Source organism: Vigna umbellata, chromosome 7 (genome assembly GCF_029865625.1).
Source record: "Vigna umbellata cultivar VRB3 chromosome 7, Vumbellata_1.0, whole genome shotgun sequence".
In the NCBI taxonomy this organism is placed as follows: Eukaryota; Viridiplantae; Streptophyta; class Magnoliopsida; order Fabales; family Fabaceae; genus Vigna; species Vigna umbellata.
This window is the reverse complement of record NC_142171.1, coordinates 2,483,903-2,539,394: the sequence shown is the minus strand read 5'-3', so window position 1 is coordinate 2,539,394 and position 55,492 is coordinate 2,483,903. Positions and strand designations below refer to the sequence as shown.

Below are 55,492 nucleotides of genomic sequence, written 5' to 3'. Positions count from 1 at the left end.
CAACTCCTCGATCTCCTCTACTCGAAGCCGTCGCGCCGTGTTTCATCGCCGCTTCCTCCTTCACGCACTACCTTCACCATGCCAAATGTCGTTGGGCAGCGCCTCACCACCATGCAGCTGCTTAAGTCAGAAACTTTCATTTAAATAAACCAATCTACAGTGAAGAGGGGGAACGCGAGCAGCAAGGGAGGCGAGTAGTAGTGGAGAATGCGAGCAGTGGTGACGGGGTGCAACGGAGGAGGGGCGACCACGACGACGGAGGCGTAACGAACGTGGCGGTGGAGACGCGACGAGGGAGGCGCGAGCAGTGGTTGAGACTGAGTAATGGTGGTGGAGAGCAAAGTGTAGAGAAAGAAGAAAACTCTTCGCAAAGAAAGTGTTTACGCGAGGCAGTAGCACCCTAAAGGTTCCAGCACTCAAAATAATTAACATTATATGCCTCGGTTCCCAGGCCACCGAGGCAGCCTTGCCCAAAAAGGTGTTAGAGGCTACGTTTTACTTTATGCTTTTTGTAGCGTTAGGTGTTTCGGTTTTTTCTGATAACCAAGTTAGTAGCTCTGTTTCCAAAAAGGTGTGATATGAAAGGTCAGAATTAAATCAAATCTGAAGGGTTATATGCCTCGGGTGGTTATTTAACCGAGGTAATAGAGCTATTATGCCTCGGTTCCAAGAGAACCGAGGCCTATAAGTTTGCTAAAATTGCAAAAGTGTGACCGCATTTTCATATGCTTCGGTTTTCTATAAACCGAGGCGTATTAGCCGTGTTAGTTTCCCAATTTTGCACTAGTGCGACCATCAGGATAAACTGGAATTTGAATATCTTTATATTTTCATGTATTAAAGAAAACAAGATAAAAATGAGTCAAACTAACCATTGGGATGCCATATCTCAAAGGTAAATTTCACTAATGGCGGACTATTTGGGTAGTTGGGTGGAAAGCTCATAATGGCATTAAAATATCCTCCCTCACTACACAAAAATTAATGGATTTTTCTCTTACTTGGATATTGTAGTCCCTCACAGCTACAGGGATGAGTTCAGATCCAAAGTCATTAGAGTTAGGATGGCTTATCCAACTTAATAGGAGTGATTTATACTACTTAAATGCAACTAACCTGCTCAGATAACTCCCTTGTAGGACACAATACAATAGCTCATGGACGTCTGGGCTTCAAAAATATTCTGTTCAATTGTTAATCCCTTGTTCAACACAATACAATATTCTATTAGCCTTCAACACTACTTATATTGAATCCGCAGATCAAATGCATATACTATTGATAACAGTTGAAAAACTGTTATTTTCATGCTTAAAATTGACACAAAAAGCAACCTTTACACTTAGAAACTAGCTTGAAATCATGCTTTTCTTCATATTTTCAGAAATAAGAGAGCTGGACAGGTTTATGCTTGATTTCAGTGTTTTTGTGCAGGTTTTAAGGTGAATGAAGTGAAGAAGGAGAGAGATGGAATCAGAAAAGACATCAAAAAGTGCAAAAGGAGAAGCCGAAGTCACCGCTCAGCGGCAGTTTACCGCTGAGCGGCACTCAGGAGCTTACAGGAGGTCCGCTGAGGGGCAAAATGGCCGCTGAGGGGAAGAAACGACTCACGCACTTACCGCTGAGCGGCACTTTTATGGGCTTGGACCTAATTTTCTGTAATTTACGAAAATATATAAGCTTTAGGGTTTCCTAGGGTTAGTATCTTTGGCTGGAACGAAGCAAACACTCTCTCTTCCACCCCTTTGAAGGAGGATCTTGGATGCTGAGGCTTCCTCTTCACCTTTTTAGGGTTTTATCTTTCATTCTTTCATTGTTATTCATCTAGGTTCACCATGAATATGGTGAACTAAACTCTGTATGTTTGTTGGGGAATCAATGTAATCTTTTGAAGCTCTCATATATGGAATTTGTTTTTACATCTTTTATTTAAGATCTATGCTTTCTTTCATCATTAGTTAGGGTTTTTCCTCTTTGCTTAATGCTTGCACTGTTTAACTCATTCGATGCATGATTATTGAAAGGTACTTTAGAGAGTGGCATTAACAATGATGATTTGAATGTTGAATTCCTAAAATATATGAGAGTGGATAAGATGAAATTGACCCCCAACAACATATTCATACATATATTTCATTGAAAGTGTTTATCTTATGATTTTGCCATTGATCAAAACTTCATGCATACATATTTAATTTTCGTCTTTTGCATATAAAATCCAAATATTTCGTCTTTAAGTCTTAGCTAATCAATAAACCACACAACTAAACTAGGCCGTGAGTCCTTTGGGAAGAACGATACTTGGTCTTACCAAGTTTATTACTTGAACGATTCGGTCATACTTGCCGATTGAAAAACAAGTTTGTGACATCATATTTTGGTGTTCATAAATTTGTCCATCAAGTTTTTGGCGCCGTTGCCGGGGACTCGTGGTTTAACTGGTTAATTTGTGTGATTATTGATTATCTTTGACTTTAATTTTGAATTTCTGTTTTTATTTTCTGTTTTTATTTTTTCGGTTTTTATTTTATTTTATTTTATTTTATTTTATTTTCTGTTTTCTGTTTTTATCTTCTCCTATATCTTTTTGTGCTAACCAAATATTCTAGGGTTTTGTGTTCTTGTGTATGCAGGAGGCAATTCGAACTAGGAGCAAGAAAGCAACAGAACCTCTTCTTGAAGGTCTAGACGAGAGTAGACGGAGGAGAAGAATCCGAACATCTAGAGAACTTTTCCCTCCTCCGGAAACTCTGTTGCAACCATCACCACAAGGTTCTGTTCATAGCACAGAAAATATGGAGAACAATAATATCAGAAGAACTCTTGCTGACTACACCAATATAGCTGGACCTCAGCACTTTAACAGTATAGCTAGACCTAGAGTAAATGCAGCTAACATGGAGGTCAAACCAGCACTGATCCAACTGGTAAAAAGCAACCAATTCAATGGGTTATCTCATGAAAGCCCATATGAGCACCTCACTACCTTCAATGAGATTTGCAACACAGTCAAAATTAATGGGGTGCCAGATGAAGCGATCAAACTTAGTTTGTTTCCTTTCTCATTGGGAGGCAATGCTAAACTTTGGTTAAATTCTTTTCCAGAAGGAAGTTTCACAGATTGGGAAGCAGTGGTAACAAAGTTTTTAAACAAATACTTTCCACAATCAAAGGTGACAAAAGGCAAGCAAGAGATATCTTCATTTAAGTAGGGCATGGAAGAATCACTGGGGCATGCATGGGATAGATACAAAAGTCTGCTAATAAAAACACCCACGCATGGCTTTGAAGAACAGGAAGTAGTCTTAACTTTCCTTGGAGGGCTTGGTTCACAAACCAAGATGATGCTGGATGCCTCAGCAGGAGGCAATATTAAATGGAAAACTCCAGAGGAAGCCACAGAAATTATAGAAAACATGGCTACTAGTGATAATGAGCTGCACAGTGAGAGAGGAGCTCCTATGCAACAAAAAGGGGTTCTCCAATTACAGACACATGATGCCTTGCTAGCTCAAAATAAAATTCTAACTCAACAGCTGGAAACTCTGACTAAAACTCTTGCACAATTACCTAAAGAGTTGAAAACTGCTGCACAGGTACAAACCCAGTTGTGCGAATTATGTGGAGGTGACCATATCAATGGTCAATGTGCCTTTCCAGTTGAAGCTGTAGAGGACGTTAATTTCATGGCCAATCAATTTCCATACCGTCAAGGGAATTACAATCAAGGGTGGAAACCACACCCAAGCATTGGTCAAGGACAAACTGGGCAAGCTAGTCAATATAATAAGCAGCAGCTGCAACCAACCTTTTGGCAACAGTTATCTATGCTTAATGAAAGATCATCAAGGTTGGAAGAAACTCTTCAGCAATTCATACAGAAAACTGAATCTTCTCAAAAGAGCACTGAAGCTGCTATAAAGAACTTGGAGATTCAAATGGGTCAGATTACCAAGCAATTGGAAGAAAGGCCAAATAGAAATTTTGGGGCTAATATTGAGGTTAACCCCAGAGAAGAGTGCAAGGTGGTAAAGAGTGTTGATGATGATAAAGTTGAGTTAGATACAGAAGAGAGAAGAGACATAGAGAGCAAAAGTACTTTTCCTTTTCCAATCCATCAAGGGAAACAAATGGACTTCACAGAATTATTCAGAATGGTGGATAATGAAGCACCTTGGGAACAGATTTTGCAGCAAATCGCAGTTTACACAAAATCTGATGAAGAAATCTCTACAAAGAAGAGACATAGAGATGATGAGGCAAAAGAGTGTATAACTGTTAAAAAAGAGTCATTCCCTCCTAAAGCATCAGATCTAGGCAGTTTTTCTATCCCTTGTACCACAGGGAAGAAAAAGGTAAAGAAAGCTCTCCTTGATTTAGGTTCAAGTGTTAACTTGATACCTTATTCTTTACTGGAGCAAATCAGCAATGTTAAAGTGAAACCTGCAAAGGTTAAAATAGTAATGGCTGATGGATCTTCAAAGGAGCCATGTGGGATTGTAGAGGACATTATAGTTTGTGTTGGCAAACTTCAGTTCTTGGCAGACTTTGTGGTGATGAAGATGGAGACAGAAAAGATACCTATCATACTTGGAAGACCGTTTATGAAAACGGCCAGAGCTATTATTGATGTAAATGAAGGTATAGTGGTGCTCCAGGACAGAGAGGAGAGAGTGGTGGTAGACGTCTTCAAAGATGAGACGCAAGCAAAGGAGGAAGAAGCTAGTTATAAAGCTGCATTTCAAGATGCACCCATGACTAGTCGGAAAGTTGAAAATCTCACGGTTTTAGGTAACCATTGTTTGTTGTTTCAGGTACCCAAGGAGGAAGAGGAGGAGAAATTCCTAGTGATGGGGAGAAAAGAAGACTCCAACTTGGCTCACCTGTAAGAATCAAGAACAAGTTGTGGGTTGTGAAAGGCTTTAAAGAGAAGGAGATGATAGAGATAGAGTCTCCATATTCTAGAAGGACCAAGACAGTTCAGAGGAAACAGCTGAGGAGTTGGTGGAATAACAACATCAACTATAAAGAAGATGGAACTTGAATTTTATTGGGTCAAGCTAATGACGTTAAAAGAGCGCTTGCTGGGAGGCAACCTAGTGGATTTAAAGACTTTTGATTTGGTTTTGTAATTTTTTAATTTGTGAACATTATTTTTGTAATTATTTTGTTGGAGATAGCATCTACTGAAGGATGCTAGGTGGTTAAGTATCTACTGAAGGATACTATGTTTGTAACACCTACTGATGGGTGTTGGTAAGAAAATTTTGCACCTACTGATGGGTGTTGGTGGAGTTTGGGTCAGGCTCGTGACGTTAAACAAGCGCTACCTGGGAGGCAACCCAGTTGATTGAATATTTCTGTTTGTTTGTTTTAGTTAGGGTTTGCATAAGCATATTAATTTGCAGGGAACCAGTGAGGGGCATGTATGGGAGGCACGTAGGTTAAGAAAAGAAGGAGAAGAGCACATCACGAAAGTGCCGCTGAGCGGTAATTTACCGCTGAGCGGTACTCTCGAAGAATGGGCTTTAGTTCCCCTTAGCGGGACCCGAGCCCATTAGGGTATTTTTAAACCCTAAGCTGTGCAAGTTCTCATACTTTCAGGCTTTTCTCTGCACAAACACTTCCACATACCTTCTCCAAGGTTTTCCACATCTTTTCACTCTTTCCTCTTAAGAAAATTTCTCTTCCACTCACTTTTTCACTAGTGTTCCATTCAAGTTTGGGGTTGGAAGAGAGTATCTTAGATTGGAAACATTCTCATTGCATCTAGTATCTCCACCCAAGTAAGTAAAATGCATTTTGTTCATTCTAGGGTTTTTGATTTTGAATGTGATTGTCAAAGCATGAATATTTAGAGGTTTTGATTTCTATGCATGATTTGATGATATATTTGATGTTTAAACCGATTAAACTGCATGATTATGAACTGGAAAACTGAAAATTGCATTTGGGTGGAGTTAGGACAGCTTTAAAACAAGATTTTCAAAAAATCTGCAGAGTTACCGCTGAGGGGTAAACTGCCGCTGAGCGGTACTCTGCCAAATTTGGTTTTTCTGAATTTTTGCGTGTTGGAATGTGGCACTGGTGGCGCTGAGGGGAAATTCTGGCCCTCAGCGGTGGTTTAGCTTCGAAAGGAGTTGTGTTCTGTGTTTTACTAATGATTAACATCATATTCTGTGGTTTTGTATTTGTGTTTGAATGTAGGAATGGCATCCTCTTCAGGAAAAAGATTGAAAACCATGGCAACCAAGAGAAAGGAAAAGGAACCAGAGCAACCCCACTCTAGCAGGTTCCTCTCTAGAAAACATGAGAAGCACTTTAGGGTGGTTCAGGACAGGAGACTTCTGATGGAGAGAAAGGTTGGAATGATACCTAACTTTGCTCCTCAATTTGGAGAGCAAGTGTTAGGGAACGACTGGGGAAAGCTAGCCACTTATCCTGCACCTGCCAACATAGCTGTGGTAAAGGAATTTTACACCAATGCTAAGAAGATTGGTGATTATCCAGCTGAGAATTATTTGGGCTATGTCAGAGGCCATGCTATCAGGTATGATCCTGATTCTATTAATAATTTCCTGGACACTGTATGGGCTAGTGAGCAGTGCCAGTTTGCTCTTTCCATGGAGGAAGGTGCTGATTATGAGGATGTGGAGAGAGTACTATGTATACCTGGAGGACACTTCCAAAGGAATCGATCTGGCTCAGTGGTTAACATTAGGAGGACGGATTTGACTCCTCTTGCAAAGTATTGGATGGCATTTTCTCATGCCAACATTCAGCCATGTTCACATGTGTCAGATATTACTCTTAGCAGGACACTATTCATTTACTGTGCTATCAGAAACTTGAATGTTAATATTGGGCAGGTGATAGCTGATGAGATTAGTATGTGCGCCAATACCTCAAACAACAAAGCACCACTAGGACATCCCTCTTTGATCACGCACCTTTGCAAGATAGCTGGGGTGGACACTTCTGCTCCACCATTTGAGAGGCCAAGAAAAGCTATTGATGAGGCTTATTACAGGCAGTACTGTGGAGGTGAGGAAGCAGCTCAGCCAGTTCCATCACGCCGTGCTCGTAGAGAGAGAGGGCCAGCACAGAGCCAGACATCTGCTGAGACACATGAAGCAGAACCATTCCAGATGAGGGACATGTATATGTCTCTTATAGGTGCTCAGTTGCAGTCCATTCACAGAGGACAGGTGGTCACTGCTGAGATGATTGTGGGGATGTATGATACACCTCCAGCCCACAGGTGGACTATGGATGAATTCCATAATGTGGTAGCTTGGCCAGAGGAACCAGTGCATGGAGGAGGAGCTGGAGCAGCTGAAGCTTCAATTAGAGAGATGGAAGAAGATGAAGCTGATGATGATGATGCATTTGAAGATGATGAAGATGAGGAAGAAGAAGAAGATATAGAGGACAGCTCAGACTGATGAGGAGTTGAGATAGCATTTACTGATAAATGCTATCATATGATTATGCTTTTGTGGTTTAAGTTTTCTGAACTTATTTGTTTTTGTTTTTAGATTAGGGTTTGATGTACTCTATTGAACACCTGGTTTGTTATGATGGTTTGCTATTAACTGTGATTGTGTGATAAGTAATACTGAATGATGCTTATTGATTGATTGATGTTGAGATGATGTGCACATTAAAATGCTTATACAGGTGATTCACAAACTTTGTGAACAAATACATGATATTATGATTGTGATTGTGAAATTAAGCAGGATGTGTATGTCAAATGTGAATGAGCTTATATGTGAGGTTTTGAGCTCCAGAGTTGTTATTGTTAAATGCTATTACTCTGAAAGCATGAATGACTTTGCCCAGGTTTTCTATGATTGAATCAATTGCTTGTTTTGCATCATATGATCAAGGCCGTTTGTTGGAACCCTTTTTATTGGCCAAATTCATAAAGTTAGCCCACTAAAAGAGAACACTTATTGTTCTATCCTTTGAACCCTTAGCCTTGAACATACACTGAAACCCTTGATTGAAAATCTTTACCTTGAGTTAAGTAGAAGATCTTGTGTGGTATTGTTAAATGTTCAAGTTTGGGGTTGTTGGGAAAACATGAAAAAGGAAAAGCATTGAGCTAAGAGCCAAAAAGGAAGTATAGGCAAAGAAAAAGAAAAGAAAAGAAAAAGAAGTAAAGCTCAATGCAAATGTAAAGGCAAGTTGGGAAAAATAAGAATAATTGTGTGTTATGATTCTCTTAATTCAAGGATTTTGCGATCCAGAAAAACCAATTTTCTTGTTAGCCCAGCCACATTATAAGCCATTGAAAAGTCCTTGTGATGATGCATGCTTGTGAATGTTTTTGATTGTGGTAAAATGAAAGGCAAAGTTGATTCATGTGACATTGTGATAGTAGAGTGAATGAGTGATCACCTTTTATACACTTGTGTGTTGAGTGAAATACTTTACCTAGTGAGGAAATACTCCATTAGCACATGAACATCCATGCTTAATTGATTGGTCATTCATGAAAAAGAGCATTTGTTGGGTATTAACTGACTTTGTGAAACACTAAAGCATGTGCACATCTTGATTGAACTCTTGGTCATAAGTTTGATTGAAGTTTTTACTTATCTAAAAAGAGGATTTTTGAATGAGTGAACCATCATATGAATTTGTTGAAGATTGAGTTACATCTTGTTTGCTTGAGGACAAGCAAAGTTCTAAGTTTGGGGTTGTGATAACAGTTGAAAAACTGTTATTTTCATGCTTAAAATTGACACAAAAAGCAACCTTTACACTTAGAAACTAACTTGAAATCATGCTTTTCTTCATATTTTCAGAAATAAGAGAGCTGGACAGGTTTATGCTTGATTTCAGTGTTTTTGTGCAGGTTTTAAGGTGAATTTGGTGAAAGAAGTGAAGAAGGAGAGAGATGGAATCAGAAAAGACATCAAAAAGTGCAAAAGGAGAAGCCGAAGTCACCGCTCAGCGGCAGTTTACCGCTGAGCGGCACTCAGGAGCTTAAGGGAGGTCCGCTGAGGGGCAAAATGGCCGCTGAGGGGAAGAAACGACTCACGCACTTACCGCTGAGCGGTACTTTACCGCTGAGCGGCACTTTTATGGGCTTGGACCTAATTTTCTGTAATTTACGAATAATATATAAGCTTTAGGGTTTCCTAGGGTTAGTATCTTTGGCTGGAACGAAGCAAACACTCTTTCTTCCACCCCTTTGAAGGAGGATCTTGGATGCTGAGGCTTCCTCTTCACCTTTTTAGGGTTTTATCTTTCATTCTTTCATTGTTATTCATCTAGGTTCACCATGAATATGGTGAACTAAACTCTGTATGTTTGTTGGGGAATCAATGTAATCTTTTGAAGCTCTCATATATGGAATTTGTTTTTACATCTTTTATTTAAGATCTATGCTTTCTTTCATCATTAGTTAGGGTTTTTCCTCTTTGCTTCATGCTTGCATTGTTTAACTCATTCGATGCATGATTATTGGTTTTGTCGATACGGGCGCGTACGGGGAAGTCTAGATCCGGGGAATTTCTCCCAATATTATATTGGTTGTCGTTAAGCTCCTGCACTTATAAACTAATCATTAGGAATGCTAGGAATTGTATGAACTCGTGATTAGGGAGAAGCCTTCTTGAAAGGTACTTTAGAGAGTGGCATTAACAATGATGATTTGAATGTTGAATTCCTAAAATATATGAGAGTGGATAAGATGAAATTGACCCCCAACAACATATTCATACATATATTTCATTGAAAGTGTTTATCTTATGATTTTGCCATTGATCAAAACTTCATGCATACATATTTAATTTTCGTCTTTTGCATATAAAATCCAAATATTTCGTCTTTAAGTCTTAGCTAATCAATAAACCACACAACTAAACTAGGCCGTGAGTCCTTTGGGAAGAACGATACTTGGTCTTACCAAGTTTATTACTTGAACGATTCGGTCATACTTGCCGATTGAAAAACAAGTTTGTGATATCATATTTTGGTGTTCATAAATTTGTCCATCAACTATCTTTATCTATCAATCAACACAATGTATAATGGGTATCACAGTAAAGAACAAAAATGCAAGCAGAGTTTACGCACGAAAAGAATTTACAACTATTTTCTCAATATGTTGCCACGAAGATACACTTAGAAGCAACAATACATTGGGTATAGAGTATAAATCACCAATCAAGAAGAATTGGAAGAAGAGGGGAAAACATCTTTAACAGCGAAAGCAGTAGTGAGGTAATTAAGTGTGTTCTTCAATGTTTCCTTCTCTCTCTTCAATCTGGCGGCGGTGTCCTCCAATTTAAGCAGCGCTTGTTGCTCCCTTGGCGTGCCCTCGAAGGTGCTGCCAACGAAGAACGATTCTCAGATCCCCAACCTCCTTCTCCGGTTTCCCTCCCAAGCGGTTGGATAACCGGATAACGTCCTTCATGTAGGTCTCCACTTCGGTGGCCAGCTTGTCCAGATCTAGGTCAATGGAGGGACATGGTCGGTTCTTGAGCCACGTCACCTGTGCTACTAGGTAGGGTTTCGTGCGTACCACACTGTTCACTTGGAACTGTTCCTGGCCCTTACAGATGTGAAAAAAGAGGTCATCCACGAGACTCTCATGCTATATGACTTCGTCAACACACCCAATGGCGACGGTTCTAGAGATGGCATCCATGTAGATGACGCCGAAGAGGAGGTTTGTTTGAAGGAGTGTGTGATGCGGTAGTGGAACTCGAAGATCTATAAGGGGAGGGTGTGGCCGGGGAAGAGCACCAGAGGGAGAGGGAAGAGAGGAAGCTCGACGACGTCATCGTAGTTGGGGGAGTTCGTGTGATGCTTCTTGGAGAAGGAAGAGGAAGAGTAGCGGAGAGTGGAATTAGGCTTCCGGCAGCAGTGGCGAAGAACGAAGAGATTGTGATGGTGCTTGTGGTGCAGTGAAATGAAGATTGTGGTTTGGGAGAAAATAAAGGCAATAGGGAAATGAAGATAGTGGTTTAGGGGAAATGTAGGTAGCGCGGAGGAGTTAGAGTTTGGGGGAAAAAAGTAGAAGGGTTGAAGGAGCAGAAAAACTATTTTAAAAATAAAAAAATTTAAATGTTAGGGGCGATTTCTATTTTAAACCGTCGAAAAAAATTTTAAAAAGAAAAAAAATAAAATAACTCCGATTGCAGTCTTGAACCGCCAGGAATTTTTCGAGGTTTCAAAAACCACCGAAAAATAACTTCTTCTAAAATGTATTATTTTTGTAGTGTATGACTTCAAAAAAAATTACAAAATTATCATTGGATTGTTTTATACTTCTGTTTCATCAAAATCAAAATATAAAAGATGCGTTAAAAGTATTTTTATTTACTAACGTATATGACAAATATCTAATCAAGAAAGTGTTCCTAAGAGAAAAACAAAAAATCAACATCAAGTATCTTATTGGTTTTTGCACCAAAGTAGGCAAATATGCCTTCCATATTACCAAAATGGGCAAATTTTGACCCAAAGTGAAGTCGTGGGGGGCCAAAACGACTTCAAATAAAGAAGTCGTGCCCCCTCTGCACGACTTCACAATGTTCATTTGTTCAGTGTTGAAGTCGTGCACCCCAAAAACGACTTCTGGGTTCTGTAATCGATTACAATGTACTGGTAATCGATTACAGAGTGTTGAAATCGTGACCCCCTGCACGACTTCAAATGAGTAGGCAGAAAACATACTGGTAATCGATTACGACACTTCTGTAATCGATTACCAGTGTTTTTGTGGTGCAAGAACCACTCTGGTAAGCGATTACAATGTACTTGTAATCGATTACCAGTGTGTTTTTGGTTGTTTTTTGAAAATCATTTTGCATTTTACATATGTTATGTATTGGTTGTGTTATACGAAAAGAGAAAACAAATATTAATAAGAAATATTAATAGTAATATATCAATAATGGATTTGATTACGATTGGGTAAGATTAAGAAAAAACTAATGACGAAAGGGACAATTTCCCCTATGATGACCTTCATTGTGGTAGTAAGAGCATTTTTTTGGCTTATCTGGATTGGATTGATCCTTTTCATTATGAAGCCTATTTGTAGATGGTCTTCCGGATGCTTTGCGTCGCATTTTAAGATCTGGTATGAAGTTTGGACCTGTATACACAGACCAATAATCTTGATTTTGGATTGGGTGAAATTGTACTTCGTATGCCTTGAAAATGTTGTTAAGACTGTACACTGGATCGATTACTTGGGTTAGTGGGATATGCGAAAATGCACAAACAGCAATGACATGATGACATGGGAGACGAGTAGCCTGGAAGTGACCACAATCACACCACCATTCATTTAGGTTGACCTTGTAGGAAAGTGGAACAGGGCGGTAGTGGTGAGGTGTTGAAATTTCCTGAACATCAAATTCAGAATTTTCACGGTTGTAGCGATGAACATGACAAAATGCGGATTGTTGTTGATTTTTCCTAATGATGTCGGCGATTTGTTCAGGAAATTGGTGTTCTACTTGTAGCATACAGTTCGCTTTTAATCCGCGTTCAACAAACCATGATTGTGTCCTCTCAAATGTTGTTTTGATGACTTCACACACTGCTAATCGATTACATAAACCCTGTAATCAATTACCAGATACTCCCTGTAAGGGATTACAAGATTTGTTGTAATCCATTACCAAATGGACTGGTAATCGATTACAGGGTTTCTGTAATCGATTACCAGTGAGCACTGGTAATCGATTACAAACCCCGTAATCAATTACCAGCCCAACCCTAGTCTATATAAATTCAACTTTTTCTCTCTCCTCACGAACACACACCACTCCCACTCCAGTAGCAACGCCTCCCCACGGTTTTCCCTCCTCTCCAACCTCAAAAATCATCTTCTCTTCCACCATTTTCACTTCAAAACACCATTTTTCAACTCCCCTTTCAATTATCTTCAATTTGCACCGATTGGATTTTCAAATGGTGGAATCTTCAAAGAGGCAAAGACTAAGGGGCTCATCTTCTACAGCTGGGGGACGTCGCCGCTGTCAACCTTCACCCGCAGAAAACTCACCCTCGCCCTCACCACCACCGCCACCGACTGCTTCACACCAAAATCTTCAATTTTCAACTCCTGCACTAGCCCAAAGGTATTTCTCGCTATATAAAGACCGTCAAATCATTGAGCCAAAATACCTAGATGAGCAATATTTTGAAAGTCAAAGTTTTGAATTTTTTGGCATGCTCAAACATATAGGATTGGATGAATTTTCCTGCGATGTTGCGCGTTATTATCCTGATTTGGTACGTGTGTTTTATAGTAACCTAAAATTTTCTGAAACTGGAACAATGAAAACTGAGGTGAACAATGTGCAAATTATTATCAAACCCAGCATTTTTGCTTCTATAGCCAACCTTCCCTCTATTGGGTTGAACTTTGAGGGGAAATTATTTGAGGATTGGGCCAATGAATACAATATAGACGTAGCCAGACAATTAATTTGTTTGCCACACAATCCTCCTACGAGTAGAATTCTAGCCGGTAATATGACAGCTGAGGCTAGAGTCTTACATTATGCTATATGTCGTGTTTTGTTTCCACGTGTTTCTAACTTTGCACAGGCAACCGAGGAAGATCTTCTGATAATGTGGACAATAATGACGGGAAAGCAGATAAACTGGACCCATCTCATCCGACATAGGATGAAGAAGGCTTTGAGGCCAGGTGCTCCTTTACCATATCCAATTTTGGTCACCCGCATCCTGGAACATTTTGAAGTTCCACTAGAGGATGAAATATCTGTCCCACCTAGTAGGCATTGGACAATATCAGGAGGAGTCATACAATCATTTGGATTGACCAAAAATGCTGACAATAGATGGGTTCACAGAAATTCTCCTCCTCCACCTCAACATCAAAATCAACCACCTCCTCAACTACAACCACCACCACTTCGTCAACAACAAACTAGTTCATTTGATGACGTCATGAGGGGATAAACGATCTCTGAACATTTGTTGGGGACAACTTCAATACACTTAATGAAAGCATGAATGCAAGATTTGAACAATTGGAGCTCAACATGGGTGACCGCTTCGATACTATTGATGCTCGAGTTGAGCATGTGGAGCACGACATTGACTATCTGCGTCGTCATTTTGGTCCACATGGTGGATCATCTTCCTAGATGCCTTTCAATTTGTAGTGTCCTTTTCTTTTAATTTAAGCTTCTTCCTTTTGTAATGCATTTTTAATTCAATAAAATACTACAAATTTCATTTATGATTTCATCTTATGATTTTGTCTTATTTCTATTACATAAAACCATATACTCTTCCTATACAAAACAATACATCACAATGTAATCAACAACAATGTGTGCTTACACAAATTCATATCAATACACTTAATAAACTTCAAAATATGCACCATAATTACAATACAAATTTTCAAAAACCAACCAAAAACACACTGGTAATCGATTACAACAACCTTGTAATCGCTTACCAGAGTGGTTCTTGCACCAAAAAAACACTGGTAATCGATTACAGAAGTGTGGTAATCGATTACCAGTACGTTTTTGCCTACCATTTGAAGTCGTGCAGGGGTGTCACGATAACCACACTGTGTAATCGATTATCATTACATTGTAATCGATTACAGTCACCAGAAGTCGTTTTTGGGGTGCACGACTTCACCACTGCACATATGAACAGTGTGAAGTCGTGCAGGGGGGGCACGACTTCTTCATTTGAAGTCGTTTGGGCCCCCCACGACTTCCCCATTTTCGTAATTTCAGTTGAATTTGCCCATTTTGGTAATATTGAAAGTAAATATGCCTAGTTTGGTGCAAAAACCTATCCTATTAGAAGAAAATTTTTTTTAATTTTTGATTGTCTATTTTTCTTATTTTGAACAAATGACTATAATGACTTACTAATTTTAATTTGTACGCTTTGTCATTTATTAAAATGGTTGACTTTATTCTTTGTTTTTTTTTATGAATGATATATGCAAATTATAAATACTAAAAATCGAAAATCTTTGCTTTTTATAAATTTTAACCCCAGGCTGTAACGAGGTTGGTAATGAGGTTTCCAAACTACAAGTAGTACTACGGGTTTTAAACTACAGCAGTACTAGAGATTTTTGAACTGTCGGTAAATTGTGCTAATCTCATAATGACGTACGCTAGCTTTTCCTAAAGATTAGTAAACTGTAAGAAACACATTTAGTAGTAGTTAAAACTTCAGAAACGCCGAATATAACCTTAGCTAAAAACAATTATTTTTGTAGTGGATCAGCTTAATCTTGTATATAGTTTGGCCATTAATTTTCATACCAACAACTACAGAAAATTTTAAATTTACAATAAAGAGGAGGAATGCCAAATGACATTTTCACATGGTTTGTTAGTACCTACATCTAAGAATAAATTCTAATCCGTAGAGAAGACAATGGGCCAATGTGTCCTCACCATCTTCACCTCTTAGGTACCTTAATTGGTGACACTTTCTCTCGCCTCTAACTTGAACACTTGGAATTCAAAGTGGTGATTCAAGTTCACTGGTTAGAATCAATTGCCTAAGTCCCTTTGGTCCAATAGAACATAAATGTTCCATGTCTCGCCATCACTACAAATAGGTCCCACTTTGCTAAACTTTCAACCCTCAGAAGTACACATTTCATCTTCCTGAACTATCATTAAATTTTCACACTTATTAAGAAATAATAATGTATAACTTAATGACTAGAATTTGTTTATTAAATGCTTAATTTATTTTTGTTTTACATTCCGAGGACACTAAATATATTGTTTATTTATTTTTATCTAATTGTTACTGTACAGAGTATTGGAATATGAAAGTATTACTTTCAAACTTCTTATTTTAACGGAACACGTATTACAACTTTTAAGATGCTATTATTCCTTAAACCGGAGGTAAGAGAAAACTAAGCCCACTTTGCCATGAGAGACATGCCAGCAGCACCCAAAAACACTGCTAAGTAAGATTTTAATTGAAGGTTGACGCTTCCCTGCAATCTAGGGCTCATGAAATCAGTAGAAAGAAGATCAACCAAAGCCATGTAAATCAAAAGACCAGCAGAAGAAGCGTTCAGCAACCCCACAGTGATGAGTGCACTTGAACTGTTTTCTCTGTAGATTGTCGACAATGCAATTCCTAGGACAATTCCAAATGGGGTTGTCACGGAAAAGAAAAACATCATAGTGACATTTTTTAAGGACTTGTATTGGGCCTGTTCAAAATTTGAAGGGTTAGTCTCATTAACATAGAAATTGAAAATTTAGTGATGCATGCTCTTTCTGGTATATATATATATATACACCTGCAGAATGCACCCTCCAAGACCCATGCCTTCAAACATTTGATGGAAGCAAAGCGCAGCTATTAGACCTTTTATGGTGCATGTGTTGTTTGAGGCTCCCATTCCAAGTCCTATAACCACTGAATGAACCACAATTCCAAGTTCTAATACCTGCATTTCCAATTTTCATTTATTAATCATAATATTAAATTATAGGCTTAAATTATTACCCGGATTACTGTCCCACATAATTATAATTGAGTTTTATCTTTTTGAAAGGAAAAACTTATCGTATGTATGTTAAAATTTACGAGGATTATGATAATATTGCTGCGACTTAGTAGAGATATAACAGTTGAAAATCCACACTAGACCCTAGAAGGAAATATGTAGGAGTGATACAGTCTTTTAGCTGGATGTTGGCTTAGCATAACTCGACACTTCTATTATTATCTTGTTTGACTAATAAGGTTGTTAATTATAAAAATATACTTTGATGTATTTTGAAAACTAATGAATTAAATGTCTTGATCAATCTTTTAGAAAAATTAAACACAAAGATATTTATGGATGTTGAAAAACTTCGAGAGAATTATTATATGATCTAAAACCTCACGTTCTTGTTTAGTAATTTCTGATGACAAACATTTAGAGAGAAATAGCAATAGTAAAAAATAAGAATTTTAACTCGCTCATTTCATATTGATTTTATCGCAATCGAAGCATAAAAATGATGCGGTTTCATTTTTGTAATTATCGCAAACGTATATGTCTCGGTTCAAAAAGAACCAAGGCCTAAAGAGGTATACAACCTCGGTTGTTTAGAGAACCGGGACATAAAATAACTGGAAAAAAAACATTGATAGATTTTAGAGAGCGGTTCTTTATAGAATCGAGGCAGTAGAGGCTTATTGCCTCAGTTAAAAAAATAACCGAGGCAATAACATGTGTTTATGTTTAAATTTCACGAACAAAGGCATTTTTAGACAAAAGTCATCTTCTGCGCAGCTGCTCTCTCTCGTCTTTGATTTCGCAAGCACCATCTTCAACATTTCTTCCAATTTTTATTTCATTTTTTGTTGATTAAGTGCTCAGGAATGATTTTATTTCAATGTAACCGATTGATTTTGTGCACAGGTGCTCTTCGAATAAATGTTTTGGAATGTTCATTTCGTTTCGTTTCAACCCCAAACTCACCTTCAAGGTTAGATCCGTTTTAGGGTTTTCATGTTTTTGTTTGGTTATTTGTTGGACAACGTTTTGTGTGCAGTGTTTTCTGGATGTTTCACGTTTTCTGTTTTCCTGATAAATAAAACAACGTTTTTGGACAGTGTTTTGTGTGCGGGATTGTTTATGTGTTTGTTTCTGTGTTTCTGGATAGTGGTTTGTGTTTTGTGTGCAGTGTTTCTAGACAGTGTTTGTGTGCGAATCTTAAATGGTTACAGAAACTATCGATTTTTTTTTTAAAAAAAAAACATACTTTAGACAACGATTCTAGTACAAACCGAGGCAAAAAAAGGTCTATTGCGTCGGTTCTGGATCTAACCGAGGCAATAGACCCAATTTTTTTTTTTTGTTTTTTTGCTTTACAGTTTTGGATTTTTTAAACCGAGACAAAAAGTTTCAACTTTTTACCTCGTCCAAATATACTTCGATTGTGCAACTACTGTCATAAAGTCAAAACAACCTAGACAATATCTTTTCGTTGCACTAGTGTAATGAGCAAAAATCTTACCATGGCAATAACACGATAACGTAGAAGCTGTGATTGGCCTTCTGTCTTGTTATCAGGGTGGTGGTGGCCAAAGTTAACAACACCACCCATCTCTTGGTCTCCACCACCTGCAGGGTTGCTCTCAGATGAAATAATCTCAGTCCTAATCTTCTTTGTGTAAGCACTAGTAGCCAAAGAATCCACCATCATCGTTATAATAGCAGAGAACATAGCAACAAATCCCGAAAATGGAAACTCGTGCCACAGTTTCTCCTTCAAGCAATCAGACCGCAACATGTCAAAGGAATCGGGAAGCACGTGCATGAAGCCCGTGCCTAGAATTATACCAGCCGCAAAGCATTTCACAATTACGAAGAGATCGTTTTCAGGGTTCAAAGCTGGGATTGAACGTGTCACTAAGGGTAGTGTGACACCAATTATGCTACAAACTAAAATGGCAAATACGGCTATGAGTTTTAGAGGCAAGGCTTTCTTTTTGTTGTTGCATGCGTTTGCTGATTGAGCTTCACAATCAGCCACGGCTTGAGGTGTGAGAAGAGTGACGAGAATGAAGAAAACAAAGATAATCTTGAAAAGAGTCGCTGAAGTAATTGCCATTGTGGTTGTCTTTCACAAACTCTCTAGGTCATTCACTTCTTACTGAGCTCTATTTGTAGTACAGAATCTGAGTTGTCAAAATAAATAAAAGTAGTTGTGGGAAGTTACGTAGCATAAATTTTGAAGGGTGTCAACGTACCACATCCCTTTCTGTAATTAATAGCAGTAAACAAGTACACCACACATTATAAAATAATTCTACGATGGATGCATATAACACCAGCTAAAGTGACTTCACATGAGAAGGATTAATGTTATTACAGCAAAATTAACCTTACAGAATGGCGCTATGGCAAGGGTCATAAATCAATTGCTATAGGATATATATATTATAATGAAAATGTTTTTGTACGTAGAAAATGAGTACTGAAGTTAATGTTTATCACATAGACGGAGGCAAGTGGAGATTGCACGAATGAACAAAGATATGAAGTGTTTCATGGATCATGCTGTGTTGAAGTAGTCAGATAATGATGCTATTTATAATCTATAGCACTGTTTTAAAAAACTGTGATTAAAAGAAGTAAACTGCTGAGTAGGTTCATCATTTCATGTTGTTTGTGACGAGTGCATCATTGCTCTTTCCCTCTTGTCCATTGCCAATTAATAGGGTTCTTGAGTTTGACTATATATGTTTTCTATGAATATAACATATGAAGTTACCTCATTGGATTATGATAGTATTTCAACTTGTAATTTATCACTATATTACTATTCTCAATGTTAACATCATTTATTCTATGAAACTTCAAAAGAATTATTATATGATATAAAAAGCTACTACAAAATAAAAGTCAAACAATTATGTCATGTTATGTTAATGAACATTTATCAGTTTGTTCAACCACTAATTTTATCAAATGGTTTTCTAATTAATAAGCTATAGTTTTATAATAGCTTACAAAATTAGTTTATCATTACATTGACTAATCAACCATTAGCAGACATATATATAACATCATTAAATTCTAAGCTTCAAGATTCAAGTTTAAGCATAGAAAAAGAGCAATATACAGGGGTTGCATAGTCTCAGGAACATTGTGTATACATTGTGGTTAGACTTCTACGAAATTCCCTCGATAGGATCTGTGGTATGGTTTCATGAAATTCTAGCTTATTTTGCAAATGACCAGAAATTTTGTTTGTACGACTTTAATGCAGTTTAATATTGACAGTGATGGGTTACTGATAGAAAAATAAAAATGACTAATTTATTCAGGAGACTCCACCATCTTCAATTACAAACTTGTGAAAAATATGTCAAATAAAAACTTTAAAGAAAGGCACCAACCCCCTCTACAAACTTTTCTGAAACACCTATTTAAAAATCGTGATAAAATAAATTTAAATTAGCCTTCTAAACTCTTCCAAATATCCTTATCTAATTAAAATGATTAAGCACGGATATATTTTAAGATTAACTTTGGAAAGTAAGCTAACTTGACTCGAAAGGGTTTACTTATGGTTTAAATAAAAATAAATCAATTCAACCTAATTCACTTTCTAGTAAGTAAAAATTTGGTAATTTAGCTCAATCCTTCGTAAGTTGGTGAGTTATAGAACTAATAAGTTGACTCAATTGAAAAAAGTTCGTTCTTTCAATCTACTGTAAATATTTATTATAATACAATCAAAATAAATTAATTCAACTCATTTCTTTATAATAGTAAAAATAAAAATATTCGCCATTTTTATCATATATTATTATAAATATAGCCGTTAAAAATTAAAATATCAACATTAGCAAATAAATAAATTAAAGACATAATTTAATTCTTATATTTAAGTCTTTAATTTATTTTGGTTCCTATATTATATTTTATCTTGAGTCACAATTTTTCTTAAATATAGTCAATGTAGTCCTTTTCTTAAATAAACCTTAACAAGTAACCATGTCATATCAATAAAAGGCTTAATTAATTTGTATAACGAGACAATGTGGTTTTTATAGTTTTGTTTACTCAATTTTGTTTTTATATCTTTTTAAATAGAGATAATGTGGTCATTTCATTGAAATCAATGTTAACATAGTTAAGAAATGACTACATGTGAGTTCAAACCCTTTTTACCCTCTCCAACTCTTTCTTCTTTAGTAACACAATTCTATTAAGAGTGTTCTCTTCAAATCCAAAATATTTGTTTTTATAATGTCATCGGATGGGAACCTAAACCTAATTATGGCATTGAGATTCGTTCCCAAGAATTTGTTAAGGACGATACTAATGGAAAAGAACCAATTTGCCTCCATGTATAAAATACAAGAGTGAATAAAAATATAGGAATCAAATTACTAACTAAGCTTGTTACTAGAATGACATGTCACCTTCAAGACAACGTTAATGTAAATTTAACGAAACAAAAGGGACCATGTTGACTCTATTTGAAAAAAATTGTGACTCAATTGGATCAAAAATAAATATAGGGACCAAAACAAATTAAATACATAAATATAAAAACCAAATTACTAAACATAAGTTAAACATCCAAACTACTCAAACATTATCGAACAATACTATAGTTTTTAAAAGGCTTAAATGTTTACTTTGTCCCTAAGTTAAGTGGTTTTTCTTTGTTTAGTATCCGGTTTTAAAAATACATACATTGGATCCCAAAGTTGTAAAAATTGTATAAATCAAGTCCCTTCCGTTAAATTGGCAGAAACGAAGTTAACTCCAGTTTATGTGGCGAAAGAATCTGTATTTTTTCTTCTCTCTACTCTGTTTTTCCTGCAATGCCACGGTTTTTTTTTTCTGTTTTCTATATCTTTATGAAATACTTTTTTTTCTCTCTCTCCTTATTTTCACCAAACCCTTCCTCCACTTCCTTAAACTATCTTATTTCCTTTCAATCTCGTAAGTCACCCACTAAAGCTTCTATAAATCTAACACTCCCAGAACGCACACAGTTCCTTTCTTTCTTCTTCAACACAAACCCTCAACACATCTAAACATTTTCCATTCATGCAGTGTTTTTAACGTTATGGTGCTACCTATATGAGTTAGTCCATTTAATCCTCAAATCTTTGTGGATTGATTAGGTGAAGAAATATTTTCAACCCACCATAAATAGATCCGACAAATTTAAATTCACAGCTGACAAAAATATTAAATCATTTAAATTATTTAAAATTCAAAGTATTGATAGTGGAACCTCATCAGTCAAGAGGTAAAAGAAATATTCAACTAACTATATTTTTATTACATTATGTGTATATCGTTATAAAAAGTAATAAATTATAATTATAAAAATACATATAAATAAATTTATGATTTTATTATAGAAAATTTATATTTATTTAATTTTTATTATAAATATCTATTTTAGTTTTAAAAAATAATTATTTTAATAAAGTAAAAATACTTACTAGAAGTAAAATTAGAAAATAAATATATTCACGAAAATGATAAAATTATATATATATATATATATAATTATATATAAAGATCATACTCTTCGGTGTTTTACTTTCTTTATGTTAATATGATCTTTTTAATTAGTATTTAAATATCACCTTAATTTAAATAATTATTTATAATAAAAAATATTTTCCAATTTTATCATTTTTAATAATTTTTTTATTTAAATAATTACTCTTTATAAAAAAAATTATTTAATATTTTATTAGGTTTAAATCCTCGGATCATCCTCATATTTGTTGGAGAATCTCAAGTGGGTACTCGTTTTTTAAACTGTCAAAATTTGGTCCATATATTTGTAAAATTGAACCAATTTTACCCTCTCCGTTGAGTTTTGATAGACGGCGTTAAAAAGTGTTGAGCTGTATTTTTTTTAAATGGTGTGGCATTGTGTATTAAATTGAATGGGTCATGGGTTATTGAATAACCATTCCACGTGGAAAAGTAAATTTTTTCACACTGCTTCTTCCTCAACTGTACACTAACCCGGCGAGCCACACTACTTCTTTCTCAACTGCGCACTAACCCGACGAGCCACTGGACTTTGTTGTCTGCTGGGACGAGCACTGGATGCGCGTCGGGGTTGGTGACTGCAAAGTTCATGGATCGGACTCTGGGTGGGTCCAACATTGCAAATCCTTTACTAAAAAACCCTTGTTCTCAAACTCACTCTCAAGTCAATGCCGAATTCGAAATTCAAATTTTAAACCTTCTCAAACAAAATAAAAAAAAAAAGCTATTTGTTTTTCGATGAGTAAAATCTTGGGATTTTGAAATTTGAGTAGTGGGACTGCTTACCAGGTTCAAAGATTGGTGATGATTTTTCATGCTGGCTCTTGAGATGCGAAGTGGTGGTGCTGATTTGAAGTTTGCGATTTTGGATTTTAGGGTTTATTTGCAGGTTCGATTTGCGGCTAACCGCGGTCAACTCACGTTTCAAGGGTTTTCCTTTTGTCTAGTTCTTAATTTCTTATTTGCAGGTTGGATAGTGAAGAAGGTGTGAAGGGTTTTTCAGCCCTTCCATTTTGGTGGATCCTCTCATCAAGATGCCACTCCACAGATCCTCCTCCCAAAAAAAGAGGCTTTTTCACACTGCAGTCACTGCCTCTGACTCTGTCTACAACACGTGGCAGTGCAGAGTGATGTACTTTTGGTACAACAAATTCAAGCATGGACCCCAATCTGGGATGGGAGGCTTCACTCAGATCCTTCATTCTGGGAAGCCTGACCAGTTCATGGATGAGATCCCCACCTTTGTTGAGGCCTTTACTTGATGAGATGGATCAGGTTTTGCTTTGCTTCTTGCACAATTATGTTTTTTAGGTTCTGTTGGGTGTTTTTTGTTGTGTTTCCCTGCTGTCACTGCGGATATTATTCTTATGAAGTTAAAAAAATTGAATTTTTTTAAATGGGGAGGTTCAATTTCGGAATGATTGAAAAATCTTATGAATTTGTGGGAATGGTATAACATTGTAAAAGGTTTTTAACTGTTTTCGACAACATGCACTAGTGCAATAAGAGGAAATGACACCGGTTATTATTGTTTATATGCACCAGTTCTACGACCGAGGCATATACGAACGAGGTAAAAAGGGGTAGGTTTTATGACTCGGTTATAAACCGAGGCGTAAAGGGATAGGATTACGTCTCGAGTCACTGTAACCGATGTCATAAGGTTTTGGTTTTTTTTTATTAATCCCCTGCTATACTCTCCCACCGTTTCGAAGAGTCCATGAAAGAGTCCCCATCACTGAAAAATTGAACAACAAAAATGTCTCTGGATCAAGAACAAAACCAAGAACAAGATTGACAGTGGAGGATTTTATTTGAAAACGGTGTTTCCAATGTCTCTAGATCCAAAAAGAAGACAGAGAACAAGATCTAAAAACCCAGGACAACGCGGCATGGCGGCAACAGAGACGGCAGCGGGGAGGCAGCAGCGGTGACGTTGTGGATGCAGCGGGGAGGCAGCGGCGGTGGATCTGGAGCGGTGGATCTGGAGCGGCAGATCTGGAGCAGCGGATCTGGAGCGGCAGATCTGGAGCAGTGGATCTGGAGCGGCAGATCTGGAGCAGCGGATCTGGAGCGGCGGATCTGGAGCGGTGGATGAAGATGAAGATACAGAGGAGGCGTGAGCACTGGCGCGACGACGAAGGAAGGAGGCAGGCAAGACCATCGGCAGCACAATGACCGGCGCGGCGATGCAAGGAGTGACAGAGGAAGAATGGGAGTGCACGACGAAGAAGATGTTGCACATAGGAATGGGACAGCACGAGAGGGAAGAGGAAGCTGCTGAGCGATGAAACGTGTTAAGGTCAGAAAATGAAAGCTATACCCGAAGTAATAGCATATGGCACCGGTTAAAATCTACACCCGAAGTCGAAACGTGTATAGGCATTGGTTTTGTAGCCAACCGAGGCAATAGTGCTTTTCAAAAGGCTGTCAGTCTGATTTACAGTGTTATGTGCAGAGGTATAGGTCTCGGGTCATCCAGTAACCGAGGCAATATCTGCATTCTGCTTTGGGTCATCCAGTAACCGAGTTATATAAGTTTGTATACTTCGGTTTTTGTTTAACCAAAGCGTATTTGGCGCGTTACTAGTGATGGTAATATGTTGACTTTTGTTTTTTGTAATTTCAAGTGGTTGGGTTGTGTTTCTCTACCGCAATGACTATGACTATTCAGAAAAAAAGAACGAACTAATTAAGGCGCAATTTGGGATTTAAGGTTTTTCTGACTTTGGTTTGAGTTTACAGATTGACGAATATGGAGAAGAAGGTTCCTGGTGGGTTTTATTTTTGGTGGCGCGTTTTTTGGTTGGGTTAGAAGAAGATGGTGGATCCAACGAGGTTGACAGTGGAGAGGGTCTACAACACATAACCCATTTAATTTAATACACAATGTCACGTCATTTAAAAAAAGACAGAACAGCATCTCTTAACGCTGTTTGTCAAAACTTAACAACGGAGAGGGCAAAATTGGCTCAATTTTAGAAGTATATGGACCAAATTTTGACAGTTTAAAAAGCAAGTACCCACTTGAGATTTCTCAACAAATATGAGGGCGATTTGAGGGTTTAAACTTATTTTATTATTATAATTATATTTTTAATTTAAAAATTATAATAAAAAATTATTTATATAATATTATTTATAATATTTTTATTTCAATAATTAAATTTTATTTTATCTATATTTGTAATTTTATATACACATTTATTTTTATAATTTTATTCTTTTAATTACAACTTTTAAAATTTAAATAATTTATAAATATTTTAAAAAACTAAGAAAACAAATATAATACTTAGTTTACACTGATAATAATAACTTATAAATAATCATAATAGCTTAAATATAATACTTAAGTTTACACGGATATCGATAATAATAACATATAAATATTGTCACATTCCAAAATAACACAACAATTATGAAAACAATTAATATAGAAAGAGAAAAAGTTGAGGCATTGCAGGGAAAGCAAAGGAGAGAGAAGAAAAACTGCATATTCTTTCACCACATTAGTTGGGAGTTAATTTTGTTTCTGACAATTGAACGGAAGGCACTTAATTCATACAATTTTTATAACTTTGGGACCCAATGTATGCACTTTTAAAATCAGGTACTAAAATTAAAACTAATAAATAATCATAATATAAAACTTATGAAAAAGACCATAAAAAAAACTTGGGATTCTTGTTGGTGGAATACACGACAAACTATTTAGTTTGGTTCATACTCATTTAACCAATAAGTTAAGGGAATTGAGTTCGATTTGACCCACATTGAAAAAACATGAATTTTTTTCAACATAATGGCTCATGCCTAAGATGAACTAGATTCATTAACGTATTAGAATCAATTTTAACATGTCTACATTTTGTACGCCCAATTTTGAAATGCTTATTAAAAAAAATATAGAAAACACACTGAAATTTTTATCTTATAAAATAACTATTTTCAAATGTATAAAACAATATAAACCGTAAACTAGAAAAACCTAACAAACAATATAAACCGATTATTGTGTTTAGACAGTAATCTAATATAGTATTTTGGTTCCAATAGCCTCCTCTCAAGCTGGATGGTGTATACTCACTAATCCAAGCTTAGGGACGATGGATCTGAACCGTACACGATGGGAGAACTTGGTGAAGATGTCAACCAATTGTTTATCCGAGCGAACTTGAAGGAGATGTGGAAGATTAGCCTGTATTCTCTCACGAACAACATGGCAATCGAGCTCTATGTGCTTAGTCCTTTCGTGAAAGCTCTGGTCATGAGTTATGTGCCTTGTTGACTTGTTGTCACAATAGAGAGCAGAAGTCCATGCTTCCTGAATTTGAAGATCTTGTAGGAGATAGTGGTCCCATAGTATTTCGCATACAGTAGTTGCTAGAGCCCGATATTTTGCTTCAGTGGAAGATCTGGAAACAGTGTTTTGGTTCTTGGATTTCCCTGAGATGAGGGATGTTCCAAGGAAGATGCAAAACTCTGTAGTAGACCTTATAGTATTGGGACAGGTTGCCCAATCTGAGTCACTGAAGGCCTTTAGGTGTATTGGAGAGTCAGCTGCAAAAAATAATCCCTCCGAAGGCTTAGATTTTATGTACCTAAGAATATGTTGCACAACCCGATAATGATAGTTAGTGGAGGATTGCATAAACTGACTTAACAAATTAATAGAGAAACACAAATCAGGTCTAGTATTGGTGAGATAGAGCAACTTCCCTATCAGTCTTCGATAGGAGCTAGGATCATCCAAGTGGTTGTCCATTTATACAATGAGCTTGTATCACTTAGAAAGGGGGTAGAACATGGTTTGCATCCCAGCATTACTATTTCCTCAAGGATGTCTAGACCATATTTCCTTTGACACAAATGAATCCCTTTCTTAGATCTGGCCACCTATAAGCCTAGGAAGTATTTAAGCTCTCCCAGATTCTTTATTTGGAATATGTTATGCAAAAGAGTCTTCATGTGGTTGATTTCTGTCAAGGAATTCCCTGCCAATATGATGTCATCTACATAGACAAGTAGGGCTTTGAAATATGTATGTGTCTTTTTGGTAAAAAGTGAGTGATCAGACTTAGATTGAGTATAGTTGGTAGAAATGAGAAAAGAGGATAATTTTTCAAACCATTGTCTACTGGCTTGTTTTAGTCCATATAGAGACTTAGTAAGCCTGCAAACCTGACCATTTTCATGGACATTAAGACCAGGTGGTGGCTCCATGTAAACTTCTTCATTTAGGTCCCCATGTAGGAAAGCATTGTCCACATCAAGTTGATGTAGAAACTAGTTATTTGACACTGCAAGAGCAATGAGTAATCTAACAGTAGTGAGCTTGGCAACAGGGGAGAAGGTGTCCAAATAGTCTATCCCTTCTTGTTGGGTATAGCCTTTTGCTACCAGGCGAGCCTTATGTCTTTCTATAGTGCCATCAGCCTTGTATTTAGTCTTGTACATCCATCTACAACCAATTGGGAGTTTTTTCGTGGAGGCTATTGTGCTAAATACCAAGTATTATTGTCCTATAAGGTCTTGATTTCTCTTTGCATAGCTTCTACCCATTCATACATGTTTTTGGCTTCATTATAAGAGTGAGGTTCATTATTTGCAGTGATGGCCATAGTATACTTCAAGTGTTTTCCTAACAAAGATTCACGGGACAATAGATCAGAAATGGGACAAGGGGTTTTAAAATTGTTTTTCATAGATAAGGATTGATTGAACTGATGCACATAGTCATTTAGATACCCTAGAGCCCTTCTAACTCTGTTAGATCTCTGCAACTATGATTTTGTTCACTATCAGCCGTGTTGTCATTGTTATTGTTGTCAGTGGCAGTTTGTTGTGTCTTCCTTTGATCATTTGTGTCTGTTTCAACATGTCTCTCATCATCAATTGAATTGTAGTTACCTAGAAGATCATTAAGAAAAGTAGTTTTGTCTGCTTCTTTGTCATTGATTTCTCTGCTGCTTTACTGGTCTTTGTAGGGAAAAATGTCTTCTTAAAAGACAACATTTCTACTTATGAAAAGTTCTCTAGTGTTGATGTCAAGAACAATGTAACCTTTGACACCACGCTTGTAACCAAGGAAAATTCCCTTCCTAGCTCTTGGGTCAAGCTTATTTCTACTGTTTTCAAGAGTGGAAGCAAAGCATAAGCACCCAAAGGTTTTCAAATTCAAATAAGTGGGAGGAGTATTGTAGACAAGGTCATGGGGAGTTCTGTTATTAAGAATGGGGGAAGGTAACCTATTTATGAGGTAAACTGCATGACTGAAAGCATAGGATCAATAGGCATTAGGCATATTAGATTGAAAAAGGAGACTACGGGTCACATTAAGGATGTGTTGGTGTTTACACTCCACAACAAAATTTTGTTCAGGAGTTTCATCACAGCTATTTTGATGGTTCATGCCATACAAATTATACAAGTTAACACAATTAAATTCAGGACCATTATCTGACCTAATAGTTTTAATCGTTTAATCAAACTGATTTTTAATTTTAACAATAAAGGTTTGCAATAAATCTCTAGTTTGGCCTTTATTGTTCATTAAAAAAGTCCAGGTATGTCTGCTATAGTCATCAACTATAGTAAGAAAATACTTATGACCATGAATAGAAGAAATAGAAAGAGGACCACATATATCACAGTGAATCATTTCAAAGCATTCAGTAAACAAAGAAGCACTTCTAGGAAAAGGCAGTTTATGTTGTTTAGCATAGTGGCAAGTATCATAAACAATGTCAGGACTCATTTTCATATAAGGAAAACTCTCACATATTTGTTTTACAGTCTTGTGTCCAGGATAGCCTAACCTATAGTGCCACAAATTTACATCAACATGTTTATCACAGAAAGCAGACTTTGAAATAAAATCTTGGTCGGGATTGGGAAAGGCTTGTAGGTAATAAAGAACTTTGTAAGGATTAGCACACCTAATGATCTTCAATGTAGAATTCTCCCTTATCTGACAAATCTCAGAGGAAAAAGTTAGACTGCAGTTTAAGTCTTTGATAAGACTTTGGACAAAAATCAAATTAAAAGAAAAATCAGGAATATATAGAACATTAAAAATAACAAAAGCTTTAGAGAATTGGACAGTTCCTGCATGTTCAGTAGTGATAATAGAGTTATTTGGGAGTCTGACAAAAATAGGCTTAATTATATAAAAAGTGACAAAGTTCCTTTTCTCATGTGTCACATGATCAGTAGCCCCAGTGTCAATAATCCAAAAAAAATACCTTGTTTGTCTTCTATGTTATTTCTCTGCATCTGATTGACCTTGTGAGTAGATTCATCAACCTTTTATATCATTCTGACAAGCTTTTGCATCTGCTCTGGGGTAAAGGAATTGGAGGCAGCATTGGTGCTGAACTAGTGAGTGGGTTGAACACCTTGTGGACCAGAACTGCTCTAGCAGATATTGGCTGAATTCTAGTCATTTTTTTTGGTCTTGATTGTTGTCAGTTTTCTTATACCAAGGTGGGTAACCGTGCTTGGAATAGCATTCATCCACAATATGATTCATTTTGTGACAGTGGGAACACTATTTTCCATAGTTAGGATTTCTTCCTCTCCCTCTTCCTTGGCCACGTGATCCAGCACCACACCCTTGGTTTTTCCAGGTTTGGTCAGGTCTCCAAGTGTTGTTTTCGTCAGCAACATTAGCTAGAATTTTGGTTTCAGCAGACCAGTTCTAGTTCACAGTTCTAGTATCCTGTCTTTCTTCCTACATGATGAGGGAGAAAACACGATTGATGTTGGGGAGGGGATCCATCAAGAGGATTTGAGTTCTCACAGTGTTATAGGTATCATTCAACCCCTTTAAGAAACATATAACATGTTCTATTTCTCTGTATTTCAGAGAAATCTTTGAGAGCTCATAATTGCAAGAGATGTCACACGTACAACTAGGTATGGGTCTAAGGGATTCCAATTCTTCCCAAAGGATCTTTAAATATGTGAAAAACTGACTAACACTTCTTTCTCCCTGTTTGATTGAATGAATGTCTTGAAGTAAATCAGAAATTTTAAAGTAGTCACCTTTAGAGAATCTTTCCTTAAATTCATCCCATAATTCTTTGGCTTCTGCAACATATATCACACTTTCTGCAATCTGTGGAGAAAATGTCTTTATAATCCAGGAACGAACCATCATGTTACATCTTTCCCATGCATCGATTAAAACTTCACTTCTTTGAGGTTTTTTTATTGACCCATCAATGAACTTGATCTTGTTTTTGGAAATAAAAGTTTTTCTCATGCTTCTGCTCCAAGAAGAGTAATTAGTCTCACTTAGGACTTGAGACATGAGGGTAAGTCCTGGATTCTCCCCAAGATGTAGATAGAAAGGACTGGCAGGATTGGTGGACTGATTCATGTGATCCATTACAGCAAGAAGCAAGAAGAGTCCAAAAAATAAACCAATAAACAACATGAATGAATTCTGGGGCAGCGCAAGCAGAGCAGGTATTAAACCTGCTCTGATACCATATTGGTAATAAGGCCCAATCAACCTTTAAACAAAAGGCCCACTCTTTAGAGCCCATAAGAGATAAAATATCTCTTGGGAAAGCTTCTGCCAGAGAAGTTGTGTTCGTCACACGCGAGTGAGAAAAAGAGCTCAAGGCTCTTATGGAAACTAAAGAGAGAAGAAGTGCAGAGCTTGTTGGAGACATATGATCATGTTTGTTGGGAGAAGAAGAGAAGAAGATTTGCACAAGGGCTTCATCAAAGGTAAGAAAAACACAAACTTAACACAAACTTTCTTCATTCTCTGTAATGATGTTTTGGTGTTATCTGTTTGATAAATGTAAACTTTACTTGTATTTGTTACTTAAAATGTTGTGCTTTTGAGTAGTTTAGTGTTTATTCTCATGAAAAGTATAAAAATGTTGATGTAAGTATAGTTTTGAATGTTTAAATGTCTATTGATGCTTTTGTATGTTTGTATCCAAGAATAAGGATTGGATAATATCAAAGACTGAGAGTGCATCACTCGCCCAGCCAACAGGAGCTCCTCGCCCAGCGAGCCTGTACCAGTTGCCCAGCGAGCCGACACCTGTCGCCCAGCGAGCCTGTACCAGTCGCCCAGCGAGCCTGTACCAGTCGCCCAGCGAGAGGACACTAGTCGCCCAGCGAGAGGACACTAGTCGCCCAGCGAGAAGAGGCCACTCGCCCAGCGAGAATTCACTTAAGGTTCTTCCCTTTAAAATGTAGCGAAACTGAACCAGAGAGGAGGAGAGAGATAGTGGGAACGCTGCAGCTCGCGTCTAGCTCGTGTATGGGTGCTTCCAAGGTCCAAAACCACCACTTTCTACCATCCAATCCATCAATTATTGCTTTTGAGATGCATATGTGTAGCTAAAACTCCATTTCACTGGGGTTGAGAGTAAAGTTCTGAAACTCTTTGTAACTTACCTATTAATACATGATCTTGTATGAATTTTGTGTTCTATCTTGATTATTCATGCCTACGATGAAAATATGAGCTAATTGAACGGTTAAATCATTGGGAAATGCATGAGACCGCGGACCTAGGATAGAACAACTAAGGGATTTCAATTCTAGACATAGGTTGGAACTTTTAGTCATCTGTGACATTGTGTTTAAGGCAAATCTGAGAACTGAATTTGCTAAGGGATTAGTGATTTAGTTTGAATGATTCAAAATTTTTCATCTGAGGAATCAGAGGCTTGTATGCGCCTAGGATGTCCATGCTTAATTTTGAGGAATTGTGTTAGTAGAAAATTATATGAGTGATGAACTTGAATGCCAACCCCAGTGAAATTCGACTGTTTTTACCACTTTTTAATTCTGTATGTTAATCTTAAGTGTGTTATAAAAATACGTTTAATAATCGCTAAATTAGTAAACTTTAACAATCAGTGAATCTAAACAAATCTCTTAGGAAACGATATCCGAACTTACCCGTTTATTACTTGAACGATTCGATACGCTTGCCGAGGTCTCAACAAGTTTTTGGCACCGCTGCCGGGGATTTGTTTTTGTCTTTGTTTATTGGGTGTTGTTTATCTGGTTTAGTTGATTTTAGCTATCTTTTGTTTAAGTGTTTATTGTGATCGTATTTGAATTTTTGTGCATAATTGTTATCATCTGTAGAAATTGTGTCTTTTTAGATTGTGTTTTGTATGAGAAGCAGAGAACAGGTTGAAAATCTACTTTTTGATCCGGAAATTGAAAGAACTGCTCGAAGGAACAACAGTAGAAGGAGGAGACAAAGTAGAGAATCCAGAGAAACCTCTTTTATTTCTGAAGAAATTCTGGACTCTCCATCTAGTCAAGAAAAAGAAGAAATGGAAGATAATCGTACTGGAGAAGGTTCTGGGCAAGGAAGACGTACTCTTGCAGACTATAATACTTTCTCAGGACCTCTACACTTCAATAGTATTGCAAGACCAGTGGTGAATGCTGCTAACATGGAGATGAAGCCAGCTCTTATTCATCTGGTGCAGAACAATCAGTTTCATGGATTATCCCACGAGAATCCATACACTCACTTGGCTACTTTCATGGAGATCTTAATACAATGAGGATTCACCAGGTTCCAGATGAAGCAATCTGACTCAGCTTATTTCCATTCTCATTGGCTGGTAATGCAAAAATGTGGCTGAATTCCTTTCCAGAGAATAGTCTGACAATCTGGGATGATGTAGTTGCTAAATTTCTGAATAAGTTATTCCCTCAATCCAAAGTCAATAAGGGAAACCAGGAGATCTCTTCTTTTCAACAAGATGTTGATGAAACTCTAGGTCAAGCATGGGATAGATTCAAAGGCCTACTGAGAAAAACCCCTACTCATGGATTTGATGAGCCTACACTACTAAATCTGTTTCTTGGAGGGCTGAAATCTCAAACAAAGTTAATGTTAGATGCATCAGCTGGAGGTAGTATCAGATGGAAGACGCCTGAAGAAGCACATGAACTGATTGAAAACATGGCTGCAAATGATAATGAAGTTCAGAGTGAAAGAGCTCAATTTCAACAAAAAGGTGTTCTTCAACTTCAATCTCAAGATGCTTTACTAGCTCAAAACAAGATTATGACTCAGCAACTTGAGACATTAATGAAGAAGTTATCTCAGCTACCTAAAGAACTGCAGAATGTTTCTCAAGCTCAACATCAGATGGTTCAAAGTTGTGAATTGTGCGGAGGAGATCATAATAATGGTCAATGTGTAGTGCAAAGCATGTCTCATGAAGAAGTACATTATATGGGAAATCAAGGTCTTCAGACGAATTATGATCAACGTCAAAGTTTTAATCAAGGATGAAGACCTCATCCGAGTATGGGACAAGTTGTTCCGTTCAACAGACCACCTCCACAGAACTTTCAGCAACAACCTACTCTGACAGAAAGAACTTCAAAACTGGAAGAAACTCTTCAGCAGTTTATGCAGGTATCAATTTCCAACCATAAAAGTACAAAAGCCTCACTTCGGAATTTGGAGATTCAGGTGGGTCAATTAGCTAAAAAGTTGGAAGAAAAACTAGAGAAGAAATTTGTGGCTAACACTGAAGTAAATCCAAAGGAAGACTATAAAGTTATTACTACAAGATCAGGAAGAATTCTGGAAGAAAGAGAGAATGAGAAAAAATTGAGTGAAGAAAAAGATGAGATGAGTAAATAGGGAGATAAAGAAAAAGAGAAAGAGGATAGAGAAAGTGAGAAAGAGAGAGAGGGAGAGAAAAAGAAAGAACATGTGTACGAGAAACCTCTTCCATATCCAAAGGTTTTCTCTAGAAAGGAGAAGGAAAGACAGTTCAAGAGTTTCATTGATATTTTCAAAAAGTTGGAAATCAAGATGTCATTCTCAGAAGCACTGAAACAAATACCTTCTTATTCGAAATTCATGAAAGATTTGCTCACAAAGAAGAAAAAGTATATTGAGGAAGAAACTATAGAAGTATAGGGCCAGTGTAGTGCTATCATTCAGAAGTTGCTCCCACCAAAATTTAAAGATCTAGGCAGTTTTACAATTCCATGCACCATTGGTAAACTGGCTATTGGGAAGGCGTTAATTGATCTTGGAGCCAGCATCAATCTTATGCCTCTGTCAATGTTTAAAAAGATTGGAGAATTAGAGTTGAAGCCCACACACATGACTCTACAATTGGCAGATAGATCGATCAAATATCCGCATGGAGTAGTAGAAGATGTTTTGGTAAAGGTAGACAAATTCTTATTTCTAGTGGATTTTGTTATCATGGAAATGGAAGAAGATACGGAAATTCCTTTGATTCTGGGAAGGCCATTCATGAAGGCCGCTCGAGTGTTAATTGATGTTGATGATGGGAAACTTAAAGTGAGAGTTGAGAATGAAGAAGTAAATTTCAATGTTTTTGAAGCAATGTCTCACCCAAATGATGAAGATACGTGTTTTCAAACTGATGAACTTGAGGAAGTCTGCATGATTACACAGAAGACGATGCATATATCATCACCTCTTGAAAGAACTCTTATTGATGCTTGTGAATTCTTACATGCAGAGGAAGAGAAATTAATTGATGAATGTATACAGAATCTAGATCCTTTAAAGGAGATTCCATCTGATGAAGTGGAGATTGGAGAATTAAAGACTGAGGAAGAGATAAAAGAAAAGAAGCTGGAATTGAAGTTGTTACCTTCACATTTGAAGTATGTTTTTCTTGAAAAAGATGATAATAAACCTGTGATCATCAGCAATGCTTTATCCACTCTGGAGGAAGAGAAGTTAATTGAAGTCTTAAAAGTAAACAAAGGAGTTGTAGGTTGGTCAATTTCTGATCTGAAAGGAATAAGTCCTTGCATGCATAGAATATTCATGGAGGATGATTTCAAACCAGTGGCTCAACCACAGAGATTTTTTTAGTGTCAAGCTAAAGACGTTAAACAAGCGCTTACTGGGAGGCAACCCAGCTTTCTAACTATATCTCAATTTTTGGTTTCAGTTCTTTTATTGTCAATTTACTTGAATTGAATATGTTTGGTTGTGTGGATTGAATTATGTTTTTGCAATGATTTGATTGTGAAATGTTTGTTTGAAGTTTGATTATGAGTTTTGAATTCTTTCCATCATAACTGGCATGATTGTGAGATTGTTATTGCAAAATCTGAGTTTTAGAACTTGTGTTATGATTATATATGATTTGTTCTTGGATCTAATTGATTGTGACCCAGAAGTTGAATAACTGAGTGTACTGAGAAAGCTCTGAGAGCAAGTGAGAAGTTTTTATTGCTATGAATTTGGTTTTTGCATAATTCTTATTAATACAAATACATTCTGGTTTAGAAATGAGAAAGGCAGTTTTTTTTGTTTTTGAAATTAACTACTTGGCCAGATGACTACCCATATGTGAATATTCATCCTTTGTTATCTTGTTTGAGCCTTATATATATTTTTTTGTGAACCCTGAGCATATTACAGAACAATCTACCTTATCCAACACTCTAGAAGAAGAGAATAAGAAACATATTTGTCAAGACATAGGTAGAAATTAAGTTTGGGGGAAATCATAATCAATTGAGTCTTAAACTGATTAAAAAAAATCAATGTGTTATGTGATGAATGAAGAGGTAGTTGATAAATAAAGTTTCAATGTTGTTATGTTCTTGTTCTCCTCTTCTTTAGTGCGGTTTTGTTTCCTTGTAAAACCATGTTTCTTCTAGCCAAGCCAAGTTATAACCTGAGAAAGTCCTTTTGATTTAAATCAAAATGTGTGAATTGTGTATGAGATGACTTGCAAAAGTTGATGAAGTAGTTGATGACAATCTGAGTGTGAATTGGAGTTGTAAACACTTACAGGTTGAGATAAACACTGATTGAGCATAGTTGTATTATTCTTTTTCTGGTTGTCTTATCATTATGGATTCAAGAACTTGTTAATATAGAAATTATAACATTTGATCTGAATATTTGGAGATGTAGGTACAATCCTTACTTTTGTGACAAAGATTATGTGATGGAATATCAACTGCTCTTCTGGGTTTGTTTTCTTTTGTTATTGTTTATTTTCATGAGGACATGAAAATATATAAGTTTGGGGGACTTGATAAATGTAAACTTTACTTGTATTTGTTACTTAAAATGTTGTGCTTTTGAGTAGTTTAAGAATGAAAAGTATATAAATGTTGATGTAAGTATAGTTTTGAATGTTTAAATGTGTATTGATGCTTTTGTATGTTTATATCCAAGAATAAGGATTGGATAATATCAAAGACTGGGAGTGCATCACTCGCCCAGCCAGCAGAAGCTCCTCGCCCAGCGAGCCTGTACCAGTCGCCCAGCGAGCCGACACCTATTGCCCAACGAGCCTGTACCAGTCGCCCAACGAGAAGACACCAGTCGCCCAGCGAGAAGACACCAGTCGCCCAGCGAGAAGAGGCCACTCGCCCAGCGAGTGAAGGCTTGTCGCCCAGCGAGAATTCACTTAAGGTCCTTCCCTTTAAAATGTCGCGAAACTGAACCAGAGAGGAGGGAAGAGACAGTGGGAACGCTGCAGCTCGCGTCTAGCTCGTGTATGGGTGATTCCAAGGTGCAAAACCACCACTTTCTACCATCCAATCCATCAATTATTGCTTTTGGGATGCATATGTGCAGCTAAAACTCCATTTCACTGGGGTTGAGAGTAAAGTTCTGAAACTCTTTGTAATTTATCTATTAATACATGATCTTGTATGAATTTTGTGTTCTATCTTGATTATTCATGCCTACGATGGAAATCTGAGCTAATTGAACGGTTAAATCATTGGGAAATGCATGAGACCGCGGACCTAGGATAGAACAACTAAGGGATTTCAATTCTAGACATAGGTTGGAACTTTTAGTCATCTGTGACATTGTGTTTAAGGCAAATCTGAGAACTGAATTTGCTAAGGGATTAGTGATTTAGTTTGAATGATTCAGAAATTGTCATCTGAGGAATCAGAGGCTTGTATGCGCCTAGGATGTCCATGCTTAATTTTGAGGAATTGTGTTAGTAGAAAATTATATGAGTGATGAACTTGAATGTCAACCCCAGTGAACCTAAATTCGACTGTTTTTACCACTTTTTAAATCTGTATGCTAATCTTAAGTGTGTTATAAAAATACGTTTAATAATCGCTAAATTAGTAAACTTTAACAATCTGTTACAACTAGAAATGAAAGACGCACTAGTAAAAAAACGGTGTTTAACCTCGCCAAATAGGCTTCGGTTAAATGTAAAAACGAAGCATATATACTATTACCTCGGTTAAAGGAAGCACCGAAGCCTAATAGTCTGTCAAAATCTCACATTTTCCCTGTCACCTGACCTGCTTTGCACTACGACATCGGTTGCTGCAAAACCGGTGTATAAAGTTGTTTATGCTTCGGTTGTTGTAGAACCGAGGCGTAAAAGGTGAAGAAAATTACAAAAACTGCCATTAATGATTTTTTTTTAGAGGAGAATAGGCATCGGGTTGTTACTTAACCAGGGCATAATGGGTGTATTGATTCGGTCGGTGGTAGAACGGAGGTAATAGCTCTTGCATTTCTACCCAGATTCAAAAGTTTTTACCCTACTTTTCATTTCTTCTCTTCATCGTGCACGCTCTCTTCTTCTTCGTCTCACCCTTCATTTTCTTCTTCTTCGTCCCGCGCTCTCTTTCTACTGTTCATATCTTCTCGCCCTCCATTGCTGCTGCTTTGGTGCTCCGCTTGACGAGTTCACGCCGCTGCAGACCGCCGTCGTTGCACCGCCCTCTTGGAACGACGCTTTCGCCTCCTCCGGCATGTCCTAAAATTCCTCCACTTTCCAAATAAATAAATAAAAATAATGCCTTTCCTTTTTATTTGCATGCAAACAATGTTCCAGATCTGTTCAAGTTTATCTCTTTATTTCCTTTCTCTCCACCACTTTTTCCTTCACTTTGATCCGGCTTACTGGGTCTCCTTTTTTGTTCTAGGGAGAGAAATATTATTCTCGCCCCTTCACTTTCTGTCTCGACATCCGTGACCCTCTAATTTAATGGTTTTTGGTTTGCATCCAGATCGAAATTCGAACTCATGCAGAGGCGAAACCCGATCGTTCCTGCGCAGAATCGACGTGAATCGGTTACCTTCGACTGTGGACATGGAAGAGGAAGCGGGAGTTTCATCTCCGAACAGCACCGTTTCGAGCGTGAGCGGAAAGCGAAGCGAGCGAGAACCCAACGGCGAAGAACACGACATGAACAAAGCCTGTTACCGCGGAATCAGAGACGAAGAAGACGGCGAAACCTCAAAGAAAAAACTCAGACTCTCCAAAGACCAATCAGCTATTCTGGAAGAAAGTTTCAAAGAGCACAATACCCTCAACCCAGTAAGCTTAACAGAAGGCAAAGGTTCAAGTTCCTGGCTTTTGTTTCACTCAATTACCTTTTTTTTTGCTTATTTTCAACGTTCCAAACCAAGTGGAAGTTAATAATATGAACAAGAATAACATTTAGATTTTCAACGTTCCAAATTACTCTTCAATAATTCTACTGCATATTACAATTTGGATTCAAATTTTGTCCTTTTTGCATTTATGTTTAGTAACTTGAATTTATTTTATTATTAATAATAACGATTAGAATATTATTCAAAAAATCAAAGTAAATTCCTTCAACCCAAAAGTAAAGGTTGGCACAGTAGATTGTCATGTTCATCTTCTAATTGTAGTTTAAATGCCTATTTACTTGCTGTTCATTTTTTATCCTAATAGTTACCAGTTACCATCTTCATAACGTTTTACTGTTTATTGGAAAATTACATTGTTAATTATCTTATTGGATTTTTTCTGTCATATTATCATTTTCTTGATCTTTCATCCATTTCTCCTTTACTTTCCACTATAAATGAAAGTTCTTTATTTGTTTGAAATGAACAGAAATGCGGAAATACTGACATTGAGGGTGTTGATTCAACTAATGCATGCTACGAGGGAAGTGTTGCCCTGTTTAACTGTGTTAATTTGGTGGAGAACAACTAATCCAGTGAGTGTTTTACTCCCTTTGACTTTTGGGATCATATGCTTTAAAGAACAACTTGCAATTATTTTCCAGATGGCTAAAATTATCCTTGCAAGTTTCTCTTTATTTTTGTTTTGATATGACATGAAGGATAGCATTTTGATTATTCGTGTCCATTTTACTTTCACCCATAACCCACTGATGTTTCAGATGCCAATTGCTATATATTGACATGTTCTTTTGTTGTAGGTTGTTGATGGAAATCTTTCACAAACTTGTTACCTCATGGCTCTTGGTGTAGGCCTCAAGACGAAGAAAAAAAAAGGACCTTATTGCCTCGGTTCAAGCTCCAACCAAGGCAGTAGAGGGGGAGAAAAGGCCTCGGTTCGTAAGGAACCGAGACATAATCCTACCATTTTATGCCTCGGTTCTGAACCGAGGTATAAAGTCTACCACTTTTTGCCTCACCTGAATATACCTCGGTTCAGGAACCAATGTCTATCAACGAAAATAACAGCTATCGTATCCTCGGACTGCAATAGTGACAAAAACTCAATTTATAAAGTTATTGGGAAAAAGAAGAAAAATCATAAACTAGAAAAATCTAACCAACAATATAAAGTGTGCTTAGAACAGTAATCTAATATAGTATTTTGGTTCCAAGGGAGTTGAGCATTTGTGGTGTTGATGTCAATCAAATTTTGACATGAGATGAGTGGATTGATAGTTAGACACTTTGGTTCTTATGTTTTTTAAAATAAATGAATTTAAATTATTAAATGAATGAATTGAAATTATATACATTATAATATATAGATTATAATATGATTATAATATGATTTAACATATACATGTAGATTTTTTTTTAAACCTGATCCATATGTTTATATATTGAATTATGATTATTGTGAATTATACCTAGCATATAATATAATACTATAAAAAGAAAATATCTGAAGTGATAGAGATGAAAATAGGTGTTTATACGAAAAGATAAGTTTATTTTAGAAAACTTAAAAAAGTAATGTAAATATTTAAATATGTTTTTCTTACAAGTTGTGTAAATATAAGATGAATTTCTATAAAAAGAGAAAATCATTTTAAAAAACTTTAAAAAATAATGTAAATATTATTTAAATATTTATTTGATATTATAATAATGTGTTTATTAGTGTGTGTTGGATATTATGTACTTAATTAAATGTACGGGAATGATTTATGATTGGTTAGTAATTTTTTGTACAGAGTGAGTTTTCATTTTGTTTAGCTACTAAGATTTTAGTTAAATGTTAACTTCAATATCATTATAGCTAATTATAGGCTTACTATCTCCTTTTACATAAAGACTTGGCTAGCTCTACAATATTGTACATAAGTGTACAGAAAAATGTAACAAAGTTGCATATATATATATATATATATATATATATATATATATATATATATTTTGTTAATTTGACCCTTATCTTTCAAAATTCCTAACCGGAAATTTTTATAGTTTTAGAATACGAGATAAAAGTACAACACTTTATTTGTCTTTTATACTAATTGAATTGAAAATCACCCAAGTATCTAGAATACAGAGCCTTAGGTTGTTGTAAATGGTAGCTAATAATAGGTGCAAAAGGTGACTTACACTTTTACTCTTTCTCAATTTCTTTCAATTCTAGTCGGTGGAGTTGGCCGTTGGGCATTTCAATTGTCTGCTTTTCATTTTTTTATTGTTCAGTTTGAATTGCAGATAAATATACTGTTGGACAAGGTGACAGTGACTCCTTTTAATGTCATCCTTGCCTGGTATCTGGTCTTGTTTTTATTATTATTTATAAGTGCCTGCATGATGTTTGTTTTATGTTCCAACTTGGCTCAATACTTTTTACTCAGCATAATCGTGGGTCTCATAGATCTCTCTGCTGCATCTGCAGTGTACTGTGATGTGTCCCTAGCCTTCTCCATTAAATGGACGTGGTTCTGAAGCCAAGCAAAGGTACAATAATAATAATAATAACAGGCATCAAATTTTATTTTTATAACACATGGTGGGACTCTTGATATTCTATATTAGTCTCTCGTTTTTGAAGGGTCTGATTCTGATGTGTCATCTGAGGGGTCAGATTCTGATGTGTCAGTCTCTACTTAGCACATGGCTCTGCTAATGCCCAACAACACATCTACCATTACCCACCTCATATTTGGCTACTTCTAGTTTTGCCACTTTCCATACACCTCATTGGAACAATCCAACCTATTCATCGATTCTACCTCCATTATGGAGGTAAGGTATCATCCTGTCAATTACCAAGGGCCCCATTACAAAATGTCTCTCAAATAGACAACTATTCTAGATTATGACTCCATTAAGTTATCTTTTATCAAACAAGAGTACTCAATGCTTTGTTATTAGAATAGCAATCAAAATACAGCAATAAGGTAAAAGATTTTAATATTTTATCTGGATGAAAAGTATGATTTACGTACATATCAAGGTCATTCCGATGCAGATTTAGCTGCTGGATTGATTTTGTGTATGCTTGTTTTTCAATATGAAATATGTGTTTGATATAAAATCGTTTTAAAAGCAATACAGAAGTAATTATTAAGTGACTAAGAATCACCCCAAGTTGCACTTGATGTAGCAACTTTAAAAAACATGTTATATATATAAATTAAGAAAACTTTACAGAAAAGAGTTTGCTAAGCCTTAGTTTGTATTAAGATAATGGAGAGGAGAAAGTGAGGCATGTGAATGAGTGGTTTGGCGAATTTGTGGTTGAGTGGATAATAGTGTATTCTATTGGTTGTGCACAAACTTGGATTTTATTCCAAAGAAACATGAATGGGGTGGTGGACTGAAAAAAAAATATAAAAAAATGAAAAGGCAATTGAAGAGGAAAGTGTAAAAAAGATATAAGAGGACTTATGACATTTCAATCATTTCATTCCAATTGAGAACAGAAGTACAGCTTAAACCATGCACACCTTTCTTTTCTTTTGGTGACAGACAAGTCACAAGAGAAGATTATGTATTGGGAAAAGATAAAGTTATGAAATACTTCTGACAAAGGACACTCTCTTTGGATCTCTGGTTTCTCAATAAACATGGGGTCACTTAACTCACATCAAATAATAATAAACATAATTAGCACCATGAAGCTATTAATTCTAGTTTATTAGAAAGATAAGTAAGATTCAAACTAAAGTGTCTACAAGAGTAAAAGTGCTGAATTGTAGTATGATGAACGAGAAATTTGGGATGGTTTTTTTTACGAGTATGACTGAATTCTGAACTGCATCATTTAGGAAGTTATGTTTTAGTTTCGTAAGTAAAGCAAATCTAGCGTGGAACCTGTGAACGCATGACCAAACGCTCCTACAAAAGAGTAGGCCAACAACTGACGGTGCGTCCTAAGGTTCGACCTTCACGTCCGTCTCTTCCAATGCTTTTTCCAACAACTCTTTTCCTTTTGCTCCCACCCACAGGGTGATCATCGCAATGACAAGGACGAACGAACGGGAATACATGACAAGACAGGAAATAGGGTAAGCTTATGTAATTTAATTCAAGTATCAACATATATTTCACACAATCAACTAAACAAGATAAATCATTAACTCTTTCATGCAAAGCCTAATACTAGACTATGACTATCCGGACTGTATGAATTCTGTGTAGCTACGGTGTTCGTGCACCCGGGTGATGTAGTAACTGGGATACCCTCAACAGCTGTCACCCGAGGTTAGTCCTATCTGTCCAAATTAACCATAAGGACTAGGACCTCCTGTCATTCCCACACATGACTCACCCTTCTCTACGTGAGAAACTAGTAATCACAGAATATCACGATGAACCGCCAGCTTAGCTTTATCCACATTCATACTTTACCAATTTCCAATATCCATTCATGAGATATTCCTCCCCGGAATACTCTTTCATAATCAAAGTCATTTCATCCATATCATATTCCATCATTTTTCATCATTAAAACTTCAACTTAACCAATTTGAATAAAGATCCCGTAGGATACCAAATACCGAACGTTAGTTTCTAACCCAAAACGAGACTAAAAACTTGGAGTGAGACCGAGATGTCTCCAACTTAAAACTAATCAAATCGAGAGAGTTACTCACTCGTTGTGAAAGGGACCGAATACAATAATACTTCTCAAAGACCAATAGAATCGAACGTTATTTTCCAAGTAAGCCAATTTAATGAACTGACTCTTGAGATTTCAAACCGAACACCGTAAAGCCTAGGCCGAGTACTAAGACTCTAGGCCGAAACCAATTAAGACAGATATTGTAGGACATCAAATAATAGCACTTGACGGAATCATATGAAGAAACCGAACGCCAACAAATATTTAGCTTCTTAATGAGTTAAACATCAAGGAAACCGAATGTCAGTCGAAGACAGGGCACTGTAGAGAGCGAACGCTATTGAGTTTGGACGAACGGTCTTATTATAAAGATAGATTACGGAAATGAGAACTAGCGCCTAGTGTAAGACCGAGCACTTACTTAGTACGAGCGCTTGGTGTAAGACCGAGTATTACTTAACTTATAGAATAAAGGCTTGATAAATATAAGATATCATTTAACTAATGTTCAAGAACGAACGAAATATACAAATACATATAGATATACTGAAGTTTATAATCAAATACCAAGGAACGAATATCGTTGGTTGAATGCTTAAGTACAAATATTACAAAACGAAACGAGCTAGTCTTCAACTAGAATTCTCTCCAAATGAAAAAATTCAGTTCCAACCGAGTCCACAAGAAAACCGAACACTATATCGAACGAGCGCTGATCTAATATCAAACACTTATTAAGAACGAACGCTATTGAGAACGAACGTTGGTATAATTGAATGATCAATACTTACTCTCGACAACATGGTCTAATACTAAACACTTATTAAGAATGAACGCTACTGAGAACGAACGCTTGTATAATTGAATGGTCAATACTGACTCTTTACAACAAGGTCTAATACCAAACACTTATTAAGAACGAACGCTACTGAGAACGAACGCTTGTATAATTAAATGGTCAATACTGACTCTCGACAACATGATCTAATATCAAACACTTATTAAGAACGAACGCTACTGAGAACGAACGCTACTGAGAACGAACGTTGGTATAATTGAATGATCAATACTGACTCTCGACAACATCCCTACCCATTTCATGGCTTTCATTAATCATCAATACTTTTAAACGACATACCATATTTCATCATCAACCAAATCATCAAACACAATATCATTTCAGTTCCTCATACAGTCAATAATGCAGTAACAACCATTTTTCATATTCATTCAAAAATCAACGAATATGCATCCATACAAAGCAAGAATCTAAATCAAATTATTTAAGCTTCCCTTACCTCTAAACTAACCATTTTTCATATTCATTCAAAAATCAACGAACATGCATCCATACAAAGCAAGAATCTAAATCAAATTATTTAAGCTTCCCTTACCTCTAAGCTAGCCGAACACTCACAATTCTACAGATAAAGGCTCACCACCAGATTCCTTTGAAGACTACGGTTCACGATTTAAGAAACTACGCAAATACCAAAGCAGAACATCGTTCAGAATGTGAAAAGAAACCCATACACCCAGAAACTTGGTTTGTATGTTCAAGAAAAACCACACGGCTGAGGAAAGAGAGAACTTACCAACTCAGAACCCAAAACCGATCGGCTCAAACGGAAGCCCTTGACATCGGAGGAGTAGAAACAGTGCCTGAATGGTGATCGGAGAAAAAAAAATGTGAGAATTTCCTAGAGAGAAGATGAAGGAGATGTAGAGAGAATGAGGAGAAAATGAATTTCAATAGATGGAAGAAGATGATTGCATGCAGAGAGTAGTGTAAATTTTGAAACTGAATTTTACTTCTACTGTCAAAACCGAACGTTCAATCTACATCACACACTTGTCTTCTACTATCTGATTTTCAGATATCCCTTCCTTGACATTTGTAATCCAGTATGCATAAGTTTTTAATAGTTTTAAATGGATTGTGACTGGTGTCATTGCATAAATATGCTTATTTGAAGGAAAAAAATGAGAAAAAAATTGTAATTAAAAATATTTATGATATAAAAAACAGAGTTCTGAGTTATTGTTCATTAAATACTTTCAAATTCCCTTTTGGAGAAAATTAAATTTATGAGATTAGGATGAATAACACAAAAATCACAAGTAGTTTTAAAAGTAAAATAGAGATTATTATTTTATTTTTTTAATAGAAAACTTATTCTTTAAACTTCTTTATTCTATAAATATAAATAAATATAAATAAAAGTTATTAAAAATATAATATTAAATTCTAAAAAGATAAAAATAAAAGAATTATAATAATTGAGCAATAAGTATTATTTTATTAAAAATATAAAAAAAATAATGAAAGATAAATATTAATGCCCATCTAAATATTACAATTATAAAATTAAAAGTTACATTAATGACTATTTAAATATTATAAGGAATTTAAATATTATTTTTATTAAAATCATGAGATAAAAACATGTAAATGAAGATGGGAGGATCATTTAACATTATCAATATAGTGTAATTCCTCTAAATTTTTGTAGAAATTAGTTATTCTATTTAGTGGAAAGGGTTATACTTAACCTTATTCTGTCGGAAGTGTGAATTGAGAATAAAGGCTAACAGTATCGGTAAGAGGGGACAAGCAATCGAGATACTTTTGCGAGTGTGGGGGAAGAATTGTAAGAAAAGAAGGGAAGAAGTAAAAGAGTGGGAAAAAGAGAAGGTAAAAAGAAAGAGAAGGGTAAGAGATAGGAAGATGGTGGCACAAGAAAAAATGATGGGTATTGGTTATTAGATATTGAAACTTTATATCAGTATGGTTGTGTTATGATGACTTCTACTGCAGAGTCGTCTTCAGTGTGCAGCACCCAACAGAGACTTATATTTCTTTCCTATTCACTCTCATTGCTTTCCCTTTACATGGATATTAGGTCCCTTACAACTTTTCAGACTTTTCCTACTCATTCAACCAACATAATCAAACCAAACAAAAACAAAAGGAAAACCACACCTCACCCCATTCTTATCAATCAAACCAAACAAAACAAAACCACTCATCGCCAATTCATACCCGTTTCCGGAATCCATGCCCACTTCTGCTGGTGACCAAATACACACCACCATTGACCTGTTCCCTTCAACATTTCACACCCATCATCACAACAAAACAACTTTCTTAATGGTGGGATTGATTCCTCTACTCTTTTCTCATCCAACAATTCATTCACTCAAAGTGGGGGGACACACCCCTCTTGCTTCCTTCTCTTTTCTTCTCCTATTCAATTACTCTCCAACCACTCTCTTTATCAACTCAACAAAATATCAAATATTCTCTATTCTTTTCTTAAACTCAACAAAATATCAAATATTCTCTATTCTTTTCTTAAACCTATAATAGATGGGATTCACATACAAACAAAAACTCAAAATTCCTTTCTCTTTGAATGTATTGTTGATGAAATTATTTCATTCCAATTAATATAACTCATTTATAAACAGATTCTAGAAAGAACAAGCGAATGCAATTAAACTGTATGAAATCAACAAAAGAATTATACCATCTACCTTTATCTGATTCTTCTTTCTTGCAGTGAGTGTCCTTTGGACAGAAAACAAAAAAAAAAAATACTGTAACTATTTCCGATGGGTGTGGAGGTAAATGGGGTGTAAGGAAAATGCTGTAAATTGCTAAGAGTAATTGACATGGACACTGGCATTAATGCCAAAGTGACAAAGAGGGCAATTGTGAACGGTGGACCCACACATTGTGCACAGACACAGATGTCTACATGGCAACAACAACACTATCGATTCTCTTACCCCACACTCGCTGCACATCCTTCTTCTTCCCACAACGCCATCGTTTTGCTTTATGTTTCCGCAAACTTCGTTCTCCTCCACCTCCTCCGTGCCACGGTTATTGCTTCCGCAACTGGACTCGGCGGGGGCGACCCCGCCGTGATTGCGGTTCTCCTCACTAACGTGAGCCAGCACCTCTTCGAGATTGTTCCTGAGCGAGTTCGCGGTGGCCTCATTGTTCTGCGCCAACTCCCTCCAAATCTGATTCTCTACGCTGAGACTCTTCACCCTTTCTTGAAGCACCCAATTGAGCTTCCCGAGGCGTTGAATCTCCTCGTCTTTTTCCTTGAGTTTCTTCGCCACGGCCTCTTGTATGGCCTTAACCAACATTCTTGATTGCCTCACTCGCTGCTCCTCCAGCTCCATCCACACACTCTGCGTCTATGAAACGGAAAAGAAAATCATTAGCCACGAGTTTTCATTCGGCCTATTTGAAGAGATTAGAAAAAAGAGAAGGGAGAGGGAACCTACATGTTGCGCAATGAAACGGTCGATCTCGGATTGCTGGTTCTGGAAATGGAAGACGAGGTCTTGGTCGAAAGAGGAGAGTTTGATTTTGTTGGACGCAGGAGGAGCAACGTTGGATTCGGTTACGGAATCTCTGGAGCGTTTCCTAGGGAGGGGGATGTTGTAGGTGAGGCCGCTATCGGACTTGTTGATGGAGTTGGGGTCGCAGAGGGTGGTGTGGTGAAACGGAAGCACAGTTGAAGGAAGAGCCACAGCACCTTCGATTTGCGCGTTGTAGAAGGCGCGATTCGGTTTCGGCATTTCTCTGATTGAAAGAGAAAACAAAGAGCATGAGTGAGATATGTGAAAATGAAGAAACAGAAACAGAAGAAGAAGAAGAAGGAATGGTTTGGTGTGTTACCTGGCGGTTAGTAACTGCGCGGGGAAGAGATTCATGTGCTGAGCCTCAACTGCCATGATTTGGAGAGTTTGTTGTAAGTTGCCGTTGCTGTTCCTTGGCTCGTTGGTTGGGTTGGGTTGTCTTATAGGAGTGTGAAGTTTTTGTGTGGCTTTGGTTTGGTTGCAATGTGAATGAATGAATTAATGAAAGAATGAATGGTGTGATGAGAAAAGAGTGAAGAGGAAACGAGGGAGAGAATAACTAGGCATGCAAATGAGGTGGCGACTACAAGGGAGCCTCAATGAATGAGTCCCATTTATTTAAGGCTTTGGCTCTTGTGCCATTTCTAGAGAGAGAGAACAAACAATAAAGTCAAAACTCATACCATTTTCCTCCCCCCAAAATCTAACAATAAATTATTTCTTTTTCGCCTTTTCATTCATTGCCAAAACAATTTTTTTAACATAAACATTAAATGCACGTAATAATAAAACTTACTACAACACACTGTAACGCATGAGGATATGGCAATCACGTCACTCCTTTACCAATTTGGTTTTCGTATCATGCAACCATACACCTTCACTCTTTCTCCCAATAAAAAAAATTATCTTTAGGGTTAGTTCAGGTACTGAAGAGGTGCGGTTATTTCAGTGGCACGACGAGGTGTGGCGGTGCGGGGAAGTGGGCACGTGATAACGCACGTGCGACGTGCTTGAATGGAGGTGGGGACATCAAAGACTGACCCCTCAGCCACGTAGCGGTGGGACCCACCTCTGTTCGGGAGCGGTTTCCTCGCTGTGTTGCCTCCTCATTTCTTAAACTGTTGTGTCTGCGTACGGACCAATTGTCTGGAGTGACTTCTTCGGTGCGGTGCGGGTCCACGCTATCTCCATGGAGGACATATTCGTCAACGTTCATCTGTTTCTCACTTCTTACCTCATCAAAGGAGCTACTCGGACCAATCAAAACCATGCCAGCCAACTTTTCTTTTCTTTGAAAAGAGACGTTTTGCAGTTTCATTACGGAAATCAGCTAATAGTTATGATATTTCCAATGGTCCACTATGAATTTCATGTTTTTAAGTCATTCCTCTCTTTTTACTCCATTCTAGTATTTATTACATTTTTTAACTTTTCACAATTTTCAACAGTTTTCCGTTAAGTCTTTTAATCTTAAACAATTTAAATATCTCTGTTCACTCATACTTAATACTTAAAATAAATATTCCGTACTGGAAAAAACAAGTCCATTCAGTAGTTTCAATGCACATTTATGTAATTTATTAATTTCTTTTTACCACCATAAAGAATTAGAGTTGTTTAAAAATACATTTTTGTAACAGTTTATGAAAGTTACACTCCACATCTAGCAAATCTGTTTTGAATTCTAATAATCGATATTTTGACTTTAAAAGGCCAAACAGAAATTTTAAAAAATAAAGTTAATAATAGTAATCTATCAGTTATGGTAAGCAAGAAACGAACAACCCTTCACATAGTTGTTTATAACAGCTTGTGATGACAATGAAGATCTTTGTATTAAATTAAATTCAAATAGAATATTATAAGATATTCTGAATGTAACATTTCAAAATAAAGTGATTTTTTTTTCAAAATTCAATTTGGACGTTTTATTTTTACAACATTTTAGTCTAAAATCAAAAGTCATGGCTTCTATAAGTAAAATTGTGGTAACCCTATTTTATAATGATGGAAGAAGACTGGGCATTAAATTTAAGAAGACAGAACCACATTCTTAATTAATTAAACATACAACCTTTTTCCTTCAAAATCTGACCCAAACCATGTGCAGGTAATAGATAGATAATAGATAGATAACAGAGAGTTCTTAAGTTTATGTCTGCAACGTGCTACTTTTGTGTGAAGAACAAAAATGGTAATAAACAAGTCTGGTTTAACTTTCCAAAATAATAGAGAATCTCAAACTATATTATACACATATGCAAATCATGCACACATTGCTAAGTAAGAGAAGGAGGGAGGTGAAGAAAACCCATGAAAGGTTCCGTCCCTTAGTTGTCACAGTTATGTATATGTACCTAATCTTGCTCAAATTCTCAAATCACAACATTTAAGAGTTATTAATATTTAATTCACAATTCAATAAGTAATTAAAAACTGTACATGTAAGGTGTTTTTCTTTGCAACTTGTACTTGATTAGGCATGTGGGTTTATTATTTATTGCTTGAATTTTAAACTTTAATATATAGTTATTCAATCCAAGAAAACTTTCAGCTTATTTAAAAGATGGTTTTAAATCTAAATTAACTTTATAAAATCAAATTATAAATTGAGATCCATTTATATACTGTACATTTAGTTTATCTTTAATCGATAGAAAATCTCTAATATATTTATTTTATCTTTAAATGTAAAATCTCTAATACACCTATTTTATCTTTAACCGAGGACACTTTCTTAAAATATATATTTTTCAAACATAAAATTAAACATTAATAAATGATTTCACAGCAGATTGCATAATAAACTAAACAATAAACAAAAAAAATTTGTTATGATACACTTTAGTCAATGTTTTTTATCATATTATAATGTAAATTATAATTCCAATTCAATGTTATAAAACTTATATGTTAAATTTGTGGATGTGTATCTCCACCAACTTCTACTTTTCTTTTGGACTTGGAAAACAGGTTGTGTGATGCTACCATTTCCTTAAAGTGCAACCTATAGCGATGCCCATGTTTGTCTTTTTACATGAAAATGTGCTTGGCATAAACCTCCATGCAATGGAGCAGAATCACTTTTGTGCAAATAAAAAGAAAGCGTAGAATAAATTCACGTTACCTAAAACAACAATATACAAAGGAATATGTTTTGGTGTGTATATTTTCATTGGACTTCTATATATGCTAAGAAACCGCAACTTCCTTAATGTAAATGCGCACTTAACTTCTAATCTTTCTCTTTGTTTATTTAACTTCTTGTACAAAATAAATGTGTAGTCTATCTCATCCACAAAATATTCCCTTTAAATGTTAAAAATTAATGCACACAAATGAGAAAATATTTAATGCAAATAAAAAACTAAGGATCTTGCTAACTAGTGTGTTTCGGGCATTGGGTGGGTCAAGGAATTTTGGAAGGTGAAGTTTTTAATGGAAACTATATCAAAGTTAACAAACATGTAAGAACGTGTGTTTCTCAACACCCTAATATTCTTTGATAAAAAAAGAAGGCATGTGTTAAATATTAACAATTGGACTAAACAATCATTATTTATTACATTAATCCTTTTGTTTTTACATTTCTAGTCGAAAATTAAATAAGGATTATTTTAGAGAGAAATATTGATTATACTTTAAAATTCTAAAATTGATGACCTTGTTTTAATAACAAAACAAATGAGTTTACAACATCCTTAAAATATGAAAGGAAACCTCACATACTCTTATTCGTGTTTACATCCAAAAATTTGTATTTAATTGATTTTCAAGTAATATAGGACAATAAAACAATATGGATAAACTTGTACACAAATTCTACATGGAATCTTTGTAGGAACGCTTAAGTGTCTCAGAAAAAAATAATTTTTTATTTTAAATAGGAAGCTAAAAATCAAGGTTTTTCTGCTATATTGTTTCTTCTACATTGCATTTTCTAACCTATGCTCCCAACAACTCTCCTTTTTCTTGTTATGATGTTGTCTAAGTTTTTTTTTTTAAAGGAGAAAACATCTTTTTTGAGTATAGTGAGAAGAAATGATATCTTGAAGACATATTTTATTTTAGGATATAATAGGAAAGATGTTACTGAAAAACTAGGGAGAACTTTGTTTTTTGGATAATACTTTGTAAATGTTTTGGGATTGAAGAGATTATAACCTGTATCATAATACAAGATTTATTATGCGGAAATAGTTTTGTTTTTGTAATATTAGTGTTAGAGAATGAGACAAGATTTCAAATCACATGTGTATGTTTATCTTTTAACATTTTTGTGTAAATGAGTTGGAATATCACTAATGTCTCATTCTTTAATTTTATTAATTAGTAAATAATGCATATAAAAAAAAATGAAGACTAGAATAGAAACTTGTAGTCCCTTGCGTCTCAATCGCTTCCGCTCATCACCACCTTTCGCTATAGTAATTACTACAGCAGTTACCTCTCTACAAGCAGCTAATATAACGAGTTTAACAATTAATATGGCAGTTATCTGTCTAAAAGCATGTATGAGAGCTTTCAAGGTTCAACAATTTTTAGGTCAAAAGTAACGTAGACTAACTAAATAGCTCTTCAATCAAGGTGTATACCATGCGTTTGAACGTGTATATGTATATAATATATGCAAGCTAGCTAAGGGTTGGAAAGCTTAAAATTTTACGAAACGTGTGTTCTAGCTCATTACACTTCTAGATCTTGATATGAAAGTTGATTTTTTCACTAATTAATGCATAATCAAAGAACCGATGGTCTGAAAAAATAAAATTAATAAGAGGAAAAGAGTTATAGTTTTAAGCGTTTTTCTTGAAAATGACTTTTTAGGTGCTTATGGATTTGAAAATTCTTTGCTCTCGAATTTCAGCCCTTCCGGAATCAATCAATCAATCAATAATAAATTCAAAATCTCAAACACGTAACACTTCATGGTTGCACACCATATTACTATAATTCCATAATTGAGTGTGTTGAAACATCATTTCTTATCTTTGATAAGAGAGAATGTGCTTGGATTTCAACGGTGATATTGAAATCAATTTTTAATTGCCATTGAATATGGTGTGAAATGACGTTTTACTTAAAACAAAAACACACAATGTTATGTTGGTCAAATTCATGGTTGGTCAAATTTCCTTGCAACGTTTTCGGCGAGAATATGTGAAGAAGATGTTTTTACCTTTCATTGCTACAATCACAATGTTCGGGGCAGTTTCCCTAACGTACAATTGTCTTTTGTCAACCACACTTATCATCATCGTCGTCGTCATGTTATTATTATTATAATTTATAATGATATTGAGTTTCGATTTATCTAAAAAAGTGGAAAATAACATTTAAGAAAAAACTTATACTATCATCTCAAGTAACCTTATAAAAGAATAATGAACTATGTCATGAGAAAAATAACACTTACCAACCAAAAATAATTATTATAAAAGAAATATAATTATACATGTCGAAAGTTTTTAAAGCTAGAAGGTAGAAACCCTAACGTAATATAAATTGAGTATTAATATTTATGGATCGTGCTCCTTTTTCTCCTTGAGTACGGTTAATCTAGATTTTGACGTGAGATATTTCTTATAGAAAGGTATCCATTGCTATGTCACTTTCAAGGGAATCAAACAAAAGAATAGCTCTCCCATGCAAGGGCTACCATAAAACCTTCAACTAATATGGACCCCACGCACCATTTTCTGAACACATAATTTATTATTTTTGTATCATATGCTAAGAAAATAAATTTTCATCATAAAGAATATTTTGACAGGTAGATTGAATGAAAAGGAAGAACACTCATCCCGCCTTGTTCCTTGCCATCTACCATTTCCCTATTTTCCTCACAAACACGCATAATATGAATAAGGGTGCACGAGATAAATAAATAAAAAGTAAAAAGAAACATAAATACGACACATGATTCCTTCATACACCTCTCCCAATAACATCTTCCTCTCTAAATATACCTTGGAAGATACAAAGGTATCTTAAACAATGAAAGAACCTTGATAGAAAAAGAAAGCATAAAAAAGATCATGTACTCATACAACTAGGCATGGTAAAGTTGATTACTTGTGCATGTATAATTAATTAATGAGTCATATATACCTAAACTTTCTATTTTATTTTATTTGGAAATCTCGTGGATCTACATATATTATTGGTTAGTGTTATTCACCCAAGGTAAGCCAATCTTGGTGTGCTGGATATGTGAAGATAAGAACAATAATTATAAAAAAAATTATGTAGAATTTTCAAATAGTAGGGTTGAAACAAACGTGTGTGATGATAGAGATGTGTTTAGTAGCTGAAGATGACATTGTCCTTCACATCGAAAGGTCCAAAACCTAACTATGGAGGCAAAGTTTGGTTGCATTTGATTATTACATGTGGGCGTAAAAACTCATACATGGATACGACATATAAGAACCCAAGTGTCTTCAAATTAATATAAATGTACTTTACTTGCTATGTCATTCTAATCGAGGAAATATCACACATAACTTTTTCAATTTGACATAAAATGTATGGAGGATTTTCCATATAGCTTCTAGCAACCCTTATGAGTACAAATAGTCAAGCTTTTTTCATGTGTTTGGTTAGTCTCAATTAGTGATAAAGTTTTTTTTTTTGTAGTGTTAAAAGTAAGAAAAATTATATGGTTAGGGGATATGATTTTATTTGATAAAAATCCACCCAATTGGATTTTTCACCGATAATGTGATCTTGGAGTGGATTTTGAGTGGGTGGCTAAATGATAGCTAAATGGAAGCCATCGAAAAGTTACCTCACTTTTATAGATAAAGTAGAGAAAGGGTGTAAAAAAACTTCAAAGATATAGTCTTTTGATTAATTAATTAAGTGACTAATTAGGGTGATTATTGACCAATTCTAAAAGGAAAATGATATTATTAGTTTAATTGGGATACTAATCAAGATTAACTGATTTGACCCCATTGTGTCTCATTCATTGACGCTGCCTCATACAACATCCATAGATATAATAGTTTAATGTAAATAAAGGTAATGCTTAATAGTGCAAATCGATGTTTAGGTACCTAAATCTTCGTTGCTTTCACATGATCGAACCTCACCATGTTAACTTTTTCTATGGCATCACAACCAATTAAGGTGTTCACGATTAATGTTAATTTTAAAAACAAAAATGAACGAAGTCCAATGGATGTTCTTTTGTACCTAGAATAATAATAATAAAATAAATAAGACAATGACAAGATGAATAGGTTAAGGATCTAATTTGAAATATGAGAGACAACAATTCGGATTGATATTTTAATTGAAAATGTTGAACTAAAAATAAATGAGTTTGAGTTAATTTAATTTGAATGAATTAGAAATATCACCAAAACAATCATATAATCATTTCGGTACTTATTTTTATTTATCAAAAATATTTTATTTTTAAAGTACATGTTAAAGTAAAATTCATGCAGAAAAAAAATTAAGCAAATGGATATAAAAGGGAATTACCATGACACTAGTAAAAACAAAACTTTGTTATACCATGCTTTTACACTGGTTATAATTCATTAGGTATAATAAATGATACAGTGATAGCTTCGTAAATATGAGAAGTTTTTCTATAGTGATTGGATCCAGAATCAATATAGAAAGTGGTATGGAGGCAAACCTGTAATCAATTACAAAGTTTTCTAGATCGATTGGACCCAAAACCAGTATAGAAAGTGGTATTATGGCAAAACTGTAATAAATTACAAAATTTTCTTATACTAGTTAAACCTAAAACCAGTATAGGAAGTGATGGAGAAGATTTTCTATACCAGTTAGTCACCGGTATAGAATGTTTAATCTTCTTCTTCCTAACTTTAGCGCTTCACCTCATTTTCCTCTACATTGACTTCAAGCTCTCCTATCTCCCTTCTCTAGTGACAATCACCCTCATTCACTTTCTCATTTTGCTCTCCTCCATTTATTCAGTTTCTCATTTGTTACCCTTTCTCTATTCCTTCTCCTT

At 35.8% G+C, this 55,492-nt stretch overlaps 4 protein-coding genes, 1 non-coding gene and 1 pseudogene across 6 annotated transcripts; 2 read left to right on the top strand and 4 right to left on the bottom strand.

Annotated features, from left to right (window-relative positions):
• Positions 1 to 15,766: 15,766 nt before the first annotated feature.
• On the bottom strand, positions 15,767 to 18,668 carry LOC148194943 (fe(2+) transport protein 1-like). 2 transcript variants are annotated; one of them, XM_088093827.1, is made up of 3 exons: positions 18,030 to 18,668; positions 16,384 to 16,465; positions 15,767 to 16,225 (listed from the first exon to the last, which is right to left on the bottom strand). In XM_088093827.1, the coding sequence occupies exons 1-3, from the start codon at positions 18,624 to 18,626 to the stop codon at positions 16,041 to 16,043; spliced, it is 864 nt and encodes a 287-aa protein (XP_087949953.1). In that variant the 5' UTR covers positions 18,627 to 18,668; the 3' UTR covers positions 15,767 to 16,040. The 2 variants fall into 2 exon arrangements, with proteins under 2 accessions (XP_087949953.1, XP_087949952.1); XM_088093826.1 differs by having other exon boundaries at positions 16,316 to 16,465; positions 18,030 to 18,667.
• Positions 18,669 to 27,343: 8,675 nt separating this feature from the next.
• Positions 27,344 to 30,449, bottom strand: LOC148194942 (uncharacterized). The gene is made up of 6 exons (XM_088094405.1): positions 29,859 to 30,449; positions 28,663 to 29,027; positions 28,121 to 28,329; positions 27,857 to 27,967; positions 27,626 to 27,698; positions 27,344 to 27,518 (listed from the first exon to the last, which is right to left on the bottom strand). The coding sequence occupies exons 1-6, from the start codon at positions 30,447 to 30,449 to the stop codon at positions 27,344 to 27,346; spliced, it is 1,524 nt and encodes a 507-aa protein (XP_087950531.1).
• Positions 30,450 to 32,156: 1,707 nt separating this feature from the next.
• Positions 32,157 to 33,710, top strand: LOC148194940 (uncharacterized; annotated as a pseudogene).
• Positions 32,786 to 32,887, bottom strand: LOC148194941 (small nucleolar RNA R71). Its single transcript, XR_015781280.1, has one exon. It is a non-coding gene; the product is annotated as a small nucleolar RNA R71 (small nucleolar RNA).
• A 471-nt stretch (positions 33,711 to 34,181) lies between the features above and the next one.
• LOC148194939 (uncharacterized) lies at positions 34,182 to 34,931 on the top strand. Its single transcript, XM_088094404.1, has one exon. It carries the CDS (start codon positions 34,182 to 34,184, stop codon positions 34,929 to 34,931), a length of 750 nt encoding a protein of 249 aa, XP_087950530.1.
• An 11,676-nt stretch (positions 34,932 to 46,607) lies between these two features.
• Positions 46,608 to 48,248, bottom strand: LOC148194938 (BOI-related E3 ubiquitin-protein ligase 1-like). The gene is made up of 3 exons (XM_088094747.1): positions 47,810 to 48,248; positions 47,413 to 47,713; positions 46,608 to 47,322 (listed from the first exon to the last, which is right to left on the bottom strand). The coding sequence occupies exons 1-3, from the start codon at positions 47,863 to 47,865 to the stop codon at positions 46,771 to 46,773; spliced, it is 909 nt and encodes a 302-aa protein (XP_087950873.1). The 5' UTR covers positions 47,866 to 48,248; the 3' UTR covers positions 46,608 to 46,770.
• Between the last annotated feature and the right edge of the window lie 7,244 nt (positions 48,249 to 55,492).

Bases quoted from the DNA above. Each gene is read 5' to 3' on its own strand.
- LOC148194943 (XM_088093826.1), bottom strand. From the start codon at position 18,626: ATGGCAATTACTTCAGCGACTCTTTTCAAGATTATCTTTGTTTTCTTC. The intron at 16,466-18,029 runs GTAAGATTTTTG...TTGGAAATGCAG, and splicing joins GTTATCGTGTTATTGCCATG to GTATTAGAACTTGGAATTGT. The intron at 16,226-16,315 runs GTGTATATATAT...AATTTTGAACAG, and splicing joins TTGGAGGGTGCATTCTGCAG to GCCCAATACAAGTCCTTAAA.
- LOC148194942 (XM_088094405.1), bottom strand. From the start codon at position 30,449: ATGGATCACATGAATCAGTCCACCAATCCTGCCAGTCCTTTCTATCTA. The intron at 29,028-29,858 runs GTGAGAACTCAA...GAGATTTGTCAG, and splicing joins TGAATGATACCTATAACACT to ATAAGGGAGAATTCTACATT. The intron at 27,699-27,856 runs GTGAACAAAATC...AATCTTTGTTAG, and splicing joins CAATGACAACACGGCTGATA to GAAAACACTTGAAGTATACT.
- LOC148194939 (XM_088094404.1), top strand. From the start codon at position 34,182: ATGACTCTACAATTGGCAGATAGATCGATCAAATATCCGCATGGAGTA.
- LOC148194938 (XM_088094747.1), bottom strand. From the start codon at position 47,865: ATGGCAGTTGAGGCTCAGCACATGAATCTCTTCCCCGCGCAGTTACTA. The intron at 47,714-47,809 runs GTAACACACCAA...TCTTTCAATCAG, and splicing joins GCGCAGTTACTAACCGCCAG to AGAAATGCCGAAACCGAATC. The intron at 47,323-47,412 runs GTAGGTTCCCTC...TCCGTTTCATAG, and splicing joins ACCGTTTCATTGCGCAACAT to ACGCAGAGTGTGTGGATGGA.